At 32.5% G+C, this 72089-nt stretch overlaps 3 protein-coding genes across 3 annotated transcripts; 1 reads left to right on the top strand and 2 right to left on the bottom strand.

Annotated features, from left to right (window-relative positions):
• Positions 1-1718: 1718 nt before the first annotated feature.
• LOC133806627 (aldehyde oxidase GLOX-like) lies at positions 1719-3305 on the bottom strand. Its single transcript, XM_062244719.1, has one exon. It carries the CDS (start codon positions 3216-3218, stop codon positions 1719-1721), a length of 1500 nt encoding a protein of 499 aa, XP_062100703.1. The 5' UTR covers positions 3219-3305.
• A 49018-nt stretch (positions 3306-52323) lies between these two features.
• LOC133806626 (uncharacterized) lies at positions 52324-52999 on the top strand. The gene is made up of 2 exons (XM_062244718.1): positions 52324-52376; positions 52471-52999. The coding sequence occupies exons 1-2, from the start codon at positions 52324-52326 to the stop codon at positions 52997-52999; spliced, it is 582 nt and encodes a 193-aa protein (XP_062100702.1).
• Positions 53000-64250: 11251 nt separating this feature from the next.
• On the bottom strand, positions 64251-66341 carry LOC133803653 (aldehyde oxidase GLOX-like). Its single transcript, XM_062241758.1, has one exon. The coding sequence runs from the start codon at positions 66172-66174 to the stop codon at positions 64516-64518; it is 1659 nt and encodes a 552-aa protein (XP_062097742.1). The 5' UTR covers positions 66175-66341; the 3' UTR covers positions 64251-64515.
• Positions 66342-72089: the final 5748 nt, after the last annotated feature.

Genomic DNA, 72089 nt, shown 5'->3' with positions numbered 1-72089 from the left:
ACCCGCTGGTATCACCATAACCCGCCGGCGGGTCCCACCGCTATCACCATAACCCCGCCGGTAAAATCCCTGCCGGTAATAAATTTGAAACCGGTCTCCGGGCATTGTATTAGCGGCGGATAATCCGCCTCTAATAATGGGAAAGTCCGCCGCTAATAAAAAAAATTAATTTTTTATTTTGATTTCCTCATTATTAGCGGCGGAATTAGTCCGCCGGTAATATTTCCGCATCTAAAAACTATTTTTCTTGTAGTGCAATGAATAGTGGTTCAATGCTTCGGCAACCAAAATTTCAACCAACTTTGTGATAATTACACTAAGGTAAAATTCAAGTCGAAAGACATCTTACTTTATGCACTAATGCATTGGTTTCTATAGAGAGTTAAATTATTTAATCAAGTGAGGGAATATTATATTATTCTATGATATAATGTTTGATTGACTATTTGTCACTAGAGAAGTATCATTTAATCAAGTGGGAGAATGTTATATTATTTTACATATAATATAATATTTTGATTAAATGAATTATGTGACAAATAAGTGTGACAAATATTATTTTGTCAAATGTAATATATATTGTGGAGTTAAAATTTGAGGAATGGTGATCATAATAAGTTTTGTAACATATAAGAGTAAGTTACAATTCTTAAGAAATGATGATCATAAGTTTTGTAACGCTCACAAAAATTCACCAATTGATGTGTAAAAGGAGTTACACATCTTGAATTTGATTTTCATTAGTTATAATATTTTATGGTTGTTGTGTGTATGTTTCCAAAGGGGTTTGATGGCATTTGAAAATCAAATGGTGGATGAGAACTCTATAAATAGAAACTACCTTGGTCACTTGGATTTAATGGGTGAATGTGAAAAACACACTACATAGTTTAGAATACTTGTAATAACATGCTCATCTTTATAACACTATGATGAGTATGAGAGAAGACTTGATAAAATATTATAAGCATTTCTAGAAAGTATTTCAAAAGTGTTCTTACAATGGAGGAAATAGTTTTTAGGACAAAGATTTTGAACTTTGTTTAAGTCTTGTGTTGTTCTTGAGATCTTCGTCTTTAACATTTTACTCTTATGATAATTATCATAAGTTATATAATCTCTTCTCATCTTTTTTTTTTATTTATGTAATATTATTAATTAATATTATATATATATTGTGTTCATTTGATTGTAATCATCTTCATTGTTAATATTCTCTAACAAAAATTGTAACTTTACTTAATTAATCATCTTGTCAGTTATATCTTTTTGGCAGGAGTTTGTAATAGTCTTTCATCGAGGCAATATATTAATCTCTACCAATCATGATTTTCATAATTCTATAATATCTTATAATTAACAAGTACTCTGTTTATAAATAACTAATATATAATTGCTATTGCACTTGACATATTCGTATATTACACATTATTAAGTCATTAATGATAGAAAATATCTTCACGTACAATTTTATTCGATTATATATAATAATTACATTATACATGACTACATATATATATATTCAACTAAATATACAAGTCAATTTTGTCGAATACTATATTACTGCTAATAAATTAATTAATACTTCAGCAACATTTATATTTTTTTACTTAGACACAAAACGAGAGAAATGTTTACATAATAAATATACACTTATAAGTATATATATGTTAGGGACTTTGGTAAATATTATTCACGTTCTTTTGATTGATTATTACTTATAATTTGCTGATGTGGACCCAAATACCTTGGCTGGGAAATTCTCCATTAACCACGAATAAAAGATAATACCCAGAAGGAGCAAGATTAGCTGAAACAGGTGTCGTAACCTCTACTTGGTACATCAATCCCCCTAAACTTTTCACTTGGCCAGTGGGTGTAAGTACCAACAGTCTCTGATTCATTGAGAATGAGTGAGTCGTAAACGACGGAGAAACCATTGTCGTTTTCACCAATTTCGGGTCTACTTGACCATTCAGTCGGAACCGAATCGTCAACTTCTGTGAATAGCTGAGCTTGGTATGAGATGCGGGCGAAAGGATTACGGGGCGAAGAGTTGGTCTCTCCAAATACGATGGAATAAAAGCCTCTAAGCTCAACTCCGTCGGGAAAAGAACTCCTGAGAACTCGTAGCCTGAATGGGGATTGCTGCCACCGATAAGAACCCGGCCGTCGCGGAGGAGCACGGCCGTGGAATGGTACATTCGAGGAATGGTGGTTGGTTTTTGAGTTTCAAACCGTGACCCGATCTTATTATCTGTGCGGTAAAGGACTGGGTTTAATACCGGGTTTCTACCGAACTCCCAAGAAGCGGTTCCCGCTCCCGCTCCGTTTACGATCAAAACGTTGCCGTTTGGAAGCAATGTCATGTCTCCCATACACCTGGCTAATGGCATAGTCTCCATTGCCCATGTGGGATTCGGGTCAGTTATTTTGATCCGGGCACATGTATTCAATGCTGGAATGAACTTCCCCTTCGCGGCTTCAGTAAAGGACCCTTTCGGGGCTCCGCCGCATACCAAAACTTCAGCTTCCGCATTCTTGGCCTGAACATTCTTCAACGGTAAAAGCACGGCGGACCCAGTGCTGGGGTAAGACCTCGGGTCCCCACCTGGTATCTGTGGGTACGTTTTCACCACCTGGTTTTTCACGTAGTCCAGCAATATAGCTCGGTTGTTGGCGAACACGAATAAGTTTCCATCCACGTTTAGAAAAACAAAGGGATATAGATTGTTCTCTATTCCCTTATCGCTTGTTTGAGCTAAGAATGGCAAATCGTGCACGTTGTTGTCAGTAGTTTTTGGATAGTACTCGTAGTTGAACTGTTTCCGGCCACCGATGATTATCTGCCTGCCATCTGGCAAGATATGATTGGTTGAGTACCATCGACTCTTCGCCAGTCCAAGGTTCACCTCCTGCCAATCACAGTTAGTACCACCACAGGGCGTGAAAAGTCTGACTCTTCGTTCTCCTTCAAAGGAACCTCCAGTTTGGGCTAGCGTTCCATCAGGCATAGCCGAGCCAGAGGAGCACCACACGTTGGTCTGCACCGTGAGTGGTCTGAATTTGTTGGTGATGACGTTGTACTCGACTGAGTGAGCGCTGCAGTCTTTGGCGCCTGCGGGGCATTTTCCTGCCGCTAAAGACAAGTTGGAGGTGCCGAAGTCGGTGCGGTCGAACATGACGACGCGGTCGTTGTTGAGTAGCTGCATGTGCATGGCGGAAATGCCAATGCTTGGGGTCAAGAATTTCCACCGGCCACCGGCTGCATCGGTCGCACATGGTAGTAGGGTGGAAATGAAAAGGATAATATTGGGAAAGACGAAATAAATAGCACTGATGAGACTTGGCTTCATTGCTTTGGGGGCTTTAGTTTCTGTCGTCGTGGTTTATCAAAATGCAGTAGCTAGCTAGCACTTGCTTCTTTGAAATTTTATGATGATTTTTGGATGATTAGCCACAACCAATTCCACAGGTATTTATAGGGTCTGTGTGTTAAGGATTTCTGGTGAAGTCAGATATATTGACAATTCAATATAGGAGAATTTCAAATATAATTTTTTATATAATTAAGAGGCTAAGGATATGGCTCTTCATATATATCGTTGAATTATTTTATGTTTGTTTTTAATTCTATATATTTTTGTTGAGACAGGTTTGGTTGATGATTGCTTTAGTATTCTGCTTTTGTTTTAATATTTTTAATTCAAATGTTTTATTATTGCATGATGATTGAATGAAACTGAAGAATGATTCTTTGTGCGTGTGGATTGTTAGTAAACTAAATTGTTGGTTTAAATACAAAGTACGGCATACAAGTTATAATTATTATTTCATATAGCTTCCCTATATATATATATATATATATATATATTTCTTTGAAAAAAAAATGAATACACCACTTCTACAAAATTGTGGTTTATCAAAGTAATTGTTGTAATTAGTCTCCCGAAATTCGATATTTCCTAGCTTAGCTATAAATACAGTAGTTGTAAATCTGATTAAACCATCTATATGTATATATATATATATATATATATATAATTATATATTAATTTGGAGAAACAAAAATTTTCCAAAATTATAAGTCTTATAATACATTTATATGTAAAGTGCGCCCCCAATCCACAAAATTCAGTTTTTTTGTTTCAAATTATTACTTTTGAAATTACATATAACAAGCTAGGAAAATCACCCTTTGCCTTTCCTTTTGGTTAATCAATCATTCCATAATCGTACGTACGTTGGCCCATTATAATTACAAGATCTAATAATAATATGTGGAACGTGTTCATATTGTTCCATTAATTTTAGCTCACTGCATGTTGAGGTTGGCGGTGAAATCAATCGAAAGGGAAATTTAATTAAAGTAACAAACAAACAAACAAACAAAAAAGTACTTATATTACATTACATGCATCTACCAACGTACGTATACGTGGTCCCTTCATTAGAACAAAATTCATGGCATCGCGATCTTATTTTGTATATATATATATTTGGAATTTCTTTGTTGCAACTCTTTTTGTTTGCACTCCCAAACATTTTTTGGCTAGATATTTTTTTCTATAATCGTGTATATTATAATTATTTAGAGTAATGTATAAATTTTTAAGTTCAAACATATTGTTCAAATTATTTAGAGTACCAAAAATAGTTATACAACTTGTTCGAACCTTGTTTTCGACACTGTAAATTTTAAAAATTTGCAAGATGTTCTAAATAACTACAAAATAAACAGTCATAAAAAATCTTCACACCAAAAACTGTTCACGGGATGCAAACAAAAAAAAGTGCACCGGTGCTCTTCTTTTTGTGAGTTGCACCATAAAAATACTCTATATATATTGTTGAGTACTTATTTCAAAAGCCTTTATTATTAATTATTATTCTAAAAGTTTTTTTTACTAGCTAGCTATCTAATATCTTAATAAGGTATAGTTTTGCCAAATTACATATAACCTAAAAAATATTCGATGAGATCATATCGCCCACTTTTCATTGGTATTTCATTTATGTCCTATAAGAATTGAAAGTTTTAGTAAAGAGTTGTAAAAAAAAAAAATCGAAGTCCTGTCTAAATTTATGTCAATCGAATAAAAAATAAAAAGTCATATTATAGAAAAATATTAATGAGTTGACCCTTGTATCTTTTTTCCTTGAATGGATAGAAATTAGAACTCAATTTTTGGATAATAAAATTCAATCAATAAAAAAACTGACGCCACGATAAGCTTTTTTTTTTTCATTTGTGGCTAACATTATTAGTACGTAGTTAGGCCCCTTTGTATTAACTAATACAGCACAACACGGTAGTGACAATACGTATATAGTGGACCAATGTTTATTATTCCTTATTAAAGCTTCGAATCGATAGCACACGTTAATTAACGTACGTTTTCCATCGAAAGAAAAAAAAGCTCTCTCTAGTCTCTACAGAACAATCATTATTCTTCTAAATGTGTAGTAATATAGTGTATAAATTGTCTTTTAGAAGGTCTCTTTCTCTGTCTTCAAATCTTTTAAACTTGCTGCTTTTATTATTATTTTAACTAATATTATAATAGTCATATGGAAAGGAATAATACTAATTATATTATTAATATAAATTAAAAGAAGGCAAATAATCGATTTTCTTTGTATCAAGTCATGTATTTATTTACAACCAATATTTTAACCTTTCTCTTCTCACGTCGCTAATACTAGGATTGAATATAGAATCTTTTCACGTGGTTACTAGTTTTAAGTAAGTATTAATTATTAATATTTGTCGATTAGCGGATCACTAATTAATATTAATATTTCCAGCAGTGGGGCCCCTTTGTTGGAATTAAAATTTTATGTCTACAATTTTTTTTTTGTCTCCAACACTTTAATTAAATATGGCATTATTCTATTTGTATTAATATTAAATAAGTAATAAAATAGTAGTTAATAATGTTGATAATTAAAAAAAATTGATCTAGTATTTAATGATGGGTGAAGACATGAAATTTGAAGATATATGATTTTTATTCTATTACGATGTATATATAGCTTTCATATGATTGAAATTGATTGAAACGAGATAATAAAATAATATATATATATATATTTATATATATATATATAAACAAAAATCCGATAGCTAACAAATTGAGAAGAAAAAAAGATTGAATAACAGATAGCTAAATTAGATTAGGTGCATGGTGATCATCTTTTGTTGAATATGCATGTATTAATTACATGTATCACATATATAATTGTTTATTACGTACGTAAATAAATAAATTGGTAGTTGGTTTCTTCTACTACGTGCACACACAAAAAAGATACTAGCCGGTTGGTTAGTGGTTACTTTAAACTAATATGAAATGACTTGAGTCAAATACTAATTTTGAGTAACAAACTTATCATATTCGTGATATAAATATATATATATATATATATATAAAGAAATACTACTTTGACTTTCTGCTCTTAAAGAAATTAAAAGTATTATTAATGTTATTAAGGTTTACCATTTTTTCATATTTGTTAACGTAAAAGTAAGGTGGTTTATATTAGGGAATTGATAAAGAGATTTTGTTTCAATATTAATATTATCCTGCATATATTTTTTAAAAACAGTAGTATAATGATAATTAATATCAATGGACAAGTAAAAGTATTGATTAAAAAAATATATACTGTATAGTACAGTTTTACATGAAAAACTTTTAACAAAAACAAAGAAACTTAAATCAAGGAGAAAACTTTTATTATATCAAAAGATTGATTTAAAAAAAAATTACTACGATTATCACGCAAATATACTAAAAGTAATTCTCAAAATTTATTTATATAATAAATATATATGGGTGAAGCCTCCGTATTGGGTACCCAGAATATATATCCCTTCCATGTAGATAACAGAAATATTTACTTTTAACGATTTTTTTAAAACTTTAATTGAATATTATAAATATTTAACATAATATACCTATAAAAATGATTAAAAATAGATATTTATTAAAATTTATTAATATAAATTCAAATATTATAAAATAATATTATTATAATAATATTTAATACAAAACTAGATATTTAATAATTATATTAATATAAATTCAAATATTATATAATATTATTATTATAATATATAATACATAATCTTAATTTTTATTAAAAATTTTATCATTTATATTTATAAAAAATATATTTTTTTATTACTTCATGTAACTTAACTGAATATATATATATATATATTCATATTAAATAACAACAAATATTATAAATATATTATATATAGATAGCGTGTGTACAAATAGTATGACTATGTAACTACATAAAAATTAGAATAATTTTTATATTCTATAAAAAAAAATAAACAAATTTATTCTCCAATCATAAATGTGTGATTTGAATAATATCATGAATATTTTATACATTAAATAATGCAGTTTATGATCTAAAATGTTATCATATATTTTTTTAAATAAAAAACTATGTTTAGGTTTAATTTTTTTTCTTAATATGTTTATGTCATTCTTTTATATATATATATATATAATTTTGTTTATTTATTTAAAATTTATATGATAATTACAAAATCTTAATAAAAAGATATATTAAATTTTTTAAAATAAAACTAAGCAAATGTACATTGCACATTGCTTTATTTGTACCTAGTATACATATAAAGTGTTTGACAAATTCACTTTCTTTTTATATTTATTTATACAATAATCCAATTTTGATAATTTTTAACAAGATATAACTTTCCAAATATTCTCGATATATATGTTAAAAATTCTCAATCTATTTGAATTCCAGACACAAGTCATTTTGTAAACAATTATAAAAACAATATATACTTATTTATAAATATATATATATATATATATTCACCAATTATTCTATATATCTAAAAATAAATACTTGCAAAATATTGGTGTTCTTCGGTAATACTTAAAAAAAATAGTTTTTATTTAATTAATTAAAATTTGACAATTCAATATAAAACAGAATTTGGTAACTCTATTTTTATTTATTATTTTTTAAAATTTTAAATAAAATTCATTAAATTTTGAAAATAGATTTTTTTTCACTTTCAAAATTTTTGTAAACCGTTTTCGACTTTTCGTTTCATTTTTTCTTCTCTTCTTCAAATCAACACCTCATTTTTATATTGTTAAACAAAAAATAAAAATAAAAGTTATCAAACATATTTATTATTTTTTTGTTTTTAAAAACAAAAAACAAAAATAGTTACCAAACATATTTTTATTTTTTTTAAAATAAAGAAACAAAAATAAAAATAATATTTCCATTTCTGTGTTTAAAAAATTCAAAAACAGAAATTTTACCAAATACAACCATTAAGTTTGCATCTTCAATTACTCTTCTGAGTCAGAGGTGTAAAACTGATAATTTAGCTTTAGCAGGCCTGACCCTGGGCACAGGCAGGCTAGCCCTGTGCCTAGGGCCCCCACATAATGAGGCCCCAAAGTTTTTAAAAATGCGCACTACAAGAAAAAGACTCTACAACAATGACCGTTGTAGATCAAGAAGTCGTCATTGTAAGTCTACTGTGACGACTTGTTGTTGCCAAAACGGCGTTGTTGTAGGTTTGTATGTGTAGCGACCTACAGCGACGACAAAACTCAGTCGTCACAGTAGTGTTTTACTACAACAGTGACATATCGGTCGCAGTAGGAAATCTCTTTTTTTTTTTTTGGACTGGGATATTGCGATGACATATCGTCGCTGTTGATGATTGCAAATTTTGAAAATTTGAATTGCAAAAACTCCTATAGCAACCACATGTCGTCACTGTAGGTCCGTCAATCGGCCACATCTACTGCAACGACATGTAGTCACTGTAGAGTGTGTGGGTTTATATACCTTTAGCAACGACATGTCGTCATTGTAGGGTCACAAAATCTCATATTTTCGTGTTCAGCAAGTACCCTACTGCGACGAGTTGTCGCCGTAGGTATATAATTTTTTTAAAAAAATAATTAATTATATTAATTAAATTTTATTTAATTAAATAATGAAATCAACTTAAAATTAGTATAGTCTCCAAAATGTAAAAAACAAAACATAAGTAGTATAGTCTCCAAAATAAAATAAAAAACAACACAAAAAATTAATAAGTTCAAAATAATAATATAACCAAACTAAATGTCATCTAAATAAACTTCAAAGTCATCATCATCTTCGGGCTGTTGTAGTAGCTATGGTGGTTGTTGTTATATTATTTCATATAATTTAATATTAGATTAAATAATGTGACAAAATGTGATTTGTCACACCTTGTAACATATTATTGAGAGTCACAAAATTGGACTAATGTGTGTGCCCAAATGTGACATATTTCGGAGTTACAAAATCAGTTACAAATTTGTAACTCCCAAATATTACCCAATAATGTGTATATTATATGTTACACATTTGAGATTGGATTTCATAAAGTCATGATGATATATGACTGCTGGAGACATGTTTTTAACTCCCAATAGGAGTTTGGAGGTTACAAAATCATGTGGGAAAGGATTTGGGACGTTTTAGAACGTTTTGGAAAAATGACTTTTTTGTGTTGAAAATGGTCTGTGGCCGCGGCCACTGACTTTTAGTGGCCGCGGCCTGGGCGACAGAAGCTAGTGGCCGCAGCCACTGAAAAGTCGTGGTCGCGGCCAGTGAGGTTGACAGCCTATGTGAATTTTCAGTTTTTTCCAAATTGAACGGTTCTAACATCCCAAATAACTCCAAAATCTCCATTTTAATTCCATAAACATCCAATTAAACATTGGTAACAGCCATGAGGGTTGGTGGAATTTGAAATTCAAAGGGGTGTCTCAAACTCTATAAATAGGAGCCTAATGCTCACTTGTAAGACACACCATTTTTCATCCACAAAGCACTTGGCTGAAAAATACACCAAAAGGCTTGATAATTCCAGAGAGCTATTTCCTAGAGAGATCCCTTAGTGCTTAGAGAATAGGGGGAAATAAGCTTTTGGACAAAGGTCTTGAACCTTGTTCAAGTTGGTGATCCCCACTACTCTACACTTTGGTTGTGTGAGAGTTTGTGTTTTCATTCTTTTGTTCTTCTTATTTACTTGTATTGTTATAGTATTGAGTTTGTAATCTTCTTCTTCTACATCTTTTTATTTACTTGTATTTTGAGCAATTGAGTTGTAATACTTATTTAATCAATATTATCTTGTCTATTGTATTTTTGCATAGAGTTGTATTTTGGTTTTTTCATATTTCCATTGAGTATAAAAATATATTCTCTAACAATCAAAAGCTTATTTTCCTTTTCAATGGAAGGAGAAACCATGGAGATCATATGAGGATCCAACTTTGAAAAGATGGTAAGATAAGGCAATGTTCTTCTATAGTTTTCTTAGAAGATGTAATGGTTTTCATATAGTGATAGAAATGTGAAGAAGAAAATTTTATAAATAAGGTTCATTGTTTTCTAATCTCCTTTGTTTTTTCAAATATAGTGGTTAGATTAGAAGATAATTCAATATCTTGTGTTGTTGCTATATGTGATTAATTAACATATTGTGTAAATAATCTAGTAGAATATGCTAGCATGTTATAGAATTGTCTTATTATGAGATAATGATAAATTATTAAGATGACAATTTTATGAGTTTTATATGACATGCCTATATATTGATTTTGTGTATCAATAGAAATGTGAAAATATGTGTATGATATTTGTAATTCATGTTCTCATATTAATAAAGAGTCATATTAGTATGATATTAGTCATGTATGTTGACAACTATGTGAAATTATAATCATGCAAACATTTGTGAGATGTTAATATGTTTATCCTATATTATTGCAATATGATGAGTTACCTTTTGGTAAATAAAGAGAATTATTTGGAAATTAAAATTCTCATTTAAAGTGTTGAGTATCTCAATTATGAGATAAGAGAATATGAACCTAAGGGCGTTACATCTTTTGATAAGTGTCTTGCCATTGCAAGAAAAATGGATCAAAGTGGATTCAAAAATTGTAGGATGACATATTGACTCAATAGACTTATAGTCTAGAGTGTGGTCAAATGAAATATATTTGAGAATTATTTAGTGACAATAATTCTTAAATATCTCAATGAGGAGACATTACAAAATTGGAGAAGCAATTTTGAATCTTTACACCAATGGTAAATAAAAGAGAACTTTATTCATTTTGGTTAAAGATGGTGATATGTTTAAACTAATCTTGATGAGGAGATAATTTTAAACAAAACATAAGAAATCAAAGTGTTTAAATAAATCAATGAGGGTTTATTTTCTTTGATTTAAAATGTTTAAAAAATTGACATTTTCATTTTGGTTTTGATGAGAAAATCAATGGATGTCAAATTGATGTTTTCAAAAGAATCTCAAAGAGACTCTTAAGAAATACACAAAAGTTGTTTAAGTGATTTTGAGATTATTTAGACAACTAAAAATGAAAATTTGTGATTATTTGTTTGAGAAATTCTCACATTACACTTGTGTTCACATTTTATTTTGTGAAATATATAAAAGAAAGCAACAAAGTTAAAGTTACTTTCAAATAAGTGTGCCTTGCTTTAGCAAGTAAATGAATCAAGATAAACATTGAGGTTTTTTATCTTGATCTATTGAGTGTTTATCATGAAGCTTAAGGACTCATGATGAACTTTGAAAATCATAGGTCTAGATTTATCTTGGAGGATAAATGACTTATTAGAAATGAAGAGATTTCTATTTTAAAGTGATATTTTATTATCACTACGTGAGAAATGTGGGGGTGATGCTCCAAAGTTAATCAATTTATTTTGTTGTTAATCAATTGATTAATTTGGTCATCCTATCAAATAGGTGATTTGGAATTCCACATTCTAAATCACATTCAGTATATGTGTATAGAATGGATAAATCTAGACATGCTTGGTGTCTACAGTTACCATTTGTAATATTTTGATTCAAGAAGGAATCAATTTAAAACATAAAGGAGAATTTTTAGAAACAAAGAGGTTTCTAGAATTAATATTCAAATGTTTATCTTGGATATTAAACTATAAAATAGTGGGGGTGTTGACTATGGTCAAAATCACTATTTTAAAGGGGTAACTATTTTAATCAAACTATGGCTAGCAACAAAGTTTGAATAAAATAATGAGAGTGTCTAAGTATGCATACATGAGAAAAGAAATAATTCAAATGGAATCATTTCTACATCTCAAGGGGTGGGACTTAGACTCCCTAAAGAGATTCACGGTTGATGGTAACCTATCTTAATACTAGTAACCAAACTAGTATTAGGTTCAATAGGTAATAACAAGTCAATCAAGTGAATAGATAGTAATACTCAAATTTTGTCCCATCTGAGATATGAGTACTAGTGTGTTACCAAAATGAGGGTTAAAACCGAAAACTTTTTTAATAGAACTCAGTCTTGAAAAGACAAGTATTTTAGGGTAACAAAATACTGTAAGAGTTTTACCTATATAGACCTAGGGGTGGTGCCGCCCCTCATGAGAATTGGGAGTCATTCTCAAGAAAAGTCTATGAATGGAATGTGCACATGGCCATTAACGGTGCAAAAGCGAGACATTGAGGTCTCAAGTGAACACAGCAAAGGTGTGTGTGTTATCACCGGTTTGTTATCAAGGGATAGTGGTTCAATGCTTCGGTAACCAAAATTTCAACAAACTTTGTGATAATTACACTAAGGTAAAATTCAAGTCGAAAGACATTTTACTTTATGCACCAATGCAAAGGTTTCTATAGAGAGTGATTATTTAATCAAGTGGGGGAATATTATATTTTAATATAATGTTTGATTGATTAAATAAGTGTTACAAAAAGTGATTATTTAATCAAATGGGGAAATGTTATATTATTTCATATAATATAATATTAGATTAAATAATGTGACAAAATGTGATTTGTCACACAAATGTGATTTGTCACACAAATGTGATTTGTCACACAAATGTGATTTGTCACACCTTGTAACATATTATTGAGAGTCACAAAATTGGACTAATGTGTGTGCCCAAATGTGACATATTTTGGAGTTTCAAAATCAGTTACAAATTTGTAACTCCCAAATATTACCCAATAATGTGTATATTATATGTTACACATTTGAGATTGGATTTCATAAAGTCGTGATGATATATGACTGCTGGAGACATGTTTTTAACTCCCAATAGGAGTTTGGAGGTTACAAAATCATGTGGGAAAGGATTTGGGACGTTTTAGAACGTTTTGGAAAAATGACTTTTTTGTGTTGAAAATGGCCTGTGGCCGCGGCCACTGACTTTTAGTGGCCGCGGCCTGGGCGACAGAAGCTAGTGGCCGCAGCCACTGAAAAGTCATGGCCGCGGCCAGTGAGGTTGACAGCCTATGTGAATTTTCAGTTTTTTCCAAATTGAACGGTTCTAACATCCCAAATAACTCCAAAATCTCCATTTTAATTCCATAAACATCCAATTAAACATTGGTAACAGCCATGAGGGTTGGTGGAATTTGAAATTCAAAGGGGTGTCTCAAACTCTATAAATAGGAGCCTAATGCTCACTTGTAAGACACACCATTTTTCATCCACAAAGCACTTGGCTGAAAAATACACCAAAAGGCTTGATAATTCCAGAGAGCTATTTCCTAGAGAGATCCCTTAGTGCTTAGAGAATAGGGGGAAATAAGCTTTTGGACAAAGGTCTTGAACCTTGTTCAAGTTGGTGATCCCCACTACTCTACACTTTGGTTGTGTGAGAGTTTGTGTTTTCATTCTTTTGTTCTTCTTATTTACTTGTATTGTTATAGTATTGAGTTTGTAATCTTCTTCTTCTACATCTTTTTATTTACTTGTATTTTGAGCAATTGAGTTGTAATACTTATTTAATCAATATTATCTTGTCTATTGTATTTTTGCATAGAGTTGTATTTTGGTTTTTCCATATTTCCATTGAGTATAAAATTATATTCTCTAACAGTTGTGGCTACTGTGGTTGAAAGTTCGCCATCATGGACTCTATCATATTCATGTCCAAGTTGACAAGCTGAAATTATGAAGCTTGGATGTTCAGATTTGTAGTTTGAATAAATCGTTGCATTTTCTGGAAGTTGTTATTCTGTGTCATAATGGCTTGACTAAAGTGTTGAACCATGCACTGGAAAACCTCAGCTGGTACAATTGGAGGGTCGACTATGGTGGACGGAAATGGTGATGCCTCTGATTGTGAAGAGGATCTGGGAACGCCTAAGGCAAAGGTACTAGTGCCCTTCAACTTGTGTCCAATACCTCGATTGTGTCCACGACGTTGACCAAGTACCTTTGAGATGACTTGTGTCTCATTGACAGAGGCACTTCCTGCTGAAGATTGAGATTGAGATTGAGATTGGGATTGTGTCTGGACTTCTTGCTGCAAGAAACACATATCTGTGTATGTGAGCCTCCACCACATCCAGATTCTGATTCAACTTATTGACACACTGAGCGCATGGGCATCTGACTTCTCCCGAAGCATTCACATGATTCTTGGCCATTTGTATAAATGCTTACAGACAATTCCAAAACTCATCAGAGTTACGTCGTCTATTAGTTATCCAACTCTTATCAATCGTCATAACTAATTCAAGTGGAAAATAAATTATCACAATGTGATAATCACAAAAACCTACCTTTATTTGCTAATAATTTTTTTATCACCAAAACACCAAATTTTTAAAGTAAATTATGAAATCTTATTGAATCTTATGAATAAATTATTAAATTTTATGAATACATATTATTGTTAGTTATGAATGTATTATAAAGTTTCATCATATAAACAAATATTTAATTATAATTATGATTATATTCTTTAATAATTATCAAATTCTTATTATAATTTTCACTTTTTTTTAAATAACAATAAAGTTTTATTATTTTAAAATTATTATTTTAATTTTAACTTAATTTTCAGAGTAAAGTTAACTTAATTACCTATTTTATCTACATATATTATCAAATTTTATGAATATATTATAAAATTAATTAAATAAAAAAATATTTAATTATAAATTTATTAATTTACCTTTAAAGATTATTATTTTAATTTCTACTTATTTTATAAGAATTAATAAAGTTTTATACTTGTATAATTATTATTTTAATTTACACTTTATAATTTTTTTAATTAATTTTTATTAATTGCTTTACAATTTATTAAATAAAATAATCTAATCATACTAATTTTAAAACTACTTTGTAATATTTAGTTTTTCTAAATCTACTGAAATTTCGGCAACATAACAACTGTAATCTAGCCTATCCCAAAATTTAAAATCTACATAAAAACATATAAACCAGTTCGAGAACATACATAAAATTTAATACAATCATTTAAATTCACAAATAAACAACAAAAACATGTTATAAACATATTCCAAAATCAACATATTTTTTTATCTAACCTAACATATATATAATTCAAAATACAAATTTTATTTAACCTAACATATATATACAATTAAAAAAAAATTAATCTAATGTAACAATTTTTCATAACTTATATCAAATTAACTATAAAATGAACAAACATACAAATTTAATTTAGAAACTATTTATGTATACAAATCAACTATCATTATTTATCAATACAGTAATAATCACAAAACAAAACAAAAAAAACAATACCCAAAAGCTAGAGATGATATCCAAAGACTCCAATGCAACAACAAAAAATTTAACAAACATTTATCAATTAATATACTAATCAATCACAAAAAAAAATTACAAATAATATCCAAAAGCTCGCGATGATATCAATGAATTGGGCAAAGGCTCGGGATGCTCCAATACAATCTGAAAACAAAAAAAAAATTATTAAAAAGTTTATCAAACCCATTACAAAATACACACAAATAATCATAAAAAACCTAAATTTAAAAGAAAGAACTAGATTATTAAGGTATACAACAACTAATCTTAACAATGGAGGGCCAAAAATAGCGTCGGAAATCGTTGGGCGAAGGGTGGAGGAGAAAACGGAGAGAATCCTCTCTGTTTTGAGAAAAAACTGAAGCAAAATGAAGAAGAAAGGCTCTGCCTTGGGTGGTTATATCACTGGGACCTATAGGCATGTTGTCGCTATAGGTAATAAAATGTCGTCGCCGAGGTTGAACGCACCGTTTCACTCAAACGGTGCGACGACATGTCCTTGCTACAGACAGGGAATAGTACACGAATCGTTTCGTTTACTACGTGTCGGGTCTATAGCGACGACTATAGGCAATGAAAATTTGACTTAAACTTTTGCCGATCCACTTTCCCTCCATTTTTTTTTGGACACCATGTCGTCGCTATACACTAAATTTTTTTAACTGTCTAGTGATTAAATGAGACTCTATAGTGACGACATGTCGTCGCTATAGGGAGTGAAAATTGAAAACCAACTTTTGGCGGTTAAGTTCCTTTCTAATCCTATAGCGACGACATGTCGCCGCTATGGACAAAGATATTTCTCTCTTTTTTTGACGATGACTCTACGGTGACAACTAGGGGTGCACATTTTCCCCATGGGGACGGGGTCTCGCGGGGACCCGCCCCTAATGGGGCTGGGAGTCCCCGTCTAAATGGGGAACGGGGCGGGGATGGGGATAACTTTGAATCCCCGAATGTTAAATGGGGCGGGGACGGGGATAGCATTCCCTGCCCGACAGGGCCCCGTTTAAATTTTTATATATTTTATATATTTATTTATGTGTTTTTCTAGTATATTAGAAAAATTTTTAATATTTTAAATTTTATTTAGGATAGTGTTTAATATTTTAAATAATAAATATTGTGCAATATTTTTATTTACATATAATTTAGGATTTTTATTTTAAAATTTATTTTTTAAATAAATGAGTTCCCCGTTGTTAGGAGTGTGTCCTAAAAGCATGTAAAGACATTTTTTTTTCTGTGAATAAATAAATACAATGGTTTATTATTATTGTTATATTTAGATTGTTAAATTATTGTTTGAATAATTTTGTAAATATCAGAAAAATTCCATATTCATTATTGAGGATGTGATCCTGGATTAGTACGAGAGAATTAAGATCACATTAATGAATAAAAATAGTCAACAACAACAAATTAAAGTTATAGAATTCTTTAATTGGAGTTGTAAGTACGGTTTACTGAGTATCATAATGATACAAATAATCTAGATTCGGATAATTGATGTGGTAAGACATCTCGGTAAATGTACTTTATATAATATGATTATATATGACATGGATCGATATGAATTAAATTCTTTATCCAAAAACCATTTAACAATAATGTTGGTCCCAAAAGATGGTGTTTTAATATTTAAACTCGCAAGTGCACGAATCGTTTCGGAATATAATGTTCATGTAAGTACGAGGTCGAACCCATGGGAGTTGACTAACATCAAAAGAAACTATTTCAAACAAAGCAAGAATATTCTAACCTAGTTCCAAATATTTGATGAGATTTTGTTTTAGAAAAATAAAAGACAAGTAATAAAAATATTAATGATGAAAATAGTTTTCAAATGAGATATGTAAAATAAGATTATTAAGATTTTAGAATCCACAAAATGCAAGTTCAATAGTATTTATAAGTATATTGATTCCCAAGTTTTGATATAGTTGAAATAAATCACACTATATATTTTTTCAAAATATATTTTCTATTCAAGCACAAGTTACTCTTTCAAAAATGTAGGATTTTTCTTCACTTATATAAGATATAATTTCTAAGCATTAGTTGTGTTACAACCTAATGAAACTACAAAAAATCAAAGAGATTATATTAAGGCAAAATATGATACTTATGCTCTAAGAATTAGATGTGAACAATTTAATGAAAAATATTTAATCAAAGAATATCTTATTTTTGCATAATGAATAACTAAGTGTAATATGCTTTAACAATCAATAATAGATGAAAAATGCATATCTTTGATAGAAAAATTCATAAACAATGTTGCATAAATGGGAAATCAACATACAATAAAAAAATACTATCTAGTTACATTTTGCTTCATCATCATCTTAATAATCTTTGAAAAAGATTAGAAGCTCATAACTAGATTGAAATAAAAATGACAAAATGACAAAATAACATACTTGACATGCTCTTCAAAAGATGAAAATGGTAGAGAAAATAGTGAAAAGAAGAGAGAAAAATATGTGTAGAAGATGTTGAAAAGATAGAGAAGAGCTCCCCAAATAGTCTTACAAGACTCTATTTATAGGCAAAATGTGGAGATTAAATTAATCAAATTAAAATAAATAAATTGATTAATTTAATTGTGTTGGGAAGTGGTAGGATAAATAGAGTAAGTGTAAGAGTATTGGAAAGATGAAATGTTTGGTTGGGTAAAAGATTAGTGAAAAGCTAGGGTAAAAATAAATTATGAATGTTTATTTAGGTAAGAAAAATAGGGAAGAGTGAATTGGTATTTAAGTGAAAAATATTGGGAATGAAAATGTGATTTTTGGGGTCTTTTTGTGGCTGTGTTGGCAGTGGCATATGGGGCATTGTTGGAGAAGTTTCGGGCCTAGCTGATGGTGGAATTTGGGCCGAATTGTTGGTGCAGGCAGGGAGCTACTTGCTGGGCTGGGCTGGCGCAAGCCCAAAGGCTGGGAGATGTGGACCTCGGCTGCTTTGTGCTGAAGAGCTGATGGGTGGGTGAACCGTACGACTGGGGGAAGTCTTCAAGATGCTATATGCTGAAGAGGAGAGTGGCTTCGGTGGAGACATGCTGAAGCAGAGGGCTTGAGGTGGTTTCTGCGTGGACAGCTGGCTGGGGTCTTCGTGGTACTGTAGCAGGCAGACAAGGAAGTCTTGGAATGGGCCTGTGCTTTTTAGAAATGCTACTTTCTTTCTTTTGAACTTTCTATCATTTATTCCACTTCAAGCACAAAAAAGATACAACATAATTCCTACACCATAAAAAATTAAATTAAATAACAATCAAATATTTTCAATTATAAATAAATCATATTAATTATTTGAAAATACTTAATTAAAACTTAATTTAATTTATCAATAAAGATCAACAAAATTGTACTTTTATTTTACTTCTAACTAAACTATATTAATTACACATAATTTAAACTACAACATATTATAATAAAATATCTATAAAAATGTATAAAAATCTAGAAAATTACAATAAGACTAATAAATATAAAAGTACTTAAAAACTTAATAAATCAATTAAGAACTCAAGAACTAAGCAACAATTAACACATAAAAAGTGGTAAAATAACTCTATTTTGTAGAGTTATCAAATAAAGACTTGTAATTCGTATCATAACTGATGATTATTTATAGATCAACCTAAATCCTGAGTGTTCATGAACTCCTGTTCATGTTTATTAAATCTTTTGATTCATTCGTTAAGGTCTCTTCAAAGAATGAGGCTAATGACTTTTGTTTTGGAGATTTAATATCATGGATGGCTGGGAACATGTATCAACAATACGGAATCTAATCTTTCCTAACGGATCGTATATTAGTTCCCTTAAGGGTTAATTCTGGAACTGAATGATTTTGAGCTCAAATCTATAATTAGATTATAGATTAATTATTCACTAGTGAATTAATGGTACTTAAGTAATAAGAAGTAAATTAGAAAGGTAAAATGGTAATTCTTCCATTCTAATTTATGAACTAATTAATTAGAGGGTTGAACTATTGTAAGATGGTTATATCAATGGACGACTTAAGAAAATATTTCTGTAAAAGTATATCTATAACATAAAGAGTGCAATTCTGAATTTATAGTAGAGTAATATGAGAATTAATATATTAACTATTATAATTAAAGAGTTAATTATTTAGTTTCAATTTATTGGAGCTTAATGTTATAGGTCTATGGTCCTCGAAACGGCTCAAACAAACACTGACAAAGGTAAATACAAAAATGGGCAAAAATGACTTATGTGATAAGTAAAATATTTTTCTATGTATCAAACATAATTATTGTTTAATTATGTGTAATTAATTAATTATTTGATTTAACAAAAATATAATTAATTTTGAATTAATTTATTTTTTGGGATTTTTGGTATTTAAATAATAATAAAAATTGGGAAAAATCACATGCCATCACTGGCATGTGGTACATGTGTAGCACAGTGCACAGTCACTGTGCTACACACATAAGAGACTGTAATCAGTTTCTAGGTTACATAATTTTAGTTATTTAAATATTAAATAAATAATGAGATATTGTAACCTGATTAAAATATTATTATTTAAATAGAAATCTGATAACTTATTAGTGATTTTCAAATTGTTTAAAATAACTAAGATTTTATTTTAATATATTGGATATATTAAATATAGGATATCAGTTTTTACAGAACGTAACTTTTCAGGGATAGAAAAATATCTAGAAATCTCTCTCAGAGAAAGAGAACAGTGACACAAACAAAAGTCACTATTCTTCACAAAACCTAGGTCCAAACTTTATCAGATCTCATGTGTTGAGAACATCTGATAAATAGTTTTTTGTCTATTGTTTGTATAGCAAGCCCACACTCGTTCTTTGTGTGCTGAGAACATTTTGGAAGATCTTGGCGTGAGATCTCAAGGATTTAGCCATACAAAAAGATAGCAGCAAGGAAGGACCTGAGGTAATTTTTCTATTCATGTTTTTGATTCAATATATATATATATGCATGTGAAGAAGTAGATCTAAAAATCTTATGGGATTAAACTAACAATTTGATTGTTGTTCCGCTGCGTATAATATCTGATTTGATCAATAAAAACCAACAAATGGTACTAAAGCCATCTTCACATATTGAATCTGTGTGGGTTTACTTTTATGCATTTATTTATTTTGATGAATGAATTGATGGCTTAATGTGATTGAATGCATAAGAATGTTGAATCGTTAATTATATGGTGTTTTTGGGTTAGGATTTGTTTATGATTAGATCATTGTGTAAGCCATTAAAGGGCATAGGATTTATGTAATTTTATTTGGTTTTTGACACCATAAAATGGTAATTTCGATCACACAAAAGTCAGAACGGAGCTCAGGATTCATAATTCAACCACCGATCCTCCGAGGCTAACCTCTGAGCCACTGCCGGGACGTCGTACGCATCAACCCTGGCAGCCCCGTTTGACGCCACGTGTCCCCGCCTGACTGGTCCAGAAATTTTTTTTTTTCTGAAATTAATCTGTTATTTTTTTAAAATTTTAAAATGTTTAAATATCTTTTTTTTTAATTTGATATTTAAATAATGAGATATTTTTGTTATCTTAACAAACCTTTTTTTTTAATATCTTATTTAAAATTTATTTTTTTCAAAATAATAGATTTTAATTTAAATTCATTTCAGTTTTAATTAAAAGTTATTTTAATTAAAAAGAAAATTAAAAATAATGATTATTTAAAAGTTTGTTTTAATTAATCAAAATAATTAGAAAATTGTTTTCTTATTATTATTCTGGACCAACAACGACACATATCCTACCGACAGCAAAGTAAAGAAGCCCGATGGAGATCAATGCGGTTTTATTTTATTTATTTTAATTTTATAAAGTGGTTGTAAAATTAGAAATACCCAAAGGCACCCGGTTCAACATTTATTGTTTATTTATTTATTTAAATAATTATTTTCATGTGATTGATAACATGTTCATGCATTGTATGCCATACATGAAAACCCACACAGTCATAATCATACATCTCATTAGTAGAAACATGATTATTAGGATTGTCCTATGTGTTTATATGAATTGTTTTGCGAAATCAATTGCATGTAAATTACTCAGTTTTATTTTGAAAACTTGGTAAAATATCACACCATTTTTAAGTCTTTATGACTTATTTTCTTTAAACCAACTTTATTGTAAAAATGTTTTTTTATTAAAGTTTAGATGAACATGATTTGTAATTTAAAATTGGATATGGACCTAGAAACTCGCTTTCTTTCCAATTCTAATTATGTTCATAAGGTTTAACGATGTTATAATTAATTTGGAATTAGTTAGGTTAAAAACACTTATTTCAAAATAGTGAGTGGGAGAGGGTTGATATCTCAAACATAACCCATGGTCTCCATTATTAATATAACATCGTGAGATATGAATAGCACCTCGCAACGGCTTTGTTTTTGTCCCCCTAAGGAAGGTGTTTAGACATATCAATAGCAAGGTTGTATTTCTTACATAGATAGGAACTAATGATGTATTTTAGGCTTGACCGACCCTAAGGCGGCATGTCCTAAGTTAAGTCATGAACTCCGAAATAATGGGTTACACTCACAAAGTTATGATTAAGCTTTTGCAGTGGATAATCATAACTTGACCAAACTAAGCGGTACTTTAATGTTTAAAAGAGAAAATAAAGAGTTATTTTAAGTTTTAAACAATAAAGATAAGAATGTTTTATATATTCTCTAAAATTAATTTGACCGACCCTAAGGCGGCACTTTAATTGTTAGAAAATTTTATCGTGGAAATTAATCTTTATTTTACATGTTTTAATTGTGCTCATGCATCACGTTTAATTTCCAAAAACTTTGATATTTATTTTTCTAAATATAGTAATATATATTTGTATTTATTTATTGCCAGCAAAAATGTCTATTGGTGAATTACACACCGATGCCTTTCTCAAATCCTTGGTTTTTGAACCTGAAAATATGCAACACTGGTTTTGAGGCATGTTGACTATTTTTTCTTATAAGAAGATGATGTCAACTGTCTGTGAAAAACCTCCAACAGAACCACCTTTGGCTACTAGCTATGAAGCAGAAGAAAAATATGCAAATTGGATGAAATTCGATCGGTTGGCACGTTATTGCATGCTTTCAACCATGCCTGACGAAACAAAGGAAAAATATATACACTATGACTCAACACATGAGATGTGGCGAGCAATGACAGAGGAAGTTTTTACTGAGTGTTATCGTTTATATCAAACGAAAAAGGTAAATAAGATGTACATATATTTTTCAAATTTGAATAATAGATTCAAATACTATGAATATCATATTCAAATTTTTGGATAGTAGATTAAAAAATATATGCCACTAAACTATTTTTCTTTTGTTTTTCCTTTCGCAGAATCAGAAACCTGAAAAGGAGGAAGAGACTGATGAGGATTTGAATAGCAAGTAAAGAGATGGAGAAGTTGGAGAGTAGTTTTATTTAGTAATTTTTATTGTTAGTTGAACAATTTAAATTGCTTTATTTTTTTTTTTAGAAATTTTAGATTTCTTTAAACAAAGAAAACTACGGACTAGAAATTTAGTTTATTGTTAGTAATTTTGATTATTAATGTTTGGAAACTTATTTCTAATTTTTGCATAACATTTATTTCTTTTATTAATAAAGTAGTTATTATTTAAAGAAATTATCTATTTACTTGTTATGCAAATGCTTTGGGATAAACAAAGTTTACATACTCATAATGAATGACAAATTTTTTATAATTCTGAATTATTTAAAAACTGCTAATCCTAGATCTATTAAACTGATTCTGATAGTGAAACATATCTGTGGCACTTGAGATTGGACCACATTAGTCTAGACAGAATAAATAGGCTCGTAAAGGATGGTCCTTTAAGAGAACCATCTATTGGATCTCTCCCTATTTGTGAATCCTGTCTATAAGACAAAATGACCAAGAGACCTTTCTCTGCTAAAGGTTCAAGAGCCACAGAACCACTTCATCTAGTACATATGGATTTTTGCAATCCACTTAATGTACAAGCAAGAGGGGTTTATGAATATTTCGTCATTTTCATTGACGATTATTCAAGATATGGTTACCTACACTTAATGCAAAGAAAATCTGAGACTTTTAGAAAGTTAAAAGAATTTCAAGTAGAGGCTGAAAAGCAATTAGGTAAATCACTAAAAAGCACTTCGATCTGATCAAGGATGAGAGTACTTGGATTTTGAATTCGAGGACCATTTACGTGAGCATGGCATTCAATCCCAACTCACTACACCTGAAACGCCACAGTAAAATGGTGTTTCAGAAAGACGGAATAGAACGCTATTAGATATGGTTAGATCAATGATGAGTTTCTCATCATTACCACTGTCATTCTGGGGATATCTGATTCAATGTGTTCTATACATATTGAATGATGTTCCACCTAAGTCTATCCAAAAGACATCCATAGAATTATGGAATGGTTGTAAACTTAGTTTACACCATTTTAGAATTTGGGGCTGTCCTGCACAGGTGCTTAAAGGAAAGACCGAGAAGTTGGAAACATGCTCTGAAGTGTGCATGTTTGTGGGATATTCCAAAGAGACTAGAGGTAGAATTTTCTATAGCCCAAAAGAAAATAAAACATTTTTATTGACAAATGCAACTTTTCTTTAATATGACTATGTTAATAACCACAAACCTTGCAGTAAGGTTGTTATGACAGTCAGAATCCCGTGATTCGTAAGGGGAAAGACCGGGTAAGCTGTACAATCCCGCACTGCCTGGGGAAGGTCAAGTGTAATGATTCTAAGACTGTGTAGGTATGGGACTACATAGTTGAAGAGGGCTTAAATGGATTGATGGGTACTACCTATATCAGGAAGGTGCATCTTCTTTTCTGTAGCCCATCACTTGAGAACTCCATGGTTAAGCGTGCTTAGCCTGGAGTAATCTAGGGATGGGTGACCTCCTGGGAAGTTTTCCCAGGAAGTGTGCGAGTGAGGACAAAGCACGCTGGAAAGACTTGTCTTGGTTTGTAGGGCCAGTCGTCATTCCAGAAAGTAGCCATAGAGATGTGGGGCGTCACATAATGGTATCAGAGCCTTGACCCAGCCGGAAGTGTGGCCGATGGGGACGTCGGGCCCGTAAGGGGGGGTGATTGTGACAGTCAGAATCCCGTGATTCGTAAGGGGAAAGACCGGGTAAGCTGTGCAATCCCACACCGCCTGGGGAAGGTCAAGTGTCATGATTCTAAGATTGTGTAGGTATGGGACTACATAGTTGAAGAGGGCTTAAATGGATTGATGGGTACTACCTATATCAGGAAGGTGCATCTTCTTTTCGGTAGCCCATCACTTGAGAACTCCATGGTTAAGCGTGCTTGGCCTGGAGTAATCTAGGGATGGGTGACCTCCTGGGAAGTTTTCCCAAGAAGTGTGTGAGTGAGGACAAAGCACGCTGGAAAGACTTGTCTTGGTTTGTAGGGCCTGTCGTCATTCCAGAAAGCAGCCATAGTGATGTGGGGCGTCACAGTTGTACTGGAGGAGATGGTCTCAAATAAAGTCAGAAAGTCACCAGTAGCAATTAATGATAAAACAACCGAAGAAACCACAATTCCTAAAAAGGAAAAACCAGTGCAACGTCGTAGTGGGAGGATTGTGAGACAACTTATTCGCTACAAACATGAGGCACACGTTCCTATATCAGATACTGAAAAGGACGATCCATTGACTTTTAAATAAGCAATGAAAGACCCTGATGTTGATAAGTGGCAAGATGACATGAATCAAGAAATGGAATCAATGTATTCCAATTCAGTCTGGGAACTTGTAGATCTGCTTGACAATGTTAATGCCATTGGATGCAAATGGATCTACAAGAAGAAAAGGTGTGCAGATGGAAAGGTAGAGACCTATAAAGCAAGACTTGTGGCCAAAGGCTACACACAGAGAGAGGGTGTGGACTATGAAGAAAAAATTTCTCCTGTGGCCATGCTTAAGTCAATTCGGATACTCTTATTCATAGCTGCCATCTATAATTATGAGATATGGCAAATGGACGTCAAGACAGCCTTTCTGAATGGCCATCTTGATTAAATCATTTATATGGAATAACCAGAAGGGTTTATAAAGAAGGATCAAGATCAAAAGGTATGCAAGTTGTTTAAATCCATATATGGATTGAAACAAGCATCAAGATCTTGGAACTTAACATTTGATGAAACGACTAAAACATATGGTTTAGAACAAAATGTTGATGAAGCATATGTTTAGAAATACATCAAAGGAAAAATTGTGGTTTTCTTAGTTCTTTATGTTGATGATATCTGTTAGAAATGTGCCCTGAAAGCATATGTAGTAGACATTGTTTTTATGAAATAAATAATTGAATTAAATTTGTTATGCATATATTTTATGGACAATATAATTCTGTGATAATATTAAGTAAATATCAGGAAAATTCCAAAGTTCATATATGTGATCTCAAACACGTATTAGTACTGGAAGATTGTGTTTGAGATAAATGAACTTGAATAGTTCGCAGTAAAATAAAGTTATGGAATCTTTAGATTAATTACTGCAAGTACGGTCCACTAGTATTATGAATATATGTGATCTAGATCCAGATCACTAGTGTGGTAGGACACTTTAGTGGAGGTGCTTTATATATTAGAGAATATATAGAACTGGACCAGATATGTTTATTAATACTTAGTTAAATACCGTTTAGAAGTATTAATTAAATATATCAATTGATGATCATATACAAATAGATCTTAATCCTGAAGTTACTATAAACTCATGTTTATATTATATGAGTTCTTTGATTCACTTGTTAGGGTCTGTCAGAATGATCAGGCTGGAAACTTTTGTTTTGGGAACTCATTAATGTAGATGGCTGGGGACATAGTATACAGATATGGAATATATGCCTTCTCGCAAGAGATTGAATGATGGTTCTCTTAATGGTTGACTTTTGGGACTGAAAGGTTATTGAGCTCAAATTCATAATTTAGTTATGAATTAACCTTCACTAGTAGAGTCAATGGTACTTAAGGAAACAAGAGATAATTAAATGGGTAAAACGGTAATTTTATTCCCGATTAATTATGAACCATCATTAGAGGGTCAAGTTGTATGAAATGATTATATCAATGGGCGCTTTATGATTATAAAGTACTCAGTAAATTAAATGTCTGTAATTACAAGAGTGTAGTCTCATATTTATAGTGGAATAATCATGAGATTAATAAATTAAGATTATTTAATTAAAGAGTTTAATTAATAATCTCAAATTTATTGGAGCTTGGAATTATAGGTCCATAGGTCCCCATAGCGGCTCTATCAACACTGTTCAAGATAAGAGTTGATATGAAGGGAAAATAGTTTAAAGACATATTTAAGAAGAAATTTGTTCTTCAGGCCAGATATGCAATTATATGATAATAGTGATTAATTAATTAATTACAAATTAGTTGTAGTTAACAAAATTAATTAATATTTAATTATTGTATAATTTTCGAAATTATATTAAATAATTAAATTAATTTCGAAATTTAATTAAATAATTAATTAATTATAATTTTCGAAATTATAATAAATTAAATATTTATTTTCGAAAATTTTGGATTTAATTAATTGGTAGAATTAATTAAATATCTTTATTTGAGTGGGAGATAATAATATGATAAGTTCAAATTGGATTTGAATTTAAAAGATTAATATTTATTCAAATAATTAATTATATTTGATAATTAATTAAAAAGGTAATTAATTTGAATTCAAATTTGAATTAGTTATCAGCTTGTTAGATCTTATCTGACAAAGTAGTATGAATAAATAATTAAATAAAAATTGAAAAACCAACATCCCTAAAAATTAGGAAGGCTACACATTCACACACAGTCCATGGACTGTGTGTGGCGTGTAGGGAAATTTTCAGGGATGAGATTTTCATTTTTATTTATTTAATTAATTAATTAAAAGATAATTCAAAAATTGGTTTTTGGATTTTTTCATTAATAGAATAATTAATTAATTAAAAAGTAAATTGTAAAATGGTTACAGATTTATTTTTTAAAACTTGAATATTTTCTTTTAAGTATGACTAATCAGAAAAATATTCAGAGAAGTGAGACAACTCAGACTATTCGCTCTGTGAGAAAAATAGAACGATAGTTTTCTCTCCCTGAAAATAAAGAACCAATTCTCAGGCCTATTCTCTTGATCTCATGAGTTGAGTACATCAAGTAGAATCACAAATAAACTATCCTTCATTCTCTAAGTGCCCACACATTTCTTGAGGTGTAGAGAACGCTTTGGAAGATCTTGGTGTGAGTACGTGGGAGCGGGTTGGATAGGAAGATCGTTCTAAATACGAAAAGATAGCAAGGACACTTGATAAGCTTCAAGAGGTATGATTTCTATTATTATCTTGCTTATGACTAATGTATGCATATTAATGGATCCGCATATTTAAAGGTAGTTTAAATATGTTACAAAAATTTTGTTGTACACTGGGCCAATCCCACCACCATTCCGCTGCGTATTAGGAAACTCGTTCCTAACAATATCCTACTCATTGGGAATGATGTAGAGACATTATTAAATGTAAAGAAATGGTTGGCTAACATATTCCAAATGAAATATTTGGGAGAAGCGAGCTATGTTCTAGGCATTAAAATTCTAAGAGATAGAAAGAACAAGCTCCTAGCACTTTCACAAGCAAATTATATTGATAAAGTGCTTGAAAGATTCTCTATGGAGAATTCCAAAAAGGGTCAATTTCCGACCAAACATGGAATTACTCTTTACAAATATCAGTGTCCAAAGATACCACAAGAACAAGAGGATATGAGAAAGTATCCCTATGCATCAGCTGTAGGGAGCCTAATGTATGCAATGTTATGTACTAGACCTGACATATGTTATGCAGCAGGGATTGTCAGTCGTTATCAATCAAATCCAGGTTTGGAACACTGGATTGCGGTGAAACATATTCTCAAGTATCTTAGGAGAACGAGAGACTATATGCTAGTATATTCGGGTAGTGACCTCGAACCTACTGGATACACTGACTCAGATTTTCAATCTGACAAGGATAGTAGAAAGTCTACTTCTGGGTCAGTATTCACTCTTGGTTGTGGAGCTGTTGTCTGGAGAAGCATTAAGCAATCTAGTATAGCTGATTCAACCATGGAAGTTGAATACATAGCAGCTTGTGAAGCAGCTAAGGAAGCAGTTTGGCTGAAAAAGTTCTACACAGATTTGGAAGTAGTTCCAGAAGTGGAGAAACCACTTGTTCTTTACTGTGACAACAGTGGAGCAGTGGCCAATTCTAAAGAACTAAGAAGCCACAAGAGAGGAAAGCATATAGAGTGCAAATACCACTTAGTCAGAGAAATCGTACATAGAGGAGATGTGTCCATTCTGAAAATCGCATCAGAACACAACCTGGGAGACCCGTTCACGAAGATGCTTCCGGCAAAGCAATTCGAGGGTCATGTACGTAATAGGGGATTGAGAGAAATGCCTCACTTGCTTTAAGTACAAGTAGGAGATTGTTAGGAGTGTGTCCTAAAAGCATGTAAAGACATTTATTTTTTTGTGAATAAATAAATGCAATGGTTTATTATTTATTATTATATTTAGATTGTTAAATTATTGTTTGAATAATTTTGTAAATATCAGAAAAATTCCATATTCATTATTGAGGATGTGATCTTGTATTAGTACGAGAGAATTAAGATCACATGAATGAATAAAAATAGTCAACAACAACAAATTAAAGTTATGGAATTCTTGAATTGGAGTTGTAAGTACAGTTTACTGAGTATCATAATGATACAAATAATCTAGATTCGGATTATTGATGTGGTAAGACATCTCGGTAAAGGTGCTTTATATAATATGATTATATATGACATGGACCGATAGGAATTAAAGTCTTTATCCAAAAACCATTTAACAATAAAGACTTGTAATTCGTATCATAACTGATGATCATTTATAGATCAACCTAAATCCTGAGTGTTCATGAACTCCTGTTCATGTTTATTAAATCTTTTGATTCATTCGTTAAGGTCTCTTCAAAGAATGAGGCTAATGACTTTTGTTTTGGAGATTTAATATCATGGATGGCTGGGAACATGTATCAACAATACTGAATCTAATCTTTCCTAACGGATCGTATATTAGTTCCCTTAAGGGTTAATTCTGGAACTGAATGATTTTGAGCTCAAATCTATAATTAGATTATAGATTAATTATTCACTAGTGAATTAATGGTACTTAAGGAATAAGAAGTAAATTAGAAAGGTAAAATGGTAATTCTTCCATTCTAATTTATGAACTAATTAATTAGAGGGTTGAACTATTGTAAGATGGTTATATCAATGGACGACTTAAGAAAATATTTCTGTAAAAGTATATCTATAACATAAAGAGTGCAATTCTGAATTTATAGTAGAGTAATATGAGAATTAATATATTAACTATTATAATTAAAGAGTTAATTATTTAGTTTCAATTTATTGGAGCTTAATGTTATAGGTCTATGGTCCTCGAAACGGCTCAAACAAACACTGACAAAGGTAAATACAAAAATGGGCAAAAATGACTTATGTGATAAGTAAAATAATTTTCTATGTATCAAACATAATTTTTGTTTAATTATGTGTATTTAATTAATTAAGAATTAATTAATTATTTGATTTAACAAAAATATAATTAATTTTGAATTAATTTATTTTTTGGGATTTTTGGTATTTAAATAATAATAAAAATTGGGAAAAATCACATGCCATCACTGGCATGTGGTACACGTGTAGCACAGTGCATAGTCACTGTGCTACACGCATAAGAGACTGTAATCAGTTTCTAGGTTCCACAATTTTAGCTATTTATATATTAAATAAATAATGAGATATTGTAATTTGATTAAAATATTATTATTTAAACAAAAATCTGATAACTGATTAGTGATTTTTGTTGACGCCGTTTTTCGTCAACTTAAAACGTAGAGCAGTTAAACAACAAGAACTATGGCGTAGATAAATAACACAGAATAACAATAAGAATTTTACGTGGTTTAGCAGTTAACTCTGTCTAGTCCACGAGTCAATATTATTAAGACTTTGGATATTTTAGGAAATTCTTCATGGATGAATTCTCCTGAAATTCTCTCAAAACATAAAAAATTCGTCCCTTATAAAAGTTCATGACCTCTCTATTTATAGAGGGTTCTCAGAGTTCGCTCCCACATATTTCAGGAAGATACTCATCTTCATTAATGGGAATAATGACATTAAATTCTTTAACTCCTATAAACAAGGAAACGTCCCCTGAAGACCAGAGGGCATATAACAAACTAGTTAATATCCTTTTAATGTAGGGAAGTTACAACAATAAATATCTTTTGGATGCATGGACTGCGTCTCATCAGATGACCTACTAAGCCGTTCGAGGTCAGCAATCAGCATCATGCCAGTCCATGTCTTTAGGTAAATTATGAGCTATGCAGCTTTCCCCAAGACCAGCTCGGAGCGGGTAAATACCACTGAGGCTGTTACATTCCGAGCTCATACCCATACCTTGCTCGGGCTACTTGATCCGAAGACACCTAACAATGGATATACTCTGATGCTATGTCTTTCGAGCTTAGAAAGAACTCCGAGGTTACATTATCTTCGAGGTTTTGGCATCTGGACCACGAACATGCACTTTAGCTATCGCGAGCTCACACCTGACGAATCCAGCTTTCGAGGTCACAATCTCAAGTCTCAAAATCTGGGTGTAACATTTTGCCCCCTCAAAATTATTAGTTCGAATCCTATGAGAAGGAAACTTTTGAACTACTTCCTTCGGGAACCGTTCCATCACACACTCGAGTATGGACATGCATCAGCTGGGTGTTGCTTACTCAAAGTACTCGAGTGACTTGAGACTCTGCCCACTATCGTTCGCCTGCCAACTTTATGGTACCATCATGTCATTTGTCCCTGGCCATCGGATCTGTTACGGAATCTGGCCAATGGCTCAGATTAATTCAACTTTTACAATCTCTGAGGGTCTATAAATATATCCCCTTTTGTCTTCTCCATTTTTCCTTCACATTCAACTTCTTAGAGAGAAAAAAAACACACACTTTTTCGCCTGGTTCTTGCATGTTCTCCAAGCCAAGAAGACAAAGCACGGTTGGAATTTTCGATTCAGTGAGATCGTACCTGAAACCGCTCGTTCAATCATCCATTTCTCTGTTTCCACCGATTACATTGTGTAAGTCTTCGGTCTAGTGTTTCTTTGCGTTATATATATATACATTTTTTTATGCATGCTTATGCTTCTGTTACACCATAGGCATTAGGATTTATTCTCGTCCCATTTATCAATTCACTAGTTTAACGCACTAGGATTAGGATGCTTTGAATGATGGACACTAGATTTAAACCCAGCTTCTGCGAAAAAGGGTCCAAAAATAGTTCCTTTTTTGGGTTTTCAAATTTTAAAAACCGTATCTTGCACACCAAGATATCGGGTACAAAATTAGGGTTTGTCTTCAAGGAATCCACGATTCCCAAAAATATCACCTCTTTAATAATCGCCACCTTTCTTCCCTAATATTTCGGGATTTCCCATGACATATCCACTTTCCTTCCCTTCAATGGAACACACGCTCGTTCTCCTTTGGATCGACCTTACCTTGTAGCCTCGATCATTCGAGCTTAGGTACTATTTATCTCTGTACTTCTTGCTTGCTTGGCCTTCACCCTTTTACTTTCTTGTTAGATGCCGCAGAATTTGGGAAAGTGGCGGGGGTCAAAGTTCGCAATCCCCTATTCGCCAGTAACTCCGAGCCCGGAATCTCCTTTCACTCGGAATCAACGTTTACTTCGGGAACACGAACTGAGGCGTGAGCAAGAGGATACTCGAGATCACTTCCGACGTCAGATAGACGAGGTCGAAGAAGGGAAAAGGAAAAGACTAAGGGTCGCCCTTCATCCAGATCCGGATACCGAGCCTAGACCGATTCCACTCGACCCTTCGCTTAAAGTGACAGCCGCCTTCAAACCAGGTGATTTTTAGTTTTCATTGATGGGGGAACCCTCTACCTCACAGGCGAGGAGGGAATTTTTTGAGGCCGAGCATTATTGGAGCGCGATTACGTCATTAGGCCAGATAAGTGATATCTTGGCCCTTCACGGTATGGGATTATCAGGCTTGCTAAGGTGTCGAGCCCCGGCCTCCCATGAGCGAAGCTGCCGCGCTCCAGGAGATGGAAATCCTGATAGCAAGCTGAGATACACAGCTTGGAGCCAGGAGCACATGAAGGCAGGGGCGGTACTGCCCTTGAAGTCTTTTTTCAAGGACTTCACAGACTTTGTTGGGTTGGCCCCCTTCCAGCTCAACACCAATTCTTACAGGGTTCTATCTGCCCTGAGGTCGCTGTACCACGAGCTAAAGTGGGAAGGACCATCGCCAAAGGAGATCTTGTATCTCTTTTGTTTGAAAAGCAATCCCTCTCGAGCTTGAGGAGGGGACGGCTTCTACTATCTTTCAAGCTATCCAAAGGAGAAGAAGATGTTTGAAGATCTTCCCAATCATCCTCCTGACTTCAAGAAGGCCTTCTGGATAGATGGCCTAGCCCCGTCTTGATTTTATTCATTCAGATGGATTCGTAAGTATTTCAACCTCCTTCTTTTGTGTTCGAACTTTTCTTTAGGCTCGTGCTTAGCTAAAATGTGCTTAACTTTCCAGCCAACTATCATCGCCCTACTCCCACTGATGAGATGAAGGAGCACAAAGAGACTCTGCTCCAACTTCCTTACGGCAGGAGATCCCTTTCCTATCTCCTGCATGAAGACAAGCTCTGGGCTTATGGGCTCTTAGGAGAGGGCCAGTCTACATCAGACTGGTCCAATAAAAAATACGATCGATGGGAGCTCGTGCCTCTGCCAACGGGCAACCTCCCCCCAAGGAGAGAAGTGAGGCCTCCACCTCCAGTTCGTCATAGGAGTCCACAATCGGGGAACGAGGCCAACGACGAGGCCTCAAGCTCAGGCTCGGATGAGCAAGGTACAGTCATCCTTAGCTCAAATATATGGTCCCCTTCCCTACTAAAGCATAAACCCAATAGGAACCATTTTTATGTATGGTCTTGGGTAGATGAACGAGTTCATAGGTTTGATAGCTGGCTCGGGAAATACGACACCATGTATAGCCTGAACGAGGTATGGAACGGAATAGCCATCCAATATGGGACCAACGACTATAGGGACCTTTCCAGGTCGACGTCCACCTATACGGAAGGTACTCCCCCCGCCTCATCTGAAGATGGGGGAATTTCGTGGTCGCCGAGCACAAGCTCGGGGGAGAGTTCCAGTTAGGTTTCTCTCCACTTGTCTTTTTATCCCATGTATGTTTGCATTATGCTGAGTTACTTTATTTTTCGATAACTCATATCGTGGTTTAACTGTGCAGGCGAGATGGATTCCGATCTCGACAACATCCTTGAGAGTGGCGGAGCCAAGAGGAGTAAGCGTCCCAGGAGGTCGCGAAAGACCGACCGGCCCACCAAGGTCCTTAAGAGGACCGAGAAAACACCACCTCCCCCGGATCCGATTGCTCCGAGCTCGGCTCTAAGTCCATCTGCCCAGGTCGGGACTTCCTCATCGACCCTACCCCCGGCTCCTTCTGCATCCCAAGTCAATCCCCCAGCTGGCCTGCCTCCGAAGAAACCCTCGTCCTCGAAGACACCACTGCTCTCGATCTCTACTCATGTTGATGAGTATGTGATCGACAATGCTGCTGGATCCCACTGGGCAACACTAGGCTCGAACATCCTGTCTCGGGTGGACCAAAGCTTTGGGAGTTTTACGCTCCTCACTGGCAGTTTCTGAACAATGCCAAAGACTGCAACACTCTGTACGAGAAGAGTGTTGAGCTCCACGCTGCGGTAATCTTTCTTCTCCCGCCAGTTAGTTGCATTTACACTTAGTCCATATACTAATTTTGTGTGTTTTTTGTATGTCAGGCTCTTGCTGTCGATGCTCAGCTTAATTATAGGCTGAACAACGAAGTCCACTCGAGCATGACTCTTGCTCAGGAGCAAAGGATCTTCAGCTTAAATTGAGTGATGAGCTTAAGTCCACAAAAGCAAAGGTAGAGGCAGGAGCCGAGGAGCTTAAGGTGAAGATATCCGAGCTTGAAAAGCAGGATGCCAAGCTCGCAGAGCTTGAGAGGGAGATTGCTCGGGTCAAGGAGGTCAATACCAAGCTTGAAGAAGAGAAGGCCCTCACTTTTGAGATCATTGAGAGTGAAAAGGCTTGTCTTCTTGAAGAGTTTAAGGAGAAAAAGGATCGGGCGGTCGACCTGGCCATGTACAGAATCTGGGCCAACAATGTCGACCTCGATACCAGAATCTTGGGCCATCTTGAAGCAAAGCTCATGGCCAAATGGCAGGCTCGACTTAATGAGGAGGAGGCTGCTCGAGATGACGCGGAGGGAGCCGAGGAGGATGCAGATGCTGAGAAGGCCAAGGAGGATGCTGAGAAGGCGAAGGGGTTGCTCCTTCTCTTTAGATGATATCTCGAGGATGCGTCCCTTTATTTTTTGTAATTTCTTTCTTTTAATTTATGCCCATTGGGCTGATACAATTTTTCTTTCTTTTTGACTTCATTTTAATATATATCCTTTACATTTCTCGGGTTGAAATATTTTGCACATTTTATATTAAAGTGTCATATATGCCTGTTTAATCACACAGACATAGTTTGGATTTAAGCTCGAGGTTCAATGCATTCATGCACAGTTTGCTCGAATTATCCGCTTCCGATCTCGTTATTTGTCAAGGTCGGATATTACTTTTACCATGCACTCGAAAGTACTTGTATGGTATGTAATGCAAATGGTTTAGTTATACCTTACTTTTTAGTTACTTTTTCTCGTCCTCGGTTAGCTCTCCGAGGTTATGAGGTCGAAACTATTGTTTTGTAAGATACTCCAGCCTCGATCTTGGCTTATACGAAGTGGGTTATGCTCCAACTTACTGCCGATTAGTTTTAGCTGGTTTGTTCCAAACCTATTAAGGTCGTGTTAGGTTTGTAATCCATACACTTACATTTTAATCTAGTTTGCATATTTGGTTACATCCAAACATTTTTATCTATTTGCCAGTTTGGTTATATCCAAAATTATCTTATTTCGCGCACTTGGTTATTTCCAAATACTTGTGTACTTTTGACAGTTTGGTTATATCCAGACTATCTTAGCTCGCGTATTTGGTTACGTCCAAACACTTATATGTATTTCGTATATGTTGTTTTATTTTTTCAAGCTGGTGGTATATGTGCCACTAATGCCCCCTTAATATCCTATGAGTGAGAACATAGGTTATTAAATTAAGAAAGATTGCAAAAAATACAGCATATTAAACGAAATCAACCTTTATTTGAAAAAATCCAAAAATAGAAATTCAGTATAGATAAACAAGCATGGTTATAGGCAACATCCTTCATATACTATTGATAGTAAGGTCGTAGGTGTTCGCCATTCCATGCTCGCGGTACTAGACTTCCATCCAATCTCGCCAACTTGTAAACACCGGGTCGGATGACTGACTCTATCTGGTAGGGTCCTTCCCAATTTGGCCCGAGCACGCCAGCTGCTGGATCCCGTGTTGCCAAGAATACAGGCCTTAGCACCAAATATCCCATGCCGAATTTTCGATCCCGAACTCTTTTGTTGAAGTACCAGGTAGCTCGCTGTTGGTATGCAACATTTTTTAATTGAGCTTCGTTCCTTCTTTCTTTGATCAGGTCAAGAGTTTCTTCGAGCTGAGAGTGGTTTGAGGTTTGATCATAAACGAGGGCTCGAATTGTGGGAATTTCGACCTCGATTGGCAACATAGCCTCGCAACTGTACGCCAGAGAGAACGGGGTATGTCCTGTCGATGTACGGGCCATGGTCCTATATCCCCATAGGACTTGGGGCAATTCTTCGGGCCATCTTCCTTTAGCTTCTTCCAACTTTTTCTTCAGCGAACTTTTTAGAGTCTTGTTTACAGCTTCGACCTGGCCATTCACCTGGGGATGGGCCACTGACGAGAAGCTCTTTATTATTCCATTTTTTTCGCAAAAGTTGGTAAACAGATCGTTGTCGAACTGGGTTCCGTTATTGGACACAATCTTCCTCAGCATCCCATATCGACATATGATGTTTTTCACCACAAAGTCAAAGAATTTTTTGGAGGTTATTGTCGCCAAAGGTTCAGCTTCCGTCCATTTTGTGAAGTAGTCTACGGCGACTACCGCGTACTTTACTCCGCCCTTGCCAGTCGGAAGAGAGCCTATGAGGTCGATTCCCCATATCGCAAATGGCCATGGGGAGGTCAGCATAGTTAGCTCGGATGGTGGAGCTCGAGGAATTGTGGTGAATCGTTGGCACTTATCACACCTTTTTACGTAATCAAACGAGTCTGATTTGATGGTAGGCCAGAAGTATCCTTGGCGTATGATTTTCTTGGACAGGCTATGCCCCCCAGTATGGTCTCCACAGAACCCTTCGTGAATTTCTTCTAAGATTTTTTTAGCTTCGGGAGGAGTCACACACCAGAGTAGTGGCATGGAATATCCTCTTCTATACAGCCTTCCATCTATAATGGTATAATGAGGGATTTGATACATCAACTTTCAAGCCTTGGTCCGTTCTTTCGGAAGGATGTCGGTCTCGAGATATTCAACTATCGAAGTCATCCAGGTAGGCTCGGAGTTGATCATACACACGTCCTCATACTCTGGCTCATCAATACTAGGTGCCAAGAGATGTTCAATTGGCACAACATTCAATTCGTCATTTTCGATAGAGGTAGCGAGCCTGGCTAAGGCGTCCACATTCGAGTTCTGCCCTCGAGGGACCTGCTCTATCGCATAGAACTCGAAATGTTCCAATGCTGATTTTTCCTTTCCTAAGTACGCTGCCATTCTTGTACCATGAGCCTAGTACTCTCCCAAGATCTGGTTAACCACTAGCTGGGAGTCGCTGTAGCAATGTATTGCTTTAGCTTTGAGATCCTTGGCTATACGAAGTCCCGCCAGTAGAGCCTCGTACTCAGCCTCGTTATTCGACGCGCTGAAGTCAAATCTCAAGGCAGAGTGAAATCTTCTACCTGCAGGACATGAGTGATCAAAATTACTCCTGCCCCCGACCCGTTTTCATTAGATGACCCATCGACGTAAAGTTTCCACAGCTCGTGGGCCGGGGTTGTAACTTCATCGTTGGTCATGCCAGTACACTCCACTATGAAGTCTGCCAAGGCTTGCCCCTAATGGTTGTCCTTGGATGATAGGTGATCTCGAATTGCCCGAGTTCAACGGCCCATTTAAGAAGTCGACCTGAAGCTTCCGGCTTAGACAAGACTTGTCTTAGTGGTCGATCAGTTAGTACATGGATGGGGTGCGCTTGAAAGTAAGGTCGAAGTTTTCGAGATGAGTGAATTAAGTTGAGAGCTAGCTTCTCCATCAAGGGATATCTTGATTCTGCCCCTAGTAACCTTTTACTGACGCAATACATGGGCCTTTGCACCTTTTCTTCCTCTCATACGAGTACTGCACTTATGGCGTGCTCGGTCGTAGCAAGATATAAGTACAAAACTTCTCCCGTAATAGGCTTTGACAAGATAGAGGGTTCTGCGAAGTGTTTCTTGAGTTCCTGAAAAGCCAACTCGCATTCCTCTGTCCATTCAAATTTCTTGCCTCCCCTCAACAGGTTGAAAAACGGAAGACAACGGTCTGTAGATTTTGATATAAACCTACTTAGTACCGCCATCCTGCCTGTCAAACTCTAGACATCTTTGTGTTTTCAAGGTGAAGGCATATCGATCAGGGCCTGGATCTTATCCAGATTAGCCTCTATTCCTCGAGCATTTACAATGAAACCCAGGAATTTTCCTGAAGTTACTCCGAAAGAGCACTTCTGAGGGTTAAGTTTCATGTTACATTTCCGGAGCACGGCAAAACATTCTTCGAGGTCATCAACATGGTTATTGTTAAGTTGAGATTTGACTAACATATCGTCAACATAAACTTCCATGTTGTTCCTTATTTGCTCGGGGAACATCATGTTCACGAGCCGCTGGTAAGTGGCTCCAGCATTTTTGAGCCCGAATGGCATGACGTTATAACAATATAACCATTTATCTGTTATGAAACTCGTATGTTCCTGGTCAGGGGCATGCATGGAAATCTGGTTATATCCAGAATAGGCATCCATAAATGACATTAGTCCATGCCCTGCCGTGGCGTCCACGAGCTGGTCAATCCGTGATAAAGGAAATCAATCCTTAGGACAGGCCTTGTTGAGGTCCGCGTAGTCAATGCAGGTTCGCCACGTTCCATTAGGCTTCGGGACCAGTACCGGATTGGCTACCCAATCGGGGTAAAAAGCATCCCTTATGAATCAGTTTGCCTTTAATCTGTCGACTTCCTCCTTTAGGGCCTTTTTCCTATCGTCATCAAGTTGTCTTCGCTTTTGTTGCTTCGGCGGGAAGCTTTTATCGATATTTAGCGCGTGGCTCGCTATATTTGGACTTATTCCTACCATGTCCGAATGTGACCACGCGAAGACATCCCAGTTTTTCTTCAAAAAGCAAATTAATTGTTATTTAGTTTCTTCATGGAGGTTTTTCCCGACCTTTACCGTTTTCGTGGGGGTCTGATTCTTCGAGCCTGATTTCTTCGAGCTCTTCTAATGGTTCAAGATCAGCTCTTTCCTCCACTCTTGGGTCGATTTCTTCATCAATCTCCAAGATTGTCCCGTATTTATTCTGAACAATGACGAGCGTTTGTGCGCTTACCTGCTTCTTTCCTCTTACGTAAATGCTATTGCATTCCCTCCCGGCCAACTGGTCTCCCTTCAATGTCCCAATGCCACTAGAAGTCGGGAAATTGATGGCCAAATGCCTTACATATGAGACTGCCCCCAACCCTAGTAGGGCAGCACGTTGTAGGCCTATGGCAGGTCCACTACTACAAACTCCATCATCTTGGTTGCTGAGACTGGATGGTCTCCCAAGGTTACAGGGAGTTCAATGGACCCCATACAGGCAATCCCCTCTCCTGAAAAACTATACAAGGTCGTTCCACAAGCTCGAGTCCTATCTTTTCTAAGGTGGCCTTATAGAGAATGTTCACTAAGCTCCCATTATCAATGAGAACTCGGTGAACTCTCTTATTTGCGAGCTAGAGAGTAATGACCAGTGAGTTATTGTGGAGAAACTGAACATGGGACGCATCGTCCTCAGTAAAGGTTATCGGGTGAGATTCAATCTTTTGGCACTTTGGAGCTCTAGGTTCGAGTTCATAAGGGGACCCGTCCCCAGTTTTTAGCTCGTTCACATATCGCTTTTGGGCATTCTTGCTCATCCCTGCGAGATGAGGCCCGCCCGAGATGGTTATCACATCTTCTCCATCAATCGGAGGGGGCCTATCCTCTTCTCTAGCTTGGGAATTATTGTTTTGAGCAGGTTGTGGCGCAGCTGCCCTCTGGCTAGTAGAAGCCTGATTATTATTCTGGTTCCTGACATACTATCTGAAGTATCCTCTCGAGATCAGTCCTTTGATCTCGTCCTTCAACTGCCTGCATTCATCAGTAGTGTGCCCAATATCTCTGTGAAATCGACAGTACTTGCTAGAGTCCCTCTTGGACTTCTGATTTCTCATGCGGTCTGGACGCCTAAAAGGGACCTGGTTTTCATTAGCCAGGTATATATTCTCTCGAGACTCGTTGAGCTCGGTGTACACTCTGTACACGGAGAAATACCTTTCCCCTTTCTTCTTCTTTCCCCCTTCCGCCTCGGGGTTACTTCCTTCATTCTTCTTCCTTTTGGAAGGGTTTTCTGCAGAAGGTTTTAAGGCTGATGGGTCTGCCGAGGCCGAGGCAGAGTTTACGTTTATCGTTGTAGTTACGGGCTGAGAGGTCATATTCAGTGTTGACCTCGCCTCTTCTACATTGACAAACCTCTGAGCTCGCTTATTAAACTCGGTTAAGGACCTCACATGTTTTCTCTGCATATCATCCCAGAGGGGACTTCCTGGCATTACCCCAGCTTGGACGACCATTAGATGACCGCTGTCGTCTACATCCCGAGCTCGGGCGACTTCCAGATTAAATCTTGTTAGGTAGCTCTTCAACGTTTCACCCGGCTGTTGCCGAACGTTGGTCAGGGTCGATGCTTCGAGTCTTACCCCGATCATGGCTCTAAACTGCTTCTTGAAATCCTTTGATAGCTGATCCCAAGAAGTGATTGAATGTCTCTTATATTTTTTGAACCAGTTTTTTGCTGGTCCTGTAAGCGATGCTGGAAATAACATGCATCTGAGCTCGTAACCTACATTACTTGCTCTCATTATGGTGTTAAATGTACTCAAATGACTGTACGGGTCTGATTTCCCTTCAAAAGGAGGGACATGAGGAATCTGAAACCCTTGAGAAAACGGAGTGTTGGAAATATGGGGAGCGAATGGTTCGAGCACCTCATCAGTATCCTCATCCCGACTCCGACCTCGCTCATTCTGCAAGAGCCTAAATGCCCTTTCCAGCTGATCAATTCTTTCTTGAACCGGGTCCGTAGGGGGTCTTGCCTGAAATTGGCTATCATTGATCACAATTCCAGGCTCGCGTCTTCGCAGGGGATCTTTGCACCCATTTAGGCGATCTCTTAGGTCCGGGTTCGATGGATTACCTCTACCCCGATTCTGATTCAGGTGCTCCCGCAGGTCGGAGCGGTTCTTATGGTTTCTAGTATTTCTTCGTCCTTGATCATACATGCTGACTGATCTGGCGTCCCCTGAGTCATCACTGGCGAGGCTTGTCGCATGATTGTTCCGAGATGGATTTCTTTCATGCTGCCTCATCTCTGCAGTGCGAGATCGAGATATTTGGCTTCTCGCAGGCTGGTCGCCTCTCTGTTCTCTAGTAGCCTCTTTATTCCCCTGTTTCCGTCCTGCCCGCCTTGTCTCCTCACCCCGAGTTGGTTGTGCGTTCCTCCGAGGTGGTGAGGGGTATCTTATTGGTGACGGTGGGAACCGTATGGGTGACGGTGGCTGCCAACCATTTCGGGGCCTGAATGGCCCCGAGTTTGCCCGTGCTGACTTGGTAACATTCTGCGTGTTACCAGGAACCTGAGTTCGAGCCTCTGCAAGGGCTCGATTATTCCCAGTTTTTGCTGGTAACTCCGCAGTCGAGTTAGCTGGAGCCCTAGACCGAGTGTTTCTTCGGGCTCTCGAGGGAGCAGGTTGCTTTGCCAGTGGTGGAGGCTGCTCCGCTCCTCTTGTGGCAGCGTTTTTCCGAGGTCGCCCACGAGGCCTGCGGGGAGGAACATGAACGTTCCGCGGAGGTTGAGGTTGAGCCGCCTGCGCATCCGCGGCTAACCTAGCCAATTCTTCGTTCCGCTTCTTGGCTTCAGCCAACTATTTTCTTAACTGTCAGTTTTCAAGTTACACAATGGGGACGTAGCGCTCAGGATTATAGTACATGTCCTCATCATCCCTTGGAGCCGGAGGTGCTGGAGGTCCTCGAGAATCGGAGGACTCACTTCTCTCTTCAGTTTTAGGATTCGTCATCGGTTGCTTCCCAGGGCGCCGCAGATAGGTTTCTTCAGGAATATTCTGATCATTCGCGGCCATAGCTAATCAGGGATTGTATTTCTTAAGGCTATCAATGAAAGCACCAAACTGTTGACGTCGTTTTTCGTCAACTTAAAACATAGAGCAGTTAAACAACAAGAACTATGGCGCAGATAAATAACACAGAATAACAACAAGAATTTTACGTGGTTCAGCAGTTAACTCTGCCTAGTCCACGAGTCAATGTTATTAAGACTTTGGATATTTCAGAAAATTCTTCAGGGATGAATTCTCCAGAAATTCTCTCAAGATATCAAAAAATTTTCCCTTACAAAAGTTCATGACCTCTCTATTTATAGAGGGTTCTCAGAGTTCGCTCCCACATATTTCAGGAAGATACTCATCTTCATTAATGGGAATAATGACATTAAATTCTTTAACTCCTATAAACAAGGAAACGTCCCCTGAAGACCAGAGGGCATATAACAAACTAGTTAATATCCTTTTAATGTAGGGAAGTTACAACAATAAATATCTTTTGGATGCATGGACTGCGTCTCATCAGATGACCTACTAAGCCGTTCGAGGTCAGCAATCAGCATCATGCCAGTCCATGTCTTTAGGTAAATTATGAGCTATGCAGCTTTCCCCAAGACCAGCTCGGAGCGGGTAAATACCACCGAGGCTGTTACATTCCGAGCTCATACCCATACCAAGTTTGGGCTACTTGATTCGAAGACACCTGACAATGGATATACTCTGATGCTATGTCTTTCGAGCTTAGAAAGAACTCCGAGGTTACATTATCTTCGAGGTTACCACATCTTCAAGGTTTTGGCATCTGGACGACGAACATGCACTTTAGCTATCGCGAGCTCACATCTGACAAATCCATCTTTCGAGGTCACAATCTCAAGTCTCGAAATCTGGGTGTAACAATTTTCAAATTGTTTAAAATAACTAATATTTTATTTTAATGTATTGGATATATTAAATATAGGATATCAGTTTTTACAGAACGTAACTTTTTAGGGATAGAAAAATATCTAGAAATCTCTCTCAGAGAAAGAGAACAGTGACACAAACAAAAGTCACTATTCTTCACAAAACCTAGGTCCAAAATTTATCATATCTCATGTGTTGAGAACATCTGATAAATAGTTTTTTGCTTATTGTTTGTATAGCGAGCCCACACTCGTTCTTTGTGTGCTGAGAACATTTTGGATGATCTTGGTGTGAGATCTCAAGGATTTAGCCATACAAAAAGATAGCAGCAAGGAAGGACTTGAGGTAATTTTTCTATTCATATTTTTTATTCAATATATATATGCATGTGAAGAAGTAGATCTAGAAATCTTATGGGATTAAACTAAAAATTTGATTGTTGTTCCGCTGCGTATAATCTCTGATTTGATCAATAAAAACCAACACTCGTGGAGATTCCCCGCCCCAATAGGGGATTCCCCACCCCGTCCCCGACGGGGATATAAATGGGGATGGGGACAGGGGGAGCACTCCCCGCCCCCGTGTGCATCACTAGCGACAACATGAGTTCCCGCCTCTTGTTCCCTCCAAATTCCTGGTACCCTAGCACCCTGGTACCCTACAGCGACGACATGCCGTTGCTGTAGGGTACCAGGAATTTGGAGGGTCTGGTGGTGTGTTGTTGATGATTTATTTTAATAAATTAAAAAAACAGAATTTTTCGTAGATTTTGACTATATACAGCGACGACTTTGGAGTAAAGTCATCGCAATAGATGTTGTCGCTATAGAGTTTTTTTCTTGTAGTGTTTTTTACATACACAAAGGCCCCCAAAATTTGAAAATAACATTTTATATACTATTTGTTAATAATATTTTTAAATTTCCAAAATAATCATTTAATTTGATCTTTTTATCATAAATTTCTTACATTTATTTTTAAAATAATAAATAATGGTCACTAATTTTTTAGTTTAGAAAATAGAAAATAAAAACATGAATTATCAAACAAGTTTTTATTTTTTATTTTTTTAAACAAAAAAATAAAAATTACTAAATACATTTCTATTTTTAAAAATAAAAAAAATAATTCTATTTTTCGTGTTTAAAGAAATGAAAAACAAAATTTGTACCATAACGCAACTTAAATTAATCACCAGTTACAAAAATTGAGTTGGACCGTCCATGATCACCGATCTCATTTTCTTTCATTAAATAATATATATATATAGCAATTCTCATTATTATTAGTGAAGTTGATTATTAATTGCAAAGAGCCCAACTGAAAATCACAGGGCAATAATTACATCTCGTACGGTAATTTTAAAAAAAATTTGTTTTATACGGTAATTTTAATAAATTACAAAAATACGGCTTTCCCATCCATAAATTCCAAATATACGGCTCTCCCCACCTACTGTGTATATATATATATTTACCTTTGTTTTATTTTTTTTTTGTCTTAATTTTTAATAAGAATTTAAGCATATCAATTAATATAATAATAAAAGTAATAATAATTATAATTACTACCTTCAATAAAATAAAGTAGATTAATTTATTTTTATTTAAAATAAATATATTTATTAATATTAAAGTTAATATTTATACAATTACTCAAAAAATAAATAAATATTTATACAAATTACAATATGTTGTTAATTAAAATTAATATTAATAACTATATGTTATAATATATAGTTAAAGATAATCACAATATTATTATTCTTTATAAAAATATTATATATATTTTTTAAATCATAGCTAGTCAAGTCTCAACACTCAATGTTAAACCAAAATCATAATCTAATTCAAGTTTCAAGTTTTGTTACAAAAATATATTTAAAGTTAAAAAATTAGTTTTGTAAATCTTTGTAATAATCATGTTAAATAAGTTTATAAATATTTATGTAAATGTGAGTTGCAAAAATAAATTTTTTAGTTGTGAAATTAGTTTTGTAAATTGTTGTTACAAAGATGTAAAACTTGTTTTTAAAAAAATATTGTATTTCACAACTATATTCAATAAAGTGTTTTATAAATAATGAATATCTTAAATTTATATTTTTAAGTTGTATAGCATAAATATAATGGTTCATGTAATTTTTTGGTACAATATTGTAACAATATGAAAAAGTATAATAATTTTATGTATATTTTGTTTATGATTTCTTAACTATAAAATATTTTCGTAAATATTAGTTACAAAAATATCTTTCTTAGTTGTAAAACTAGACTTGTAAACTATTGTTACAAAAATAAAAATTTTAGTTACGAATTTGTTTGAAAGTTTTATCTACAAAAAAAAAAAATCTACAATTCTATAACTGATTTTGTAAATATTATTTACAAACACGTAACAGATATTTACAAGTTCGTAACATATATTTACTAGTTTGTAAATGTTGATCACAAGAAATTGTATTTTACAGCTTTTATATATGATTTTGCCACTCCGTATTTACAATTTTGCCATTCCGTGTTTTTATCCAAAAATTCCGTATTTTTGTAATGTACCGTATTTTTCAGATTTTTTTTAACTTTTAGTGCATTTTTGTAGATTTCCCAAGTTTTAATTACTTCCTTAACCATAACTACTAGCAAAAGTCATCATAAATGACTTAGAATTTGCTTTCCATATAATATATAGAGAAAATCCACTAGACACATCCAACTATGTATACATACATATATATCATTAATTACTTATATATGTTTTGATACGCTTTAAATATATATATATATTTGCTAGTTTGTCAACAGAAGCTTTTCAACCAAGAAATATATTATTATGTTTAAAAGAAAATTATTCAATTAATATATGGAAAAATTCTCTCAACTCTCTTTATATGTATGCTAAAAAAAGGCTGGCTCGAAAGACCCTCTTTCGGTGCCTTTATTATGTGCCAAACTGTAGTCTGTAAAGAAAATATTTCCAGATAATTTGTCCCTGTTTTTAACCAAAGCATATAATAATAATAATAAACTTTTTTCTGTTTTTAGAATTTATGCTTCTGCGTAGCATTTTCTTTTTTCTTTTTATAATTTCAAGAAAATATTCTTGCAAGATAGGGGGGGACTGAATTTTTTTTTTTTTTTTAAAAAGACGCTTCATATATTATAATATGATATGCAATATAAAATGGAAAGAAAAAAAAAGCAGGCTCTATTAATTTATTATTTATCATATTGTTTTTGTTTTTTATTTAAATTATTTGACAAGAACAACTTAATTCTTTTTGACTTTTTGTTTTCCCACTAAGCTTCCTACTCCTAGTATTCATTTTCGTAGTTTAAGTTAATAATAATGAAAATATATAACGTGCTCTAAGCTCAATTGAGGATTCTTAGACAAGTTAGGTTATAGGGATATTCTCCCAACAAAATTCATAAGTTTCTGTAATATAATTATTATTCTCTCTTTTTTTTTCCTTTTTCTTTTTTTGATGGGTCAAAATTTGTTTGCCTCTCCGCAAAATACCATGTTATAATAATTTATCTTAATTTTCTAGAAAATAAATTCTTTAGACATATGTTTATATTTCATATATTTTGTGTGATATAAATACATATATAATTAGAATCAATATATATATATATATATAATACAACAGCATACAGTGTATGTTGTATGCATGTTGTCGAGGAGCTTGATACAATGTTTATTCAACAGCAGGTGTGTGCATTATTGTTAAAAATAAAAAAAAAATAAATAAATTCAATTCACAGCTAAACAAAACAAGACATAATCATGAAGATTTAGTTCCCTCGCAATGATTCATTAACTATAATTAATCAATAAAATTTGTATGTCGCTGTACTCAAATTTGTATTAGCTTAAACTAAGTTGTTGCTGTTGGAAAATCTTACTTTCGTTGAAGACTTTTTTTTTGTTTTGGGTCTTTAATTTAACAAAAAATTTAAGCACCTAAAATCAAAATAAAAACATTAGACGTTATATATATATATATATATATATATATTATTTATATGAAAAGTGTGTAGATAACATAAATTCTTAGTTTTAAGAATTTTTTTAACATTATTACAAATATTAAACGAAATATACTTTTAAAAGCTATCAAAAATAAATATTTATTAATTATATTAATATAAATTTAAATATTATAAAATATCATTATTTTATTTATATTTAATACAATACTAGATATTTAATAGTTATATTAATATAAATTTAAATATTATAAAATATCATTATTATAATAATATATAATACATAATTTTTATTTTTATTAAAAAATTTATAAAACATATTTTTTTATTATTTAATATAACTTAACTAAATATATATTCATATTAAATAACAACAAATATTATAATTATATATGGTATCATATATGTACAAATAATATAACTGTGTAACTACATAAGAAATTATAATAACATTTATCTTCTATCAAGAATGAATAAATAAACTTCTTCTCCAATCATAAAAGTGTAGTTTATGAATGTATTTTTTTTTTCATGAATGTTTTATACATTAAATAGTGTAGTTTATGATCCAAAACGTTATCATATATATATATATATATATTTTTTTTAAAAAACCATAAACAATGTTTAGGTTTAGTTTTTCTTTTAATGTGTTTATATCATTATTATATATATATATAATATTATGTATTTATTTAAAATTTATATAACAATCATAAAAACTTAATAAATATATATAATATTTTAAAAAAAATAAAACTAAACAAATATGTACATTGCACATTACTTGCATCTAGTATATAAATATATATCTAATTATGATACCACTTTATATTATTTTTAAACATTACTTATAAGTATTTTTAGTATTTTTGGTACATGAGTAAGTTGTAACTCCATTTTTTTACATGACGATATATAATGTAGTTATAAGTACTTCTAAATTTTTAAGAAATTCTAAATTATTTAGGATGTTGAAATCAAGATTCAAACAATTTTATTGCACGTGCGCGTATAATATCGAAACAATCACGCATGCAACAAACTGTTTGAATCATGATTTCAGTATTCTAAATTATTTGAAAGTTTTTGAAAATTTCTTATTAGTGACCTGTAATTACATTATATGTCGTCTTGTAAAAAAATAGAATCACAACTTATGCATATACCAAAAATACTAAACATAACTATAAATAATCATCATTAAAAATAATCACAACCCAATAATTTTTTATGTAATTAATTATATGTTACCAAAAGATAGCAAGAACATATAACTCTCCCTTATCTCTTATGTTACAATACATTTTTTTTATTCATACAATCAATAAATTATAATTAACTTAAAAAAACATCAATCGAGCATGCATATTCTTTTGGCGACTTTCAATTTTTTTTTTATTATTAAAAATAGTTTGCTTAATTGATCTCTTTTTGACGCCAGATGTTATCAAAGAAAAATTATATTTATATGAGTTGACACAAAATATTCTTGACAAACTAATCAACGAAGCTCAATTTGATAATCAAGAAAAATAAAAGTTCAACTTGAGCATTTATTCTTATTCATATACATAAACACACACACACATATATATACATATATATATATATATATATTTATTTTGTGATGATTCAACAACTCGATGAAGTTGAGACCGATAGTTTCTATCTATATAATAAGAAAAAAAAACTGGAGTCAAATTTGTTGTTTCAAAACTAAGCAATGTGGCTAATTAATTTATTATTTGAAGTTTATTAGTCAGGAGTTTCTTGTTGGGATTAATTAACACGAGCCTTTTGTAAGACAATTTTATTTGTTTTGCTTAGTTCTCTGCCGTAGCTTAATCGAACTCTCTGCTCAACTATGACTAATAATTTTTATGATAACTTTTATATATAAATGCATAAATTTATATATATATATATAGAGAGAGAGAGAGAGAGAGAGAGAGAGAGAGAGAAATGTAATGTATAGAATGGGGATCGTACGTCAAAGGAATTCAATAACACTCTATTAATTTATATCAATTCGTTATAGTGTATATTTCTTGAGCGACTCAAACTCTGAAAAAAGAGTTATCTTCATTGATCATAATTTAAGATCACGTGGTTTGTATACATTAATGAAGTTTAATCATTGTCCATCGATTTCTATAATAATCACAAGTACAATTGTGGGGGAAATATCTGTTTGGCAAACCATCAATTATAAAGTTGGCATTTATGTATAAAGCCTTAACAAAGTCGTCTTTCAACAGGCTAATTAATGGGAAATAAGGATGAGCATAGCACTATATATATAGAAAGTTGGTCTTCATTGCCATTGGGGCAAGATATATATATATATATATAGCTAATTATAATACCTTACATTCATTCAATTTAAAAAAAAAAATACAACATAGTTGTAGTTGTATACTTCGAAGAAAGAAACTAGTGTACTTAGAAGAAGTTACGTAACCATGAATGATTGTTAATTTTCTATATAGTTGCCCAAAATTATACATAATCATATGTTCATCCATTAAAGTGTATGACCACCTTAATGGAATGGGACTGCCCAACTACACATTTCATGTCTACATCCATGTGATGTGACAGTAACTAAGAAAAAAATTGCAATATCACTAAATTTTTGGTTATATAATTTTTGTGATTGGGAGAAAGGAAGTTAGTTGGGTTCTGTGAGATAATTAGATTTGATGTTTTATAATATTATAAATCAAGAGCTAAGCTTTGGTTTGACCAAGTTACTCACCGATCGATTATCCAGTTTATTATGCCTTTGAAGCAACCATGAAATAAATTAACCTTGTTTGGACGTGGGCTGGCAACTCTCAATTCTCACCGAAAAGTCACTTCACTACTGGGCCCAATCAAGGTGGGATGGCCCAAAGGTGGGTAGGGTGATTCGTTGTTTTGAATGAGAAAAATGTTTGCCCTGAAAAAATTAGTTCTTAAATTTATAAAATTACATTTTATATGGGATTTTTATTAGAGTGTGCAAAAATATGGTTTTTTTTCAAAAAAAGTTAATCAATGGCTTTTTTTAATAATTTTCACTTTTATGGGTTTATTTTCCCATATTTTTGTATAAAAGTTGGTTTATGCCATAGTTTTACTCTTAAACAAGTTTTATTAATTTGGAAGTGTATGTTTGAAATTTGATTATTATTTGTTTAGCTTATTTGTTTTTTTATATTATTTTTATATTACTAATTTTATATTAAATTTTTCTTTGGTTGTTTTGCAAATTTTTTTTGTAATATGAATTATTTTTAAAATTATTTTTTATTTATTATAAACACGTTTTTTTTAGATTGTATGTTTTTTTTTTCAAATTCTGGATAAGGTAACCAGTTACTTTATTAATCTTTGACAGTTATGTAAAAAAAAATCTTAGAGCTAGGTTAAATAACATGCATTAGGAGGGGTAACCAGTAGTTACCAGTTATACTGATATGAGTAACTTTCTGCCATAAGATAGGTAACCAGTTACCTAAGAGGGGTGACGAGTTACTCATATTAAATATGAAAATAAACATCAAATTTTAAAGAAAAAGTGGAAGAACACTTCATTAAAAAAGGAAGAAGAAGTAACTATGATTTTAGTAACATATATAACCAGTTACCATAAAGAAACCATAAATATACACACATCAGAATGTGAAGGTAACCAGTTACCCCCAGAAATTTACACACAAAGAATGTGAAGGTAACCAGTTACCCATTCACGTTTTCATATTTTTATTAGTTTTCTTTCCAAATTTTGGTATTCCTATAAGTGTTACAGTAAAAAGAAAATGCTGAAAAAATTGATTTGAATTTTGTTTACATATAGTGGAAAAAACTATAAAAAAAATTACAATAATAAATAAAAAAAAAATAGTAGAATAATTATGTAATGTTAAAATATATGTGTGAAAAAAATGAAAAAAAAAAAAGAAAAGAAATAGAATGAGAAAAGAATAAGTACAAAAATGAAAAAAAAAACAAAAGAAATGATGAATGAAAAAAAATAGATGAATAAATAAGAATGAAAAGAAGAAGAAGAAAAATAATGGAAAAATGAAAAGAAAAAAATATGAATGAAAAAATTGGTAGAAAAAAATTGAAGGAGAAAAAAAAAAGCTCATATGTGTGAAAAAAGAAAAAAAAATAGAATGAGAAAATAATAAATACAAAAATGAAGAAAAAATAGAATGAAAAAAAAAACTGAAAAGATATGAAAAAAAAAATAAAACAATACAAATGAAAGAAAAAAATAAATAAATGGATAAAAATGAAAAAAAAAAAAAAAAGAAGAGGAAGACTGAAAAAATGGAAAGAAAAAAAGATGAAGGATAAAATTGGTAGGAAAAAATGGAGAAAAAACAAGGAAAAAAAAAAGAAAAAGTGATGGAAAAAAAAATTACTTTCAAAATCAAAGAAAACATAACAATGATAAAAAAATGTGATATTTTTATATTTTAGTTAGCTACTAATTGTGTTTCTAATTAATAAATTTCTCATACAAATTAAGAGAAGTATAACTCTCATACTTTTGCACATTGATAGCATAAAAACTATATTTTTTAAAAATTTTCAAATTATTATATAATAAATTTAACAACTATATTACAAATCTACCATAATAAATGTGTAGGAGAACCGTGTCCACGTCAGAAACGAAAAAAAGGGAATTTTTTTTAATTATTGAGTCAATGACATTGTTAGCATTAATTTCAGAAACATATCGTTCTGCTTCTTATGTTTTAATTAGTCTTTTGGTTAAAAATGTTGTATGTTAAATTTAGATGTATTTTTTTTTTTGGCAGATAGTTAAATATATCTGTATTAATTCTCTAAATAATTACTTAGATTTGTATTTAACTTGTTATGTTATTTAATTTTAGATTTTTAAATAAGGAACATGATTTGATAATAACTATGTTATACATGTAAATATATATTATTGTTAACACTATTATTATAATATTATACTTAATATGAACAAAGTCAAATATAGGAAAGCTTTTACCGTCTGGTTGGGTTTAGTTTTGTGTAAAATCCACACAAATTTGATGTTTTAGTATCCCATTGGAGTTGACCTTAGCCTTAGTTATGCCAAGAGTAGAAAAGGAAGACCAAGAAAGCATGGCTATGAAGTTGTTAAGGTATATATAAATATATATACGATCAAATTTCAAAATATTTTTATATTATATATCCATACATTTAATATTAATGTTTACATATTTTTTTATGTAGTGTACAAAACAGCCCTGTTGAATGTGAATTTTATGTCTGTAAATGGGATAAACAAGTTTGGGGAAGACTAAATGTTCCCAAACATAGTTTCATCCTTTGGATGGCTATCCAAGACAAATTGAAAACAAAAGTTAGGCTCTTTAAGTTCAAGGTGATTGATGAAGAAGTGTGTGGATTATGTAATATTCACAAAGAGAATGTGGAGCATCTGTTTTTTCATTGCTCTTTTAGCCATGTTTGTCTTCAAGTGTTGAAAACTTGGCTCGGTTGGAATGTAAGGGCTGAAGACCTCCAGTCCTTGATCAGGTGGATAGAGCGATCTAAGCAGTCTCAATTCAAGAAAAAGGTTCTTGCAGCAGCCTTGGTGTATCACTTGTGGCGCGCTAGAAATGACGAAGTTTTGAAGATTAGCTCTAGTAGTCAAGAGGTGATTATAAGGAGGACTAAGGAAGCTGTAAAGCTTAGAGTAAGTTGTGCTATGCCTAGAAAGGTTAGTTCAGAGGATAAAAATTGGTTTGCCGAATTGTAAAGAAAAGAAAAGGAATATCAAAATTTTGTCTTGTATAGACTTGTTAATACATTAAGGTCTTCTATGGAAGATGCTTTTAGGATGTAAAGGTTATTTGGAGTTTTGAATACACTGCTGTTTCATCAAAAAAAAAAAAAGTTAAAGTCATTCTTTACATCAATGATCATTCTTTACATCAATGGCATGAATTTGTTTCATTCTATTGATTAATTTTAAATACGCTAATATATTCATGAACTTCAAACTTGTGTTATTTTTAGTATAATGGCAAACTTTCTATACAAATGAAGGCGTGTTTGGAAGTAATTGTGTAATTATTAGGTTGTGTAAATACTAGGTAGTAATTACATATCCTAATAATTCGCAACAAGAACAAAGGCTATTAGCAGCGAGACCCCGCCGCTAATACTCTTCTGCGAATTATTGGTCGCTAATAAGGATTATTAGAGACGGACTGACACACCCGCCACTAATAACACATTATTACCGGCGGACAATAGCAGCAGAATCCGCCGCTAATACATGTGTCAGAGGCGACATAATTAACCGCGGGGTCTGCCGCTAATAATATTTTTATTATATATTTTAATAAATAATTTTAAATTAATTAATATTTATTAAATTTAAATATTTTTAAAATTAATTCATAATAAACTTCAACAAAATAACCAATTAATTAATTTAAACATAACTACTATTAAAATTAATATATAATTTTAATATTTATCAAACTAGCTAATATCGCTATTATCATTAAAAATAAATATACTGTTAATTTAATCAAAATACATAAACTATTAACTAAATAAAATCATTAAGGTTAATATTGTAATTATCCTCGTCTTCAACATTTTGCTGTGGCTGTGGCGGTGGCAGTGGCGGTGAGGGCGACGGCTGTGTCTGTGGCGGTGAAGGAATATAAGGCTGCTGTGAAGATCATCCAAGTGTGAGGTCCCCAAACTGATCTTGAGGTTGTGGCTGTACCGGGGTGGATAAAAAAGGTTGCTACGACCCGCCGCCAAAATCACCATATCTGACATATGGCTGCCGCGACGAACCTCCAACCTCCCCATACCTAACATCAGGTAGCGGATGCTGCATCGATCCTCCTTGAAAATCGGTAAAGTTAAAATATAGTGGAGGAGGACTGGGAAGAGTGTCCAAACATGTACTGATTTTGATACTGCGAAGGTTGTTGCGACGACACATGTGGCGGATATTGTGGAGGAGGCTGGTACTGCTGTTGTGGCAGTGAATGAAGGTTAGGATGGGTGGTGTTACTCTGAGAAGACGTACCGCCTTCAGATTGTGATGGCAAATACCTCTGCAGAAAACTGTCAAACCGTGGGTCATAAAAATTACTGGGTTGCTGAGGTATCACCATCTGAATCGTCTCACGCATTGCCTTCATCATCATAGCCATAGTAGTCATATCTTCATTAGGCGTAGGAGCAGTATGTGCTTGGGACTGACTTTGATCTATAGAGCTGGAGGTTGTCTTTCTCGCTTTCCTTTTCACCCTATAACCCACTCCTCAATATGGGAGCTCAAAAAATATACTTTTTTTTCGTCAACCTACTTGTTCTTTTGTACGCTTTCTTTTTTGGCCACCATATCTTACACACTTACCAGGAAGAGAATCGGGTATAAAACTCATTTGTGTGAACATATCTTGCATGGTTAATGGCTTTGGTGGTAGTCTTTTGTCAACAACACCATATGTCTTCGTTTCCATTCTAATAGCATGTTTGATTGGTAAAAAATGTCTATGGCCATAAAAAACGTTATTCTTTTGTAAACGAATAGATGGTGTTGCCACATTGCAAGTAGAGCAAGCATGATAACATTGGCCAGTCCATCCAAAAAGACTACTCCTTGTTGGGTAATCGTTTATAGTCCACGTCAAAGCTGCTAAAAGAGTGAAGAAACTATCATCGACTGCATCTCGAGTTTGTACACCGGTCACCCATAATTATTTTAACTCATCAATCAATGGTCTTAAGAAAACATCAAAATCTTTTCCTAGCGAATGGGGTCCCGGAATTAATAAGCTCAACATGAAATTAGTTTCTCTCATGCACAACCATGGTGGCAAGTTATATGTCGTCAACATAGCCGCCACATACTATAAGAAAGACTCATATTATCAAAGAGATTGAATCCATCTACAGCCAATCCAAGGCGTACATTCCTGGGTTCCATTGCAAACGTTGGATTATTTCAGTCAAAGTCCTTCCAAACTTTCCCATCAGTAGGATGACACAATACACCATCTTCTTTTATATGTTGCTCGTGATGTCATCTCATATGTTGAGCAATGTGCCTCGATGCATATTTTCGCATTAACCTAGGGGTTAAAGGAAAATAACGCATCACTTTATGAGACACTTTCTTACCCTTAGGTGTTCTTGTCCACCCATTGATCCTCCCCACAAACAGGACATTTGCTTTTTCCAGCATGTTCTTTCCAAAATAGTGCGCAATCATGCTTGCAGACATGGATTGACTCGTAGCCCAATCCAAGTTTACGCAACAACATTTTCGCTGCTTAATGTGATTTTGGAAGCTTATTTGGGGCTGAAAATGCATCATGTAACAACTCCAGCATTCCATCAAATATTTTCTTGGGAATTTTTCCCAACACTTTGAAATGCATCAACTTCACTAGGAAATTCAATGATGTGTAATTTTGACACCCAAGGAATAATGGAGCCTCGATCTCAGCAAACAAATCGTTATAATGTTGCCCACCCCTGTAGTCTGCTGTAGGTATCTCTTGATCGCGCTCATTCTCTTCATATTCGTCATTGTCATTTTGCATAACATCACTGAGAACATCCATCATTTCATCTTCATCATTTTTATCTATCACTTTCCTCATTGGTATTATTTCATCCTCTCCATGCCAATGCCAATTGGTATATTTCCGTAGAAAATCATTTACAAAGAGATGATTTTCTAATACATCAATCGTTTGAAATTTAACGTTGACACACCTCCTACACGGACATTTCACCAATCCCCTTGACTCAACGCACGCCTTAGCTCTCTGGGAAAATCCATCACACCAGCCTCATACTCATCAGATAATCGATCTGTCAAATTAATCCAACTATTGTCGATCGACATTGTATGAGTATAGCGCTGCACGGAACACTTATCATCAAACTTACAATCAATTTGTGTGTGTGTCCTAATTCAGATAGAGACAAATTTAAGAGTCTTCAATGACTCACCCTCTCGGAACGGGTCTAAGGCTTCTTGTGATGAACACTAATAAAATAAAAAATTATCGCTAGGTGATAATAACACGCTATCATATCTTTGGTAATAATTTCTTCTTACCAAAGAAAAACAAATTTTGTTAAATATTTTTTTTTATAATGTGTTATGCTCTTTGAAGTTAATTATGCTGTTTTATGATATCTAACTGTAATATATTTGAGTGTAAATATTATTAAAATTATTAAAATTTGACATATTTTTTCTAACATCAAATATTAATTTTAATTTTAATTACAATTAATGTTTAATCTTTTACAATTAAATCAATTTTAATAATTATTAAGATTATGTTTAAAATTGGTTTTCTAATAATATATTTGTTAATTTTATTTAATGAGAACTAACAAATATTTTTTTTTACATATTAATTCAGTATTTATTAAATTACATATTTTACTTATGCTTTATTGAATAGTTTTATTAATTTACACAAAATTTCTAAGATTTGGTTAAAAGTTACTTAATTACTTTAGGATTTATTACTTATTTAATTAATATTCAAGATTAATGTTTATTTTTATTAAAATTTGGTTGCATAATGTTATTGTTAATTTTATTTAATCATAATTAAAAATATATTATTTTACTTATCAATTCACTATTTATTAAATTAGAAATTTTATTGAGTACTTTTAATTTTATTAAAAAAATTGGCAGCATAACGACTGTATTTTTATGTATCCCAAAATTTAAAAACCTGCAAATAACACATAAAAAAATATCCAGTCCTAGAACATACATATACATTGCAAACGACTATATAATTTATAACTATTAATCTTAATTTTATTAATTATTCAATTTTTTTAATCAAAATATCATAATTTTACTAAAATTTTACAACAAAAACAACAAAGCATCAATATTCATCAACACTAAAAATAAAAAAAATAACAACAGCAACAGCAACAACAAAATTCAATTTAAAGAAATAAAGCCCACTCTAATAATCAAACTTTATCAACACAATCTAATAATCTAACACTCAAATTATTTAACCCAATCTAAAAAATTAACACTCAAATATTATATTTCCCTCAAAACAGATTTTTATAACTAAAAGTCAAATTATATACCAAAAAAATAAACTATTAAATTAATAAATTTTCATACTAATTTTATTACTCACATTCATCATTAATTAATCCAACACAAACTAATTGCTAATAAATTAATTATTTATCCAAAAAATTGCACCAACTAAATCCTAAAGCTATATATGTATTTCACTAAAACACTACACAACATTATATCCTAAAAACTGGATATCACTAAACTTTTACCTAATTTTTATTTCTAATTATTATTCTTACCTATTATAAATACATAATCAAATATTATATATATATTATGACAGATAACAATATATTAAAAATATGTAAATATAAGTTTATTTATTCTATTTTCACAAAAAATATTGAAAATATTAAAAAAATTATACATAGAACCCCAATATGTATTTATGCTAAAAATATTAAAAAAACCAAAAAATTATAAATAAAATTCGTGGATACGTGTACGAGCTCTTGTGAATAATGCAATACCTTAACAATCTAAAAAGAAAGAAAGAAAAAACCCCATAATCGGAGTAGAGATGGCCAAAGCAGAAAAAAAAAAATTAGATAAAGTTATACACAAAATAAAAGGACATATATACAAATACATACCTTGATAGACCCTATTGATGACTAAATCTTCTTTGGAGGGGAAGATTTCTCAAAAAGCTATCATTTGGGGGCGGAAATCCAGAGAATACACAAAAAATGGCGAAGAGAGATCGATTTGGGGTTTTATTTTTGTTTTAGAGAAAATGACCTCTGGTTCAGGGAAGAAGAAGCATATAAAGGACTTCTACTGAGAACATGTTCTTGGTATATCAACTAAAACGAAAAAATACCGCGTAGCCTGGACGCGGTTCTGAAATGTTTCTACCGAGAACATGTTCTCGGTATAGGGTTCTCGGTAAAAACAACATTTTTTTTGTAGTTATATAGCCTATTTTATATCCAACTACTCAAGGTCATATGAAGAAAAATTGGACCTAAATGATACCCCATAACTTAAAAAGATTCTAACATAAATGCACTTATAGTGCAGTCACTTTATTCTTGTCACTACAAGAAATTCAACATTTACCTACTAATATTAATTGTAGGTAAAGATAGCGTATTGGTAGGTAAATCATTTTACCTACATATTTTGACCAATACTATATTGGTAGGTAATAGTTAGTCGAGAAATGTACCATTGCCTACGATTGATATATCGGTAGGTAAAACTCACGTGGACCCCAAATAAAGACTTGGACTTTTTGACATGGCATCTTATGTGGCAACTGACGTGGCAATCCTCGTGGCAATTTTTTAGTGAAACACGTGGCAGACATTTGTTGGACTAGTTGAAACTTAATGATTGGGTTACTTATCTCATTTTTATTAATTATGTGGCTCTAAATGATTGGTCCACGTGGCATGATGTGGCATACTTATTTTTACCTACACTTATTTATTGGTAAATAAAGATTTTTAGATAGGTAATTTTAATTATATATTTAAATTTAATTTCATATAAATAATAAATAAAAATAATTAATTTTAAAAATATTTAACATTTTTCTCAAATAAATTATTTAACATTAATAATAAAATAAACAAACATATATTATAAAATATTCATTGCTTATTAAAGATGAGTGTTAAACTAATTACATTTCATAAAAAATATCAACAATTTTATTTAAGTCTATTATTCACTTTGAGATTATTACACGAGAGCATCCTTTTTCTCTAAACTGAATTTGTGAATGTCGATGATGGCTTTGTGAGGTGGACACCGACGATGGTTGGAGGTGGGGTTCGGGTTGGCAACAATGGGAAAATATAATTAATCTCAACACAATAATTATCCTCAATTTAATCATCATAAGGATTTCAGAAAATATGACTTATTATTATGGGCATTTATGATACTTGATATACCAACATATATTAAAAAACAAATATATGAGCACACCAAGTCCCATAATCACCAGCATAAAATAAAATCATTTATCAACATCACAGGCAAAAAAAAAATCAAAGTAGCATACTGATCAAAATCAGAAAAATAAAATATAAGTCAACATTCAAAACTACATTTAATAGGCAATATGCATCGAAAACTAGAATTCATGTGATAAAACAAAGAAGTTCATGTGCAGTATATATGAACATGTAAACAATGATGAAGATAATACAAACTAGATTCAAAGTTTAACATAAAAAACTCAAAATAAAAAGTAGATGTCTCTTCTCCTTTTTAAAAAGAAAAACAGATTCATATATATAATCAATGAACCTAATACATAAATCAAATACCAAACACATAATTTTCACACTTTAAAAAAATTAGATTCAAAACATATTTGTATACAGAACAAAAATCAGATTCAAACACACAAAACTCTTAAACTCAAAAACTAGTTATCTCTCCAAAAACAAAGTTCACCCTACAGTATCAATATCAATATCAAAGTTGACCCTACAAACCATAAAGCAGAGCATGCTAAACATAGAGAAACACTTGAGATTAATGCAAAACTTTAGAAATAGAAAAACAAAGAAATATGAAAAGGCAAATATCTAAATATGAAAAGAAAATATCAGAACATAAAAAAACTTATTAAATCTTAGTACAGGAACAAAGAATCAGATTCACTAATGTAGTAAACTTATTAAATTAATCTATATTTAAATATGAATATCAATATCAATAACAAAGTACATAAAAAAAAACTCCAAATCTGAATATTGCAACAAAGTATCAATTTATTGATGATAGCACAAGAAACAAGCAAGAAGACATCAAGAAATTCAATGAGATTATACATAAATAATATTGAAACAGATTGACAAGTCATATTCAAACAGATCTCATTGGTGATGAAATTCTGAAACAGAACACAATATAAATTATTTTATAGTGCAGTTAGTTTATTTAATTATAAATGTATTTAAAAAAGTCTATAGTGTTTACTTAACAAAATCATAGATTAGGTCAGTTTTAAACCAGGAAACAATGATTCAAAAAAATACAAACAAAAAAAAAGTTGGTATTTTAGGCACAATCAAGTTGTAATTAGCAACAAAGTACCAAGTAAATATACAGAAGAAGAAAAACTTTGCTCAGTCAAGCGGTAATATAGTGTGACCTCAAATATTCAAAAATATTATAAATCATGTCTCATAATCAAACATAGACCTCAAACAATGAACAAGATCACCAAATCCCTATTGGCTAGGAATCAAGCTATAATCAGAAACAAAATACCAAAGTAAATATACAGAAGAAAAAAAACTTTTCTCAATCATGTCTCATAATCAAACTTTGCTAAAAAATCTTGCTTAATCAAGCTGTAATAGAGTGAAACCCCAAAACAAAAAATCTAAACAATATACTAAATATATATAAAAAAAAAAATAACAATCGAAAGGCATAACAATGGATCATCATTAATACATCACATTAGTGGGGATTTAATCAAAATGAATCATAAACATATTTCCTAAAGCCACTAAGCCAATATGTTTGAAACTTAAAGCCACAAAACCAGATTAAAGCAATGAAATATAACTGTAATCTAAACAAAAACAAAACTCAAACTTGTAGGATAATGAAATTAACTAATCGTTAAACCAAATATTTCTCAAAGCATACATCTACACCTTATACTAAATATACATAGCAAATAACAATGAAAAGGCCTTAGAATAGTGGATTATCATTAATCCTTCAGATTAGTAGGGATTTAATCAAAATGGATCATAAAAATATACCTCAAACCCACCAAGCCAACATTCTAAAACTCACAAAGCCACTGAGCCAAGTGAATCGAAATCTCAAACCCCCCGAGATAAGCAAAACAAATAGAAATCACAAAATGGTATCCCTGTTAAGTAAACATGGTTAAAATAGCCAAAATGACAACACCCATAAATCTAAACAAGTTCAATACCCATACTTACAAAAATAAAATGGAGTGTCGGAGGATGACAGAGTTGATATGGATGCCATGATTTAGAACCCACGATTTAGAGATGGAGGCAGCAACATCAACCACGACACTCGTCAATGGAGGTGCAGATTCAGAGATGGAGGCGGTGGCAGCGCCTAAGAATACTCATCAGAGGCGGGTTCAAGAAAAGAGGTGAAGGCATCTCGGTTCAACAACGAAGAAGAAAGCCTCTGGGTTGATTCAAGAATAGAGATGAAGGAAACTGGAAATGAAGGCAGTCGAACTAGACAAAGAAAGGCACCCGATGCTCAACCATGGAGATTAAGGGTCTCAGCTATGCTCAGCCATGGTCTGATGGTGGAGGCATTGCTCATAGAAGAGAGAAAAGAGAGGCAAAGCTCGGAGAAGAGAGAAGAGAGAGGCAAAGGTCGGAGAAGAAAGAAGAGAGAGGCGGTGCTCGGAGAAGAGAACAGAGAGAGGCGACTGTGTTTGGAAGAGAGAAGCTTGAGTGTTTGAGATATATGTTAGGGTTTAGGTTTATAAGTATAAATTTATATTAAATAATAAATTTATTTATGTTAGTATTATATTTATATGTATTGATAAAATAATGTGTTAATTATAAAATAAGTATGGTCACACAAATGTTGTAGACACGTCAGCATTGATTTTAATAAATTTTTAAAATTAAAATAAAATTGGTGGGAAAAGTGAGCTCCAAAAGCTGAAAATTTTCCTCCAATATATCTGTACGTAAAACTCTTTACCTACCAATTTTATTGGTAGCAAAAAATAAATTTGAAATAGTTCATAATTTTGCAATATTTACTTACGAATAGTTCGTACCATTAAATATTGGTAGGTAAAACTCATCTTTACCTACAAATAAATATAAGTAGGTAATAAGAAATTGGTAGGTAAATGTCAAATTTCTTGTAGTGTGTCCGACCAAGTTTCAACAAAGAACACATAAATCAAAACAAAACGTCCAAAAATAAATTCAATAAAATCCTAGAACAAAAAAAATTTCATACTTTTATTTATAAAAGATTTATGAAAAATAAAATCACAAAATGAATAATATATAGTAATTTGGCATATGGATTTTTTTTGGAGGAAACAAAATAAAAGAATAAGAAAAAGAAATTAAAAGGAAAGATAATAGCTCAATTTGAAGTTTTATCAAATGCCATTGAGGATAGTGTAGCACTTTGCAAAGCTTATCCGACAGTAAGTGGCAGATGTCACTTTAAAACTATTTTCAAATTATAAACTAATAGAACGACATATATTTTTCTACATACATTAAAGTTTTACAAAAATTCAATTAAAACATATATTTTCTTCAACTTATAGTACATAATGAAAAAAAATCAAAATAAACAATCCTAAATACAGAGAATAAACACATTTTAAGAGCAAATACCTCAGTCTTTGAATTGTTTTTTGAATATGTTGTCTCTGTTCGTTCTACTTAGTCTCGAGTTTCATCTACTGGATGCTGTAGATTAATGAGTACACGTCAGCTTGTGTCAGTATATTTGGAAACATGTTAATTCTGTTTAGCTGGTCGTTTTGTTAATCTGTTAGGTGTTAGGGTTGCTATAAATATAATAATCTGTTCCTAACAACCTAACTCTCTTTCTGTTAGTTGTTCATTTTGGTTGAGAAAACAGAATCTTGTTTTTCTCTCTTGTCTTTCTTTCTTTCTGGTGTATTTGCAGGTTCGCCATTGTTGAAGGGGGAGCTTGTTGCAGAGCTGTGGGAAGTTCTGTTCTGATTCGAAGGGAGTTCGAATCTGGCTAGTAGAGGGATTCAACTAGCGTGCTCAAGGGGATCTTGAGCGTTTCTGAATCGAGGGATTCGATTCATAAGTTCCAAGGGATTTGGAAATTGTTTTTGAGTGGTTACTCAAGTTTTAGGGTAATCTGTAATTTCAGTAGTGTTAAGACGTTGATTTCATTTTGGAACTAGTCATTGTACTTAACATTTGATTTGTTAGTGAAAGTTACATATTACCCGACCCAAGCACTAGTCGGCTGGAAATTGTTCCAGTGCAGATGAAGCTTGTAAAATTTCATGTGTGATTTTACTTTGCTTTAATTGTCCATTACATTCTAGTTGAATAATTGTTGATTCAAGAAGTTAGATATTGCACCTAAAATATCTTCGGGGTTTGGGTAACTGAAGGGAGGGGAGAGAGACATTTCAAGTGAAATTAAAAAATTTCAGGCCCTTTTTTATTTCGTTTAGTGCGAAAGGGAGCCGTGTGCCTGAAAGTACCTCTAGCGACGAACTTTTGATGTCGTCGCTAGACGTGTAGTCACTAGATGTCCGTATTCTTGCAGTGCTGGTCCTAAGGACGAGCAGTCAATTTTCGCAAACTACCAACCAATTGGAGGGAGCCAACTTAGCTAGCTCAGGAGAGCCCTTCAGGCGGGTTATTTAGCATTTTCCAAAATAATAAATAAAACAAACAACAAGAGTTGATAACAAAGATAAAATATATCACAAACTCTCTTTAATGGTAAATTGGTAACCATTGTTTTTTTTTCCATTTTTTTATTTTATTTTTATTAATGATTGAAAACAACCTGTGTATTCATTTAGTTCACAGCCTCATTTATAGAAGCACCTTGTTATCTATCTATGATGAGAAGTAAGATATTTTATAAAGGGACCAGATAGTAAAGAAGTCAATTGAAGTAAGAGAGAATAAATAAGAAATGCATACAGAAAGTTAAAACATTTAGTCAACTTCAGTTACAAATAAGCCATGGTAATTTGATGAGATGGAATATTTTCATTGGAGGGACGGGAAGGGACATGAAAATAAGTGATGTATATAGAAGATTTGGATCCAAATTTTAGTGAAAGGAGTACCAAGTATTTTGCATTGGCTAGTAGTAGCGTAATCTTAAATAATATACATCCGATATGTAATTGCAAATAATAATTGACACATAATATAAATAAACACCAAACCTTCACAATTTTATTGATTACGTACTAAATGTGCTTATAAAAATATGATACTAAGATCTATAGTCGAATACATTCATTCCACTTTGGTCGAATGTCTTATTACTATTATACATTAAAAATTATGTCATAAACTTATTTCACTTATACACAATTAAAAATAGATGTATATATATATATATATATATAGAGAGAGAGAGTATATATAAGAAACAATAAATTACTTATACACATATATATGTATAGTCCTACTCAATTAGTTGATGTGGACCCAAATACCCTGGCTGGGAATCTCTTGATGAACAACAAACAACAGATAATACCCTGAAGGAGCAAGATTACCCGAAGCAGGTGTTGTGATCTCTACTTGGTACGTTGATTTCCCTAAACTCTGCACTTGTCCTGTCTTTGGTAGTTCCAACAGTCTTTGATTCATCGAAAATGAGTGGGTCGAAAACGACGGCGAAACTATTGTCGTTGACACGGAATTCGGATTTAAATTACCCGTCAGTCGAAACCGAACCGTGAACATCTGTGAATGCTTGAGCTGGGTTTGCGAAGCGGGCAAAACAATGGTCGGCCGAAGATTCGGGTTGTCCAAATATGATGGACTGAAAGCCTCTAAGCTCAATTCCGTCGGAAACAGAACTCCACTGAACCTGTAGCCTATATGGGGATTGCTGCCACCGACTAGAACCCTACCGTCACGGAGGAGCACCGCCGCAGAGTGGTACATTCGGGGAATCTTGGTCGGGTTTTGAAGCTCAAACCGTGCCCCGATTCTATTTCCGGGTCTGTAAATAACCGGATTCAGTACCGGGTTGCGACCCAACTCCCAAGCTGCGGTTCCCGTCCCGGCACCGTTAATGATCAAAACGTTTCCGTTTGGAAGGATAATCATGTCCCCCATGACTCTAGATGAAGGCATGGTTTCCACGACCCAGTTGGGTTTTGGATCGGTTATTTTGATCCGGGCACAAGTATTCAACGCAGGTAAGAATATCCCCTTCGTGGCTAGAGTACGAGATCCTTTCGGGGCTCCACCACATACCAAAACCTCAGCTTCCACATTCTTGGCCTGAATATTCTTCAAAGGTAACAGAACCGCCGACCCAGTACTCGGATAAGACCTCGGGTCCCCACCAGGTATTTGGGGGTAAGTTCTCACCACCTGGTTTCTCGCGTAGTCCAACAGTATAGCTCGGTTGTTGGCAAAAACGAACAAGTTTCCATCAACATTAAGAAAAACAAAGGGGTATAGATTGTTCTCTACTCCCTTGTCATTTGTTTGAGCTAAGAATGGTAAACTGTGGATATTTTTGTCACTAGTTTTAGGATAAAACTCGTAATTGAACTGTCTCCGACCACCAATGATTATCTGTCTACCATCTGGCAAGATATGGTTGGTGGCGTACCACCTACGCACCGCCAGTCCGAGATTCAACTCCTGCCAGTCGCAAGTTGCTCCGCCACAAGGCTTGAAATTCCTGACCCTTCGTTCTCCGTCATTGAAACCGCCAGTTTGCATCAGGGTCCCGTCCGGCATTAGAGAACCAGAGGAGCACCACACGTCGGTCTGTACCGTGAGAGGCCTGAAGGTATTGGTGATGACGTTGTACTCGGCCGAATGTGCGGTACAGTCGACTTTGAGAGCCATCTCTGCGGGGTCTTTACGGCATTTTCCGGCAGGCAACAACAAGTTGGACTTGCCGAAATCGGTGCGGTCGAAAAGTACAACGCGGTCGTTGTTTAGTAGCTGCATGTGCATGGCTGAAATGCCGATGCTTGACTGCAAGAGTTGCCACCTGCCACCGGCTGCGTCGGTCAGAGGCGGCAGCTGTAGCATTGAAATAATGCAGAGTTGGGTAACGGAAAAGAGGAAAGAAAGAATCATTGGACCAATATTTGTGTTCATAATTAATAATATGCTTTGTAAGCAAGTTTGGCTTTAATCCACGTACAATTGTATCTGGAAAACTTATTTGGCACACATAATAATATAGAGAGAGAAATCGATCTATATATGAATATGGGTATGGCCACTACAAATATATTTATACGCGTAGGGTTAAGCAATTATTCTAAATGAAGTCAGATGTGATTATTAACGAGGAAGGTTTTTCAAATATATAATTATATTTGTTTAATAAGAAAGTACGTAGGAAATTCGGCTTCCATATATTTATCTATAATTATCTATACGAACGAATAGTCTTATTTCTACTTTTTCTATTTGTTTTGTTTGAGAGTACTGTTTGGTTGATGATAGTATAGTGATCGCTTTAGTATATATTCTCTTTTTTTTTTTTTCTATTTTATTTATTTATTTTTGTTCAAAAGTTTAATTGTTTCGTGATTAAACATTTGAAAAAATTATTTTGTTAAGGGTTTATATATTTTTGGATTTTGTTTTTTTTCATTATCTGTTTGGACTCTGTGTTTTGACAAATTATTTTTTGGACCCTATGTTTTGTAAAATTGTTAAAATAGAACCCTAAATTCAATTTTGATGAAGAAAAAATTGAATATAACAACACAATTTTTAAACAGAATGATTTTATTTTTGTTGTGAATTGTTAGTTTAGTAAATTATTTGTGATTTTAGTTGAGAAAACATTAACTAAAATCGGGTTTAGGGTTCTATTTTAACCATTTTACAAAATATAGGGTCCAAAAAGTAATGGAAAAAAAACACAGGATCCAAAAAAGTATAAACTCTTTTGTTAAACTATATATATTAAATGAGAAAAAATTATCACTTAAACAAATCATTATAGGTGGATTATATGTCATTATTATATATATAAAAAGAAGAAGCTATCATTAAAAATATTAGTCACAAAAATTACAAAACTAAATATTTTTTTTTAATTATGATAAATTTTATTATCATTATATATAATAAATTGTGGTAAAAGTTCTATTGGTGATAATTTGTAACTAAAAATATTATATTTTAGTCAAAAATATTTTTTATTGTGAATAAATTGATATTTAGTTAAAAAAAAAAGATAATTTGTGGCTAAAAGATTATCACTAAAGTATATATATTTTTTGTACTGTACTGTTGTGTGTGACGAAGTAATTATATACAGATTATGTGTATTTATATAAAGTTATGTGATGGCAATAACATCAATATAGAAATATGTAAGAAATAGTAATGGGATCATAGAGAATAACAAATTACTAAAGTCTACGTTAAAGAATATACGACATAGCTTTCTCACATGAACTCATCAACTAAAAGCTAATTAATTAAACCTACGATTAAATAACTTAATTTGTACTTTTTATTTTTATTTGTTATGATTCAAGCAACTTAATTTATGCATGTTTTCCTAGAATCTATAAATTAGTGGGAAAATAATATTTTAAAGGTCCAACTCATATAGATATTAGATAGCACAGCACTATAAGGAAAAGGGATTTTCACATCATTAAAAAATTGACTACGAAAATATACGACGCTACTGACTCTAAAGCCAATGATGTATTTGGTGTCCGGTATTAATTAGTGCCAATAGACTACAAATTAAGGAGAATTACTGACGACTAACGAGTACTACTGATGCTGACCACGAGAGGAGACATACTATTATTAGTGTAATATAATATTGAATCTTTTTTATTTGAATTTAATAAATATTATGAAATATTGCTAATTAATTAATTACAAAGTGCTACCTTATATAGTATTAAATATCTTAAAATATTAAATACATTAGTATTTTAATGATGCTTTTGTGCTTATTATTGGCACTAGTGAGTGTTAGACACCAATTAACAACGTTGGTCAACAGCGCAATCCCCTTTTGTAGTAGTGTGGATAAATATTATACAAAGTTAAATATTCTATCTTTTTCGCGAACAATTTAATTAATTATTACTATGAGATAAATAATCTAGTCAGCCGGCAACCAATTAAGTACATGGTTTCTCATTATATTGTGATAGCGTTTTCCATAATAATGAGTTTGTTACGTACAAACTCAACCCCTCCATCCAAATTAAACACCCGTTAACTGTACCAAAATTCAAACTGGACATTAAAATCAATCTCAATGTTCTAGGTGATAGTCGTCAATGGCGTTTCCATCATATCCAATTAACAAATTGATGTCACATAATATATCAAAGATTTCACATTTAAAGAATAAAGTAAAAAAAAAAAAAAAGTATTATATATTTCATATTTTGATATTCTTTAGATAGATATGTATATATGTGTGTAAATTATAAAATACCAAAACTTGAGAGAGACTATAATTAAGTTCCTCCCCCACTAGTTCTTTTGATCACATGCGCATTGTATTGCCCGATGTGGACTTTATATATGTGTATGAGCGCGCATGCATGCATATAGTGATGATATGTTCGTTCTTGCGTTCCTTTCATTTCAGCTTAGTATACATACATACATACATACATACATACATAAATATATATATATATATTACGTACGTGCCAAGGAAAAATATTATGCAAGCACAAACAAAAAAGTCTAGCAAAATTCCATGCATTAAATTAGAATTTACACCCGTTACGTTACGTGGTCCCAGTAGAGGGAATTTACACAAGGTTGGCATTTGACGGTGTTTATTATTGGTAGCTTATAATAATAGCCAGTCAGCTTTTACTGTGCGTTTAATGTTATGTCACCTGCTTGCGGTGTTAAATAGGGGTGTGTAGAAAATATTCAATCCAATAAAAACCGACCGCCAAAAATTGGATGTCCAATTACTATTGGATCGGATCGGATGTAATTTTTAAAAATCCAAATTGGATCGGTCGGTTGTTGGATGACCATCCGACATCCAATAAAAACTGACCGAACCGATCCAATTTCCATCCAATACCTCACTGAAGCTTACTATAGGCTTGTACACATGAGATGATTAAAAAAACCCTAAACTAAACATTACAATTAAATATTTTTATTATTTGGATGAGTAATTAGTGTTTTTATAATTGAAATAATATATATTTTTTTAAAAAATCAGCCTAAATAAAGGTTTTAAAAGATTGGATGGATCCGATCCGATCTAACGGATAACCAATGGATGGAACCGAACCGATCCAATCATCCATTGGATCGGATCGGATCGGTTGGTTCAAGATGATTAGATCGGATCGGTTCCAAAAATCCAACATCTAATTAGATGATTGGATCGGATCGAATGGGCTTAAAAATATTGGATATCATCCAATGAACACCCCTAGTGTTAAACGATAATAATGCTCCTTAGCCATTCTCAATTATACCGCCCATTTATCCAGTTAGCTATCTCCAAAATAAAGTGGTCTTTGAAGACTTGATTGGTTGGTTCTGATGAATAGTTTAATCTTGTGGTCTAAAAACATGCAAAAACTCATTACTAATCGTCGAAAAACCTTGCTTGCTTGGGGGGGCCTTCCTTTCTTTGTATTTAGCTTATATAATACTATATATTACACCACATTAAATTAACACATGCTTGAAAGAAGCTATAATGTCTTTTTGTTAGGCCATTTAAAAAAAAATTGGCTGCTTTAATAATGTTGCTTTCATTCTTTGCATTGCATTTAATAATTTTTTTGGTAGGACTTCCATTTTCTAATAACTATATAATAATCATATATATGTAGAAAATGTACTGGCTAGCTAATCATAGTAGTCAGTAGCTTTATTCTTTAAAACTCTATTTATTGCTTTCTCTTTTTTTCTGAGGCAAGTAGTCGATCTTTTTTCTTTGTCTGAATTCATGGATTTACTTGCAATATATATTAATTAGTCTTAGGATTAATTAGAATCTTTGCATGTGGTTTATCAGTATTTTTAAGTACCAATTATTGATATTTTTGGGGGATGTATTAGCTATAGTTAGACTAGCTATACTTTCTTTCAACCTAGCTAATCAACAATATTCCATTTCTGTTATGAATATATTGTTAATTCAAGCACTAGGACCACATCCACACTTCATTTGTTGTTTATATACGAATATCCAATTATTTCAAACAAAGGGGGAAATCTGTAAAAAATATATATATATATATTTATATATATACACGTACGTTTGATGTGTTTTCCAGTCCCATATTAGTATTAGATTGGTTAAACATTTAGGTGTTTGGTAACATTTTTGTTTTTGAATTTTTCAAACATAAAAATAGAAATATTATTTTTATTTTTATTTTTATTTTTATTTCTTTATTTTAAAAAAATAAAAATATGTTTGGTAACTATTTTTGTTTTTTGTTTTTAAAAACAAAAAATAATAAACGTGTTTGATAACTTTTATTTTTATTTTTTGTTTAATAATATAAGGTGTTGATTTGATGAAGAGAAGAAAAAAAAATTTCATAAATTTTAATTAAAATTTAAAAAAATAATAAATAAAAATAGAGTTACCAAATACATTTTATGTTTAATTATCAAATTTTCTAATTAATTAAATAAAAACTATTTTTTTAAGTGTTACAAGCACAACCTTAATAATTACCTGGTGAGTTTTGTAGGCAAGCTGGATGAATAATTACACTTTTTGTTTTCGTGTTACATCTATATAGCCATTTTATTCACGTAAACTAATATATAGATATATTTATATATATATGGGTGTATTTTAATAGTTATTACTTATAGATAATTACTTTAATATTAAGCATTTGATTCAAATCAATAGTCTATATTTATAGTTGTTTAATATTTTTAAAAATAAATTTTGATTTTTTCAAATTTTTTGAATGGTTACCTAATGAAAAAAGTATTTATTATGAAAATATAATATTATAAATTTTTTATTTTTCAAATATATGTCGATTTCTAAATATAGCTAACGTCTTTCATTGGTTGGAAATAATATTATTTATGGCAAAAAAAATTAAATTCGAAATTAATGTAGAAAAAAATATTTACATATTGTACACTTGATATACTAAGTCACTATATTGACGCATTATCATAATTATTAATACTCATCCATAAATAGTAATTATTAAGAAATCTTGGATATACATGTGTCTATAGATAAAGATATAGATATATATGTAGGTTGTTGAGTCTTCTACTTAATATCACAAATAAAATAATTTTTTTGGACCATTTATTGGCGGTGACCGGCCGGTGGGTATTGACTTATTATAATGATTTAAGGGAAATTATAGTATAGTTATATTGTGAGTGATAATCCAATTATTTCCAGGCTAATTATACTATACATGTCAAGAGTTTCTTTTCCTTTTTCTAAAAATAATGTAGTTTGGATATTATTAAAAAAAATACTATATAATCCAATTATTGATAGCTTCTTCTTATTCCATAAAATTTTAATGTGTGGGGTTTATATTTTTTATTGATTTTTTCTTTATGTCTTGGTATGAGAGTAATATATTCAGATAAATTCCTATAAATGGGAAAGAGATCCTTTATCTAATCCTATAATAAGTATATATTTTTTTTAAAATAGAAAATATATTAAATTAGTCTAGGCATAAATGTGAGCTTAATTAAATTACAACAAAAATTAGTTCAACACACAGTACGACTATATATCTCCATGCAAGATGCCAAAGCTAGCTAATATAAAATTTGCAACAAACAAAATTATATTATTAATAATAATATATACTTTTGCATTTTATTAATTATTAGTTAATGTAGTCTTTTTTTTTTTTGTTCAATGGATTATATCATTGATGCTAATATTGTCAGAATGTTTGTGAGTTGTGCAAGCATACGTAATAAAGTGAATATTTAAAGTCAAAGTTCAACTAAATGTTGTTCAAATCAAATTGATGTATATTATATTATATTATATTACATTATACAGTAAATGAGAATTAAAA

Source organism: Humulus lupulus, chromosome X (assembly GCF_963169125.1).
Source record: "Humulus lupulus chromosome X, drHumLupu1.1, whole genome shotgun sequence".
In the NCBI taxonomy this organism is placed as follows: domain Eukaryota; kingdom Viridiplantae; phylum Streptophyta; class Magnoliopsida; order Rosales; family Cannabaceae; genus Humulus; species Humulus lupulus.
This window is presented reverse-complemented; position numbering and strand designations above follow the sequence as displayed.

Bases quoted from the DNA above. Each gene is read 5' to 3' on its own strand.
- LOC133806627 (XM_062244719.1), bottom strand. From the start codon at position 3,218: ATGCACATGCAGCTACTCAACAACGACCGCGTCGTCATGTTCGACCGC.
- LOC133806626 (XM_062244718.1), top strand. From the start codon at position 52,324: ATGCCAAGAGTAGAAAAGGAAGACCAAGAAAGCATGGCTATGAAGTTG. The intron at 52,377-52,470 runs GTATATATAAAT...TTTTTTATGTAG, and splicing joins ATGGCTATGAAGTTGTTAAG to TGTACAAAACAGCCCTGTTG.
- LOC133803653 (XM_062241758.1), bottom strand. From the start codon at position 66,174: ATGAACACAAATATTGGTCCAATGATTCTTTCTTTCCTCTTTTCCGTT.